This window comes from Pelmatolapia mariae, linkage group LG7 (assembly GCF_036321145.2).
Source record: "Pelmatolapia mariae isolate MD_Pm_ZW linkage group LG7, Pm_UMD_F_2, whole genome shotgun sequence".
In the NCBI taxonomy this organism is placed as follows: Eukaryota; Metazoa; Chordata; class Actinopteri; order Cichliformes; family Cichlidae; genus Pelmatolapia; species Pelmatolapia mariae.
Window position 1 is genome coordinate 28,064,266 of NC_086233.1, and position 69,528 is coordinate 28,133,793.

The following is a 69,528-nucleotide window of genomic DNA, read 5'->3' on the forward strand; positions in this document are numbered from 1 at the left end:
AAAAAACTGTTTGTTTGTTGTTTTTTTTAAATAATTGCATTCTGCTTTTGGTTGCATTTTCCACAGCATCCCAACTTTTTTGGAATTGGGGTTGTAAATGAGGAGGGAAGATAATAATAATTGACAGAGATAAAAAAAAAAAAAATAACAATAACAATGAAAAATACAAGTAATTATAATTTGTGCAACCATGCAATTAGTTTCAGTTGTATTTTTGCGCATTTAACAACATTTTCTATTGTGATGTATGTATTTCTTCATTTAATTTTTGAACCTCCAGGTCGTAATGATAAAGGAACACCAAGAGCAATAATTAAATAACTATGCTAAATCTTCTATTTTAATGGCAAACTCACATTTTGCAGATAACTGTTACCATAACTCTCCCTTAGGTGGCACCAGAGGCCTGGCATTGTTGTGCTACAAGCACAACAATGTATACTCAAGGGGCTTTCTCCCATGTATGGAGATTGAAGTGGTGTTGCAGCATGGCCTTCTGGGTAAATGTCATGTGGCACAGAGGGCATCTGAAAGGCTTAAAACCAGTGTGGATACCTATGTGAGTCAGATTATTCTTCTGAGAAAAGACTTTTCCACAGACCAAACAGAAATACTGTCTGTGTTCCTTCAGGTGGCCCACATAGCTCTCAAAGTGCTGAAAGACTTTGTCACACTTTCTGCATAGGTATGGCTTTTGGAACACTACTGTATCCGAGTTATCTGCAGTAAAATGAATCTTGGACAGAGGTGTTTTAGGGTGGCAAAAGTGACTAGAGTTCCTTAGCTTTCCACTTTGTTGCAGTTGATTTGCCTGTGGCATGTACTTCTTTTCTTCTTCTGGTGAATCTTTAACATCTTGTTCGTGTTGGTTTTTGGAACTATTTACCAGTTCTGTGTCAGCTGCAGAACTGATCATGGTGGCTGTGGAGGAAATTAGGTCATGTAAAACTGCAGAAGGGTGCGGATTACCTGCAGTGTGAGGAACATGAGATAATGGGTTGCTTGTGTAACATGGCAGAGCATCTCCTCCTTTGCCCGACCTCAGCATGTCAAGACAACATGCTGCATCTTGAGATAAGTCGATTTTAGCTTCTCTGAGCTCTCTCAGTCCTATAGTATCCACCTTGGCTTCTTGGCCGGCTGTCAACCTGGGGTTTACCACGACTGTTCCAACTTCCTTGCTATTTGTTTTGTGGATGATAGCGTCGGGCAGGGCTGCATCCCTTTCCTTCTGATTATCAAAGCTGGAACCAAGCCACCTGCTGCTGAGCTGCTGGGTTTCCTTCTCCTCTGACAGTCTAGTCAGATTCGAGAAAGGCGTGGTGGGACTGAGGTACTGTGAAATAGCTTGGACACACTTCTCCACCACCTGGCTCATCTGGAGTACACTGGCTGCAGTCAAGTAGCTCACCAGTTCTCTCTGAGGGACCTGCATACCAGAAATGGATGAAGCAATAATGAATATTAAAGAAACAGCACCAACCGTAAGAAAAAGGGGACTTATTATACTTCTTTGTGAGCTTCTGAGACCGTGAGTCATGCAGAGCTACTATAATAGAATGTAAGAATAAAAATATAGATCGGAAAATTAGTACAATAGGTTCACCCTTAAAATAATATTCCTCTTGTTCACTTTAAATATGGATCCTATTATAAAACTATATCCAGAACCTTTCATTATAGTATAGAAATGAGTGATTATACAGTAAAACAAACACCTCAGCTCAAAAGACTTTTGATATATGGCCATATTCAGCTCTGTGATTACAGAAACACTAGATCTTGCACCTCTAGGAACCCTGTGTAGCAGGACAGGAGTAGTGTCTTGGCAACCTTCACGTTGGAAACAACAGCCACACTCAGCTCTGATCGGCCTTTGTGAAGCAGGAACTGATCACGCAGGAAGTCTGAGGATGCTGCAAGCACCACTCTGTGACCTTGGAACTGGAGAGGATGGACAGTAGAGTCCTGTGGCCTGCCCAAGATGAGCGTGATGTCACAAAAGCGATGTTCTTCTCTCAGATCATTCATTTTGCTGAGGATGGAGTCCCCGTGGTTGGGCAAACTAAACTGCAGAGTCTCAGAGCAGCCTGGCATGATGGTCTGCCTATAATAAGAGCATAGTTCTGTTATCATATGGATGCAAGTGTGAGCTGCATAGATTACCTTAATTTTTCATGTTTATAAGAAGGCTTCAAAATGTGGATAACAACCATGTTTTCATTTTCATTTTTCAAATAGGTTTTGGGCCCTGCGTAGGAGTGAGTATACAGCACGTGTGAAATTTAAACACTGTAAAAGTTTTGGCATTGTTGGAGATAGCATAACATTCGCCCTAAATAACATGATTTACTGGCAAATTCAAACGTGTCATAATCAGTCAAATCAATATCTAGCGATCCAGCCCCACCTTGTACTGCAGCCTCATGCCGTGGTAACGGTTCCTGGGTGAGGAAGCAAACGGTCCCATCCAAGCAAACGGTTCCTTTGCTTGGATGGGAACCCCAAATAACATTGAGGAAACACTGGCCTCTCTATTCACCTGATCTCCTTACGGGTTCTGGCGTTCCTTAGGTTTAATTAACGCTCTGCAGATGCGGAAGGATTTATTTCGGTGGAGAAACAGGCATCCTGACTTGCAGTGGCTCTTTGCTGAGGAGGCTCGTGGCAGCAGTGTGTGTGTGGGTGCCTGCGTGCAAGAGGGCATGAAGTAATTAACCCCTTCAGTGCTTTTAGTTCAGCTTGTTTTATATATATATATATATGTATATATATATATATATATATGTGTGTGTTTGTGTGTGTGTGTGTGTGTGTCTATATATATATATATATATATATATATATACATATATGTGTGTATATATATCTCTATATAGATATATATATGAAGAATTTGTTGTTCTGCAATGATGCTCAAAACAAAACACACTTCGTTCATGTCCTCCTTGGCTTCTCAGTGTGCATACCTATAGGTAAAAGCTTTACATGGTTGGGACCTTGAAATTAAACACATTTGGTTTACTTAAAAAAACAAAAAACAAAACAGTTTTAATGGGCTGTGTTGGTATTCAATGGTATTCACTCTCCCACCACTTGCAGCCTTGAAGCAAAGTGAACAGGTGGACTCATTTTCATGTGGCAAATTGTAATGTGCAGCAGACTTATCATGCTTTTCTTATTTTCTGTAATATTTTCTCAGTTTGGTCACCTCAAATGTAGAGCTCTGGCCTTGTGCACGGCAGACCCTCCCACCTTTTGCACTTCAAAGAACTATTCTTTGCCATCGAAAAACATGAAGCAATGATTTAGAGTAAACTGCAACTGAAATACACACTATCAAGGGTTTATGTATTTCAATAATCAATCATAAAGGGAAATATGGTTGGTATAAACTGAATGCATTCTAATCAAGTTTTAATCAATTTCATTTGATCAAATTCCATTAAATTTTACATTTTAAATTGTATTTATATTACAAAATTACATGGAAAATTAACATGTAATTAATTTACGTAAAGTCAGATTTAAAAATGTTTTTTTTAGTGTATTCAAACCTTCTTTTTGCCTGGGTTAGGCAATTAGAAGAAAATCTGTCTTAAAGTAAAAGGTGCTAAAACACCTTGTTTCAAACAGTGTAAGATAAACTTTGAGCAGAGATTAACCTGAGAATTAGCACAATAGAAACCCTTTAAGGCAGAAAACTTCACTTATATAAATGAAGAGCTTTTACAGTCATAGTACATGAACATGTTCTATCATGTTATCTGTTTGAATGATGCACAAGCTTGAAGACCAAATATGAAGATTGTCTTGTTTGTCTTGCTTGTTTTGCAAGTTCATTTTGAACACATTCTTCTATTTTTTTTTTTTTTTTTTAGCACAAAATGTATCTCTATATATCTTGAAAAATATAGATAAATTGTGTGGTCAGCTGTGAAATGCATTTGACTTCTTTTAATAATGTGTGGACAGAGTTTTGCATTCCAGTGGTCATATGGCGCAAATAGATTGAAGATGTTTTTTCTATGCGAACCACCTCAAGGCACGGCTTTGGGGCTGCACACAAAATGTGCATTTATTGAATTAACTCAAAGAAAAAGCATGTGAGGATCATCAGTGGCAGGGTCAGGTCTAAAGAGCTACACTGTTCCGATTTGTGCCAGAGGATAATATTTTTGAACTTTTAAAGTGTTCCAAAGGAGATGAGAAAAAGAAAGGATTTAATCCAAAACAGAATCTTGGAGAGAGATCTCTGTTTTTGGTAACAGAATGTCTTTGTAATATCAACCATTTATCACAGAACATTTTGTTCAATCAGGTAGAATTTGAATTTTACATATACATATGTTTCCCTGTTGCAAATAGGCCAAAAAGTGAGACGCAACAAGGTTATTGCTTTCTGTTTGACCAAATCTTCCCAAAATTCCTGTCGCCTGTGGTTTTTAGGTCATGTGGAATTACAGGGATTATTTTACATAACCATCATCTTATCATTGCATTAATTATCATTTCATCAAAGTGTTTATTGAAGCTGCTGGCATTATGTTATAATTTATATTATAGGGGTTATCATAATCAAATATTAACATGTTTATTACAGGTGCAGTTATAACTACTTTAAAATGATTGAGTTAAATATATGTATCATAACTCATATGCTGAGTATATTGTTACAGTAAAATGGTAGCTGAGCAAAGGCCTGAATGTATTCAGCTTCTTGTGGTATTTGAGTTTGCCGAGTTACAGGTGACAGAAGGATGTCCAGGCCATGGTGACCTCAAAGGCCTTAGGTCATCACCATATTCGGAAGAGTATGCCACAAGGAGGAACTTCTGTGTTTGCATTTAATTCTTAAAATACATGGATGTTCTGTACATGCAAATTATGTGCTTGTAAACGCAAGAAGGGGCGTTACAATACCCTGATGTTATAAAAGCAATCTAGAGTGTATTTTGGGCAGAGATGTACAACTGATGTTTTGCAGTTTACACCTCTCCACGCTGCGTGCATTCATTAAAATCAATTGTTTGACCGACCTCTTCTGGACTATCATTGTTTTACTCTCGTCCTCAATTTCGAACCCGTAACAGTCACCACTCATCCCGTGGTTATTTCAGTCAACTTTGTGGTGTAGAGAAATATTTCCTTGCACGTTTATTTATGTAACCATGTTGATTTAGACATAGACATAGACTTTATTTAATCTCACACTGGGGAAATTAACTTGTTACAGCAGCACAAGTGACAGGAAGAAAAGGTGAATTAGACATGGATTAGAAAACAATGTGTCATTTAGCTAAAAAAATAATGTGACTATTTGAACTTTTGTAGCTGAAGTCTCTCTCTTATGTCACTGTCCCCAGTATACTGAATAAAATTTAGCAAAATTTGCAGTAATAATAAAATCTAATAAAGCAGTGGTTCTCAAACTGTGGTATGTGTACCGCTGGTGGTACGTGGGCTCCCTCTAATGGTACGCGGGAGGACTCCCCCAAAATTTTTAAGATTAAATAATATACCATGTTCTGTTTGAGGGATTTCTGAAAATTTTAAATGTACTGCTCTGCTATCACTTCCGACATAAATGAAGACAGGAAACTAAACAGCAGTGACGTTTGTAGGGTTACTGAAATTGGGCTAGCTGGTATATAATGATGTGCTATGTGGTGGCTAGCAACACAGTCATTAATATACTGCTGCATGGGCTGAGCTGTAGTTACATCATAAGGTTTTAAAAACTGAGCTTTAAAATAAACAGTGGTAATGAAAACCGAGAGAGGCTGACAGTGATCACCGACTGTTTTTAGGGTCTTGTTCAGATTAAATAGAAGAAGATACAAAGCATTAAAACATGTTAAAAACACAACAGCCTTGATAAACGCAGAGTAGTTTGGACCCAGAAGCAGGGTTCATAAGTAATCATTTAAAGACCGGATTAAAGACCGGTGAATGTTTTAATGCAGTACAGTTGTTATTATTATCACTTGTAACATCCTGTTTATGACAGTTAAAATAAATAACATTCATATAAGAAATAAAATTGTCTCATGTAAACTGTATGTGGTGTTAAATAGGCCTATACTACTATACTCTAATGTTGGTCATAAGGGTGGTACTTTAAGAGCCATATATTTTATGAGGTGGTACTCATTGTGAAATGTTTGAGAACCACTGTAATAAAGCATTAAGACCATGCATCATTTGGTAAGATGTAGACTGCATGGTAAAAAAAAAAATGGGTACACCATAGTGTAGTCTCAATGAACATATCCATCAATGCCTCATCAGGCAGGTTGTGATAAAATTGGCCAAACCAACCAAATGAACAGATACTAACACTAAGTTTTTTTTAAACTATATTTTTATTTTATTTTAGTTAGTTTTTCCAGGATCACAAAATCGTTTCAGATGGTTTTAATTCTTTTTAAAAGTCTGTTTTTTTATTTTATTTTTTATTGCAGTTAACTAAAATGTTTTTCAAACCTAGCTTTAATTGTTGGTTAATTTTAGTTAGTGATAATAATCTTGCATATCAATCACAAAACAGGAGAAAAGCTAATCATAGGTTATCTATTGTATACCTATTGTATTGTATATATTGTGCTATTTCTTATATCTGTAAATCTGTAACATATTGTATTGTTAAATAGTCTAGTCTGTTACTGTACTGGAGCAACTGTCCCCCACATAATTTCCTTAGGGATTAATAAAGTATGCTGATTCTGATGTTGATAAATGAATGCATACAAAAGCCTAAATGGGAATAAACAAAAAAATAATTACAAATATACAGATACATATTTTCTATAGTTGTTTGATTTAACTGGATATTAGGCTCATCCAGCAAGGGCATTTATAAATTTTCTCAATTTTTTTTAATTATTATTTTGACGCTTTGGTCCTCCATACCTGACCAGAGTGGCGCTCAATATGGAGAATGCCGTTTATTTTACTGTGCCAGCTACAGCACCATCGATCTATATTGATTAAATGAGCAAAAAGCATTTTAATATCGTGGCTGGGAGGGATTTTTAGGCTCATGACCTTAAAAAAGGTCAAAGCTATAAAAATGTGTTCAAGGAAAAGTAGCCCACAGTATTTTCATATGAACTGAAGCGAAGTAGACCTGTAAAGGGGCCAAAAAAACCGTAATTAATCACGCATCCAAAAGTAAACACTGTAGCTGATGGCTGATATATCGACGTCGTTTTTATTTTTTTTCTACGTCAAACGCGGAAGAAGCTAAGTCACGGGCGAGGTCAGAGAGACAGAAGCGAGCTTAAACAGAAAAAAGGGGCATTCTGCTCCGCCCTCAAACCTCCATAATCTGCCGCTGCATCAGTGTGTCCGCTCATAACAGGAGGTTTGTACAGTGGAGGTTTCAGTCCGTGCTCTATTTGACCTTAAAGCAAACATGTCGGGTTAAAAAAAGAAAATACGGAGAGCTGACCTACAGTGTAGTTAGTGTGGAGAGTAAAACGAAGCAATCGCAGGGAAATATGTAAAGACCAACAGGATGGCGTGTGAGGGAGAAAATAACGAAGCAGCGGGTACTTTTATTGACAGTTATGGTGAACCTTCAGGAGCCGTCGTAGCTTAGCTGTAGCGCGAAGTTGACCCAGCGCTGGACTACACGCCGACCCGCAGACCCGAGCGGACGGAAGGGAAGCTGAAGCAGCCGTAACGTAAAGAAAGGAGAGTAAGTGCGAGCGTGTGTGCGGGTGATGCTGAGAGGAGTCATTGTTGCTATGAATTTAATCGTGCTTATGGTTAGCGCAGTAACTTAGCTAGTCGAGCTGGGCTACATCAGTTGGTGTGTGGCAGTCAGACTTGCTAAACTTTGCTTTTTTACAGAAAGTTTTCGCTGAGCATGTGCCTGCCATACTTGTGTTTACGTGGTAAATATAGAAACGGCTGCACACAAGAAACTTACTAAGAAAATCCATTTAGTTAGATTTTCACTGCAGTCTACTCTCAGTTTATCAAACATGCCCGTCTAAAGAGAAAGAATAATGATCATTGATTTAGATCAGGATTTTGTGCCCATCTGCCATCAGCAGTCCGTTATCAACCAGTAATTCCAGTTTTGAAACCCTGAAGAGGTAGCACTTTTACAGACCTTCAGGAAAAAGCTGACCTTCATGAAGACCCCCTTTGCAGACCTTTGCATGTTTGTTGACATGAATAAAGCGATGTCAACTGAGCGATGTAAACAGTTTACATTTATTTATAACTAGTTTAACCCTTTATTACCAGATTATATACTATAATACATTATATACTGGGACATGGCATTTTAATCTGGCATTCCATTCTGTACTATGACATTCCATTCTATACCACGACATTTCACACCTTACTATAATGTTCCTTCAATATGACATTCCTTTCTGTACTATGACATTTCATTCTATACTATGAAATTCCGTTCTATACTACGACATTCCAATCTTTACTATGACATTCCATTCTATACCACGACATTCCACACCTTACTATAACGTTCCTTCAATATGACATTCCTTTCTATACTATGTCATTCCATTATATACTATGAAATTCCTTTCTATGCTATGACATTCCATTCTGTACTATGACATTCCATTCGGTGAACAGTCAAATTGTCTATTAAACTGAACTGTGCAAACATATTCGATTGTTGAATTTGTGGAATTGTATAAAATGTTTGTATATGCCATATACATGTTGGCACTCACAATGTCTCATCAAGATTGGTTCACTTGTCTAGGAGGAGATAGGGAGCATACAAACATGTATAGTATGATTTCTCTATTTTGTTAAACTTTGGGTGTTCAGGAACTAATTCACTGGGGAGTTGCATCCTAGAATTATTAGAGTTTTCTATACTCTTACTTGTTTTTCCTTCTTACCTCTGAGCTTTATCTTAGGAATTAGCTTTTTTTCAGTTAGCACCCAATGAGCATTTAGCATATTTCAGTTTCGTCTTTATGGTCTACAAGCGTGTAGTTTTAGTTTAGTTTTTATTACTTTCTTTCTTAGTTTTATTTATTTATTTATTTATTTTTGCCATTATTAGGATATAGAGACTATTCATTAGGAGCATGTATTTTAGAACTTAAGAATAATGCAATTTTTAATGGCACTTGATTGATGATCATATAGAATAGACATCCCAAGTCTCACCAGGACACAAATGCATGTCTCATCAAGTGTGTTGTGATGTTATTACTTCCCATTTTTCTCATTATTCTTGTCTTTATTTCAGTTAGTCTTGCTCATTTAGTTTTGTATTTTAGTTTATTCTTAGTTAACTCCAGTAACCTCCCTGTTACTGGAGTTATAGCTTAAATACATAAGCTATAAAATGTATTTAAGCTATAAATACATAGCTCAAGATACGTCTATCTTGAGTGCAAACTACACAACAGGGACACAGTCTCTAAACCGATTTAAGCATTACATTATTGTGTCGTACAGTTCCTCATTACAGACTGTCTGTGATAAGCCTAATTATTACAGAGGCCTGTAGACTGAACTCATTGTCATGTTGGAAACGGCTGAATTGTATTGCATGACATATTCCTGGCACCCCAGTACAGAACTCACTTTAAATTGGTGTGAATAGCATGTCTAACTACTCTAAAGACTCAAACAATGGAGATTTGTCCAGCTGCTTACTGCCCTCTTCCAAAGGCTCCCCTGCTTCTTTTTAATCGGCACTTTAGTGAAAATGTCTGGCAGCTCCTTCCATATTGTAACAGATTTTATTTGCTGAAGGTTTTTAGGCAGTAATCATATACTGCTTTTACATCACCAAGGAGAGGCTCCTGGGAAACCTTTTAGTGAAAACCACTAAGAACAGGTTGCTTTATTTAATGCTTGCAAGAGCTCGCAGCATTCAACACATATAAATGCAATGTACAAAAAATAAATCAACAATTATCTTAATCTAAATTCGTATCCTCCTTGAAAAGGTATTTGTAACAGCTTACTCTGATTTTTATCAGTAAACGGGAATACTTTGATAACTGGAAATATTTGTTGCTCCAATTGAAAAGGATACAGACCAGTTGAACAGGAGAATGATCTTCTTTATGTCGTTGAAAAATGAGCCCAAGTATGAATAAACTCCAGTGATAAGGTCGGTTGCACAGTATTAGACCGTTTTGGTAAGATGTAATAAAAGGGGATTCCCTCATCCCTTTAATCAACAGCGCTCTCAAGAATCTTTGACAAAAACCCCAACTTTGAGTCTTCATGGGGGTAGGGTTTATTACAAACCTTTTACATTACAAAGCTTGCTAGATTCATGATTTGAATGGATTCTTTATAGTACTGATGATTAATTTTGCAAGCCTGTACTCTTGAGAGCAGTCAGTTTCCAGTTCAAGCTTTATAATTTTTGAAATGTTTGAATCATCTGTCATCAATAATACTAAAAAGAATTCTTATTCTGACTGTATACCATTTGAAGGAAAGTGCTGGTGATAGAGTAAAGACAGGTTAAGGTCAACATTTATCACAACAAGGATATACTGAAGTAGTATAACTATGTTAGGTTTAGATCTGACATATATACAGTTTACCACTGCTGTCTTATTTTAGTTGTAAAACAACCACTAATAGCCCTGGTAATGTTTCAGTTGTGTATGTAGGCAGTGCTGGTACAGTTTTCAAAGACAAATAAATAGTTTTATTTACTGGAAGGACAACATCAGTGACACAGGCATGTTATGGGGAAAGTACATTATTCTTGCATCAGTGTGTGCAAGTTTTATCCAGGTCATGTACAAAGAACCGCACTGTCAGCTGTTGCAGTGGAGAAAAATTAGTTGAGTAGTTTAAAACGGAACAGCACGATGAGAGCTTCTTGTTGTTTCATATCACAACTTTCTTTAAATAATGTTTATGACCATTTTAGGAACCATCACATCACAGAGAGACTTGTGGCTAGATTAGAGCAGGGTCCAAGGAAGAAAAACACCCCGTTGTTGTAGGGTTTAGTGTGCAATGCAAATGTGAAATTGCTCATTTAATTCTGACCCTGAACTTTATTATTTTCAGACAGCTTAACAGCCTTCTTCACTTGTGACTGAAAGTCTGTGCCAGCATGCTTCACAGTTAGTAACTTGCTGTGTGTTGTTGTTTTTAAATAATGTACTCGATGATTTGCTTGTCACCTCTTATCTGCGTGTCATTGCAACTCTCTTACTCACCACTGCATTCTTTATATTTTGGTTGATTGACCATCACTGACCATTCGCAGGAAACAGCACTGGTGTATTTTTAGCCAAAAAATCACATTGGGTAAAGTTCCAGCTTACCTCTGTCTCTTTCTCTCTATTTGCTGAATTAATTAACCATAGATGGTATAAAAGATGGATGTAGTCACTGCGATGTCACCCACTTGTTTTCAACTTTCAGAGTTGAAGTCTTTATGTTAACATTTGGTGCAGGAAGTCATATTTGGCATACACGTCAGCTTATTACTGTTTAGTAGCAGAGTAATAGCAGTCTAACAAAACTCACAAGCTTATTGGCTTGGCTGCGTAACTCAGTGAGCCCTTATATTTGTTAAATGATCCATTAAAATGACCCAAAGGGCATAGAGTAACATAGATACAGTGAAGAGGTCCAGTTCATTGACTCCAGTTAGAAAATGTGAGGCACACCACCAAGCATCAAGGTGGATGAGTTATTAAAGACTACCTCTTTACCCTCTTTTGAGTTGTTGTGAAAGCAGGGAACTCAAATCGGTTTGTACCAGCCTGTAAACATGCTTTTTAATCTTCTAAATTTATGCATTTCAACATAGGAAACTATGGGTGTCGCCTTCATTTTTCTGTTGCTTATGATGTTACTTGGCAACAGATCTGGGGTAAACAGCATTTTGCTACGTATGTACTTTGCATATGAAATAGCTAGTGTAAAGAACTAAACTTACACATGGTTATACCTATAATGTATACTTATACCTGAAGCATCATAAAGAATGTGCTGAAGGTGGTCATTGTCACTAGATGTTGTTGTTTTATGTGGTTATTACTTGATCCAAGAATCTTGTGTAAAAGAGCTGTTACTTTCTGATAAAATATAGTTATATATTAATCACGTAGGGAAATGCCAATCTTGACTTTTTCCAGTTTTCGATTTAATATTAATACCATGACTTTGGGCTTTCTGGAAATATCGAGTACTGATCTGATATCAATGTTAAATTAATTATATAGAATCCTTATTGTTAGATTGAAAATCTTTCTTAATGTATAACATTAGTCTAGACTTCTAACATGGTACATAGATCATCTACTCTAAAGTCACTGACTCTGTTTCCTTATTTTTTTTTTTTAAAAAGTGCATTTTCGTTAAAACAGTTTAAAGACTGTGTCCCTGTTGTGTAGTTTGCACTGATTCCAAATTACATATCATGCACTAACAATACAGTCCAGCCTTCTCCCCTTAATACCAGAACTGTTTCTCTCGGGTATGTCCCCAGCCAATAATTTGATCAGCTAATGGTGAAAAAGAGCAGATCCTTGGTCCATTAAGTCCACTTCTCTGAATTCCTGCCACAGCTAGCAGCAGAGCTAACATAGCACAGAAGAAGCGAATAGCTGAGGGACCGTATTTTGGACGTATTTCACACTTCTGCTTGTATGCTCGCAAAAGTTTTTAACATTGGTCAAAGTGACCTGATACAGTGAGCCCTCCTCATCCTCATCATGTTTGGTCAGAAATCTTATTTAAGAACACGGAAGGACGTGGTTTTTGTGTAACTCTTATTGGTGACCCTTTATTATGCCAGGCACGATTATTTCTCTTCACCTGTTTACTGTCAGCTCCTTGTCTGTGAGTGAGGAATACATATTCCTAATTTGACACTGATCTCCTATTGATACTCTGTATCACCAGATAACCACAGCCAAGGTATTGGAACCGGAAAAAGCTGGATGATATTGGATCATGTCTAAATTCTGTAAGACAGCATCAGTACTGGTAATAGTATTTACGTAACCTTCAACAGCTGTGAGATGTTTCTTGCCCACCAGAGTCATTTGTTTTGGCTTCATATTTGCGGTGCTGTGCAGCTGCATTTCGCACATACCACTGTAGCAAAGAAGCATTTTTTTACTGAGTGAGTCACAGCGCTCATCTACAGCTGGTGAAATATCATGGACATGAGCAAAGCTCTTCCAGTATGTGTGGCAACTATTCCTATTCGGCAGGTCGACTAATCTCTTGCTGAAATCAGATTTTTTTTTTGCTGCTGTTTTCCTTATTTGCTCGTTTTTTTTGAGGGGGGGGGGTTCTCCTTATAATCAAGAGAATTGGGGTGGGGTGATAACTCTTGACATTCTGGACCCTTTTAAAGCCTCATAACCCAAGTTATCAAAAATCGTGCTGTACTGATTACAGTGACTCAGCTGCTAATGATGAATAAGTGATTCCAACATCCAACCTTCCATCTATCTTTTTTCTTTGGCTCATCAAGCTCAGGGTCACGGTGAGACTTGAGGCTTTCCCGCTGTCATCAGGCAAGATGGAGGATACACCCTGGACATGTTGCCAGTATAATTTCAGCTCCATGTGAGAGTCTTTGCCGCATACAGTTATTATATGTGGTGACACTAGGTTTTTTTGCTCTTTTGAAGCTTTGAAGCTTCTCACAGTTTTACTAAAAGATGGGTAAATAATAATAATTGAGTTTACAATTTGTTGTGTTACTGCAAGCGCAATATTAGCTTCTCAACAGAAGGAGAAGCCGACACGGGAGGTGTTTCAGTCTTGTCTGCTCTCTTGATCACCATTTGTGTGTAACTCAGAAACTGTTGCAAACATATAAGTAAATGGTGTTGCAGTTGTTGGAGTTGTGAAACAACTCCTTATTTCTCTTGCTTTGCTTTTGCTGTTGTGTGTTCTGGGTGTTTTCTTCGTAATGCAATCGGAATAGTGTTTTTTTTTAAAGCTGTTAATTGTATAAGAAAGGGCAGTAATGTTTTATATAGCAGAGCCTTGAGTATGGGTTTTCATTCCTCCTCTTCACTGAGTTGGAGTATTTCTACATACATAGCAACAGAAGTAATGTAGGTAAACATGCACTGCTCTACTTCAGTAGAAAAAAAGTGTTTACTTACATTTTCCTTTCCACAGAGTATGTGCAATTTCTATGTTTTGTGCATGTTTTTGGGGAAGTGTCAACATGCTAAAACAAACACAGCATTGTGTCAGTATATGGTAAGTGGGTTGAATGTGTTTTTATGAACTTTAGTCACAACTCTGTTATGGCTCTGTTTGCTCAGTTACTAATATTAAATCCCATAGTGAAACCAATCCTTTCCAGTTGCAGTCTGTTGGTCTCTATTCTGATGTTGTTTTCTTTTAATTAGTTTTCCTTTCTTCTGTGGGGAAAAAATCATTAAAATATTGTGATATTTTGTCAAAAGACAAAAGGGGGATTTTTACATGTGACCTTTTAAGAGATAACAGCAGCGCAGGTTACTTTAACAGAGGAGCGTGTGTTGACTTGTCAGAACATAACTATGGTAAAATAACATACGGTATAGTTTATTTATCTTAAACGTTGGGAAATCACTGTGCTGCAGGAGCCCAAACACTAAACACAACCGATTAAAAAGTACCTTAGATAAAGTGGAATAGCTCAGCAACATAAATATAATATGACAAAATTAAGTAGTCCAGACAGTCAAGCAGTCAAGATAACACAAAAGATGGGGTCAGTGAGTAGAAGTTTAAATATAATACGATAAGAAGCTTGATAAGTAAACATGTAAAGAGCTGATTGAGGACTTGGAAATAAAAATTAAATACAGGTCTAGGACCAAATAGTCAAGATTGTTACACAGGTCAAACAAGCCTCTGTATAGCTTGACATCAATAGTGACTCCAGAGTGTCATACAGCACCAACAGTGCATCAAGCATGGATGCAACCCTCTAATTGTGAAGCCAGATTAGTTTCTATAGATAGCATCGGTAATGGTAAGAAGGGACTTTTGCTTAACCAGATAGTTGTGCCGGTTAATTGGTGTTTGTGGAATCATCAGATGTTTTCCTTTCATCAAAGTCATCAGTTTTTTGTATTTGTCTGCAAAGCTCCTAAATAAAAGTGGCATTTTTACACTCTCTTCTAGAACTAGTGAAAGATGGCGATTGAGAGAAGTCCAGCTGGCCACTGTGATTTTCTTTTCTTCTGTATTCTCCTTTTGCTGTATATTTTATTATGAGTTGTTTTTTTTGTTTTTCAGTTGAATTGGGGTGTGGTGCTAGCTGATAATGTTTTGGACCCGTGTGAATCCTCATGAGTAAAGTTAGCAAAGAAGTTGTTATACTGAATACTAGGAGTCTCTCAAGTGTTGCAGTAAATGATAGTGTAAGCCATTGCAGCTAACAGCTTTGGCAAAGCGAATAAAGAGCTTTTTTTTGTCTTTTTTTCCTTCATCCATCTGTTTTCTTTTGCTTATTGAATTTAGGATTGCAGTGAGGCTGGAGCCTATCCAAGCTATATTACATTTCTAAGCCATTGTGGAAAGCTTTGGCAGCACCTAGAGCAGGGATGGACAACATTTTGTGCCACAGTAAACAGAACGAAGACAAGAACTTTCTGTTAGAAAATGATACATTGGTCAGGCAAAGTTCAACAGCTCTGCTGTCCTGGCCTGCAGCTGTGCTTTGAAGATGTCTGAAATGTGGAGTGCAGGTTCAAGTGTCACTACTCCAATCTCACCAAGACTGCAAAGACTACCATCTCATAGTGTGGTTTCTTACTGAATTTAATGTGTTGCTGAGCCTCCCTTTGAATCCACACTCACACGTGATTTTTTTTGGCAGGAAGTGGTTTAGTTTAACTTTTAGTACATCCAAGTCATGGTCAAAAATTCTTAATGAATGGGAATGACTCTGTTATAAAGCTGTGAATGGTAACCACTAAAGTTTTATGTTCTGTGTCTATAAACCACCCCTCCTTCTGAGTTGTGTTGACTAAACAGGGTGAGCTGAGGTCTCCTTTGCTATAGCCTGCTACCTGAACTGTGTTGAAGAGCGGAAAGACATCTGTGTTAGACTCATTGTAATTAGCCTCCAGTGGTTTTGTAACTCCGTTTTAATTGGCGATTTTGTGTTTTAGTTTCACTCGTGTGGTCCTGTCTGCACATAACTAATTGCTTTTATGATGTCAGAACTGTGTTAAGTTACTGCTGGAAGTCGTATTCTTTCCTACTGTTGTTTTCCTCAAGTGAACTGGCACAATTGCAGCTTTTTCTTAATGTTTCAGCCATCAATCTGCTTTTCAGTTTTGTAGGGTTTTCTTTCTCACTTAAAATTTAACTTTGATGTATTTGCTGTGATAATGTCACTAGTCAATTATTAAAAAATATTACAATATTTCGTTCTGCAGCTGTTTAGCCAGAACATGTTTTCCTGTAGCTTCCAGTATGTTGTCAGTAAGTTTTGATACTATATTTATTAAGATTGTTATTTAATAGAGTTCATTCTGCGTGGAGTAATTTTGTGCCTGCATGCTTTTTTTGTAAGTCTATTTCCAATTTGTGTATAGTATTTAAAGCAGTGTAATTATATCAAGTTTACTTATGGTATAGCTGTTGTACAGTAACTACTAATCCACTTCTAAAACAGCACATGCTATTTCTGTAATTTCTCTGCCAGTCCTTGTATATGCCAGTCCTCTCTTTTTAATGCACTGCAGTAATTTTAGATTAAAAAAACAAACCCACTGTAGTACTAATTCTTCAACTTTTATCAGCTTCTACTAAGACGAGATCTATGCAACACAGTCTGCTTTTTTTTTTAAAAAAAAATACACAAAAATTAGAGTTTTGTTAAAGTTGTTAAAGAGCAATGCAGACAAATAAAACAGTTTAGATAAAGGAGGAATTCATTTTAAAGCTGGATTTTACTGGCTCTGTCCAGTAGAATGAAACAATCTATTCTGAGATGTGTTTGAGTGAACCTGGAGAAGTTGTGACCAAAACAAAAACAAAAAAACCCAAACTATTAAACAGTCTGTTTTGTTTAATAAAAATATAGAAATATATATAAGCATTAGTTAAAAGTTTCAATAAAATAAGTTGCCAGAACAAGAACAATGATAGAATGGAGAAAGGGTTAGGCTTAGGTGTTACAGTAAAGGTTAGCTTTAGGTTAGGAGACCAAGGAAGGATGAGATAAGTGGTTTAGACAAGAGAATAAACTACTTAAAGACATTTACAATTAGATGAAACCGAAAGAAGGATTGCAGCGTGGAGGAGGTTGCAGTAAAAGGAAAACTTAAAGAGCAGCTCAGATCACGAGGACCACCCCTGGAGAGCAACTGGGTGGATATCCGGAGTTCACAGTGGAAAGCATATTTTAGTTTGAAGAAAAGTTGCTCAGACAGGACAACAGTCTGTACCGAAGGACCTGCAGATAGGAATGTCCACTGGAAATTTGCACGATAGCCTCTGGCAAGCTTCCAGCCCCGATAGACTTTAGTCACACACCTTATAACTTTTTCTGTGGTCAGCTGGCACTGCAGCCAACAGTCTGGAACTCAGAACCATAACCTTGAAATGTACAACAGACATTCAGCTTATTTTAAGATCGACTGCTGATGGTTATTTTAATTGTACAAAAAGCACCTTTAATCCTGACTTTAAATGAAGTCCAGCAGTCCAGGCTGAGTGAAGAACTGGCGTTGTAACCAGAAGTGAAACCAAAAAGTCATAAAAAGTAAAATGTGTGAGAGCTGATAGCTCTGACCTCAACTTATACCAAGGCCCTGATAAGACGCAGCAAGGAACTGGTAAAACTCTGTGTGTGTGTGTGTGGCATGATAAACGCTTTGGGTGTGTAAACAGGGCTGTTTTTTTCTCTGTTCTTGTACAACATGTAGAAAAGTCCCCAGCTATCGAACAATTGTAATAACATCAATAGAGACCTGAAACAATTGGAAGAATATTATTACTGCAGCATTTAGTGAGCTGCTCTGCCTGGAACTGTGAGTCTCTCTTTTGTCATCACCTTTATACCTACAGCTCCCATTGTTTTAATTAGCTTGACTTGATTATTGTTTTATTCTGCTTAAACTATTACCAGCTATTACTGTCGTTTAAAGTAAGACTTAGATCGAGCCCTGGCTATGGTGAAGCATGTGCTGAAGGGCAGTGGCCAAAATACGAGTACCACTAGTATACAACGCTTGTTCAGTTGTTTGATAAATTGAATCTGTATCATTAATTGGAGTAATCGGTTTAATCCAGAGCCGCTTACACCCCTGCTGGCACGATACTTTGACCCAGTAATAAAATAGGAAGTACCCATTAACTGAATTTAGGTCACCAAAGATTTAAACGTTAAACAACAATTTCAAAAATATTTTGAAAGCATGGCTACTCAAGTATTGTGAAAACACACAATTCTCTTGTCTGCTGAGGTTTGTGCAGCAAATGAACACCCAGTACTTGTACTCAGTGTATTGGAAGCAGCTCTAAAGACCTCTGTAACCAGGCAGATATCCATGACCAGACAGGGGTCAGCGCCTATCTGAAACAGGAAGGCTTATCTCAGTCAGTAATAATGCCTACCTACTGACGGTTGTCCAGAAATATTATCATAGTTTTATTTGTATTGCACTATTTTTCAAACACACAGCTAAACAATGGATCATAGTTTGGATAAAAAAGTTAAAAGAAATGATAATAAGCTTTGCTAAAAGGGAAAGCTCAACTATAAAAATGTTTTCAGAAGTCATTTAAAAGTTACCACTGATTCAGCTGATTTAATAGGACCGACTTATTTAAGTTACATGACAGCGTTTCACCTAATCAGTGTGTCTTTCCCACGACGTTGGGAAAGACATTCTAATTAATTTTCATAAAATCCATTTTTGTTATCTCTCCGCAGCACTTGTGCAGTGTTTTATGTCATGTTTGTTTTAATATTGTTGCACTTCCTCTTTGTTTTTGTAAGTCAGTAATAACACCTTTGTTTGACACTGTTTTGTTGCTGCTGGCATTAAATATAGTTGAGGGTGTAGAGTTTTTATTCTTTTGTTGGGGTGACTGTAATTTCCAAGGAGAGAGGTTGAACGTTTAAGTCAAGAAACTACACTTACCACTCTGCACTTCAATAGAGGTCATTCTTCACTTACGAGCTTCATCTGATGCTGTTTACCCCAGCACACATTGAAAATGCGAACTGATCAGAGTAGTCCTAAATGTGTATTCTAATGTTCCTCTGGAACATTAGAATACACACAAGGCTCTCCAGAGGAAAATGCTAAACAGGCACACACATGTTGCTATAAAACAAGAATAAGTCTTTCTACTGAATTCATCAGTGGAGTGCCTTCATGGTGTAATGGTTTATTATTGTGACCCCCCTGTGCTTGGGCTCAGTGGGTCACAAGCTTATATCTGTGTCCACAGTACAACCCGGATGCAGTAAATTGGAGGGCTGTTTGGGAAATGGCATCCGGCTTAAAAGTCTGTCCCAAATCAAACATACAGATCCAGCCCTTTGGGAAATAAGGGAGTAGCTGAAACTACCTAGCACTGAATTGGTCTGCAGTCTATCTAATGTTCTGGTGTTACAAATGTACACAAATCAGAGATTTCTGAGTGAGTCATTCCAAATACCTGTGGCTTCCATGTACCAGTGTTTTGTAGTTGCGATGCTTCACTTGCTGATCGAAGCAGCTATCATTATTTTAGAGTTAATGTAAGTTAAAATTAATACACAACAATTAAACGTGCAGCTCTATTCACATTTAGCTCTAGCTTTTCTAGTTTGTGCACACAAAGAAGAGCTCTTCTTAAATCAAGAACTCTGCAAGCAAAGGGCGTTTTAGTTGAGCTACACCACACAATGCTGACTACAGATATTACTGGTATATAGATATATTTTCAAATAAAGCACAGTGAGACAGTGTTGTTTTTATTAAGATCGTTCAGGTTGTTGTATTACATAAGCTGCTTCATTCATAAAGTGTTTTTATTGCACAATTTTGCATCTCTCCTCTCTAAAAATCTTTGTGCAACTGTGTTGCCACTAACTCATAAGTTCACTTGCAACTAAAGTTCTTATCCATATACAGTACAGGTGCCGGAAGTGCTCAGTGTTGTCAAGTTAACAGAGGTCAGGATATTATTACAGACAATAACACTTCAAAGTTCTATTTTTAGTTTTTATTGCTTGTAACTATTACTGATGAAATGCAAAAACAAAACAATTTTAATATGCAGACACCCCCCCCTCCAAAAAACCCCTCAAATCCTTAGCTTCTATCCAATGCAACATGTACTGAATGTACATGTTGTAGTATTTATTAGCAATTGCTGCAAAGCAAAGCTTGAATAACCAGCACAACCCCCCCCCCCCCCCCCCCCAAAAAAAAAATCCTTCTCTGCAGCAGTGCCTCCTTAACAATTTATTTCACTCTAAGTCGTTCCTTTCTCATTTTATCTCTTCTTTTTCACCTGACAGGTGCATGTCTTTTTTTAAGCGGCACATGGCTTGTATTCTGCTGACAAACATGGACCCGCCCACCACAGAAAATCAGAACGGCCTCCCGCCAAATCTAGACTTGGCCACTGGACCGAAGCAAGACAATAAGGCCACCTGTCTGAGCGTCTACCAGTACTGCGAGAAGAAGGAGGGAGGAGAGGGGGGGGCAAGTTATTCAGAAAGTGTCCTCACGTTTCCACCTGGAGAGTATGTAGCAGAGGAACTTTGCATCTCTGCAGCGAAAGCGTGTGGTGAGTCACAACTGTGTTTCAGTTCACGTGTTTGCCCACACATGCAGTGTATAGTTTCATTTACACATCTGACATTTTTTGGTTGAGCCATTTTCTAACCTCAGCTTAACAAAAACCTTTTTTTAAAAGAAAACAACAGCTGTTAACTGTACATTACAAACAATGCATACATTCACGCTGAAATCCTCTTAAAAGGTGACTGGTTTCTTTATAACACATTTCTTTCTGTCAGAAGCCACTTGAACTCTAAATAGGTCACAATACAGTTAAGGAATTTTTTAATTAAGCGTTTATAGTAATAAAATCTAAAGGTTCTTCTGTATCCACATATTCTGGCAATGAAAGACCCATTCTTAAGCAACAAGACATTTTTGGATAACAAATTTCACTTAGAAATGTCCCATAAAAACAGCACTGCTTTCACATTCATGGTTTGCAACAGTTCCCCTAATGCACAACTCTTTCAATGAAAATAAAATGGTCCTTTTTGTTCAGCTAAACTTGGTGAAGCATTAAATCAGCAGGCACTGCTTTTAGTTTTACATTGTGCAACATTCCTGTTGTTTAAAGCACATTTGCAGAAGATAGCAAAATATATCGTATCACTGAATTCATTATACCTGAATAATGGATGTTATTTACATTATTTCAGGATGCATTATATTCAGGCTGATGCATTGTACAGCACCTGAGTTGATGTTGGATATTAGTATTCGCAGCCACTGTATTGTTTTTCTTAGCCTTTATCCATTTTAGGGTGTTTTAAGGCAGTTGAATAAGTTAGCTGTGTTGGTGTTTTTGGGAAAAAAAACTTGATGCACTCTTTGAATATGATTTGTTAAAATTGCTCTAAATTGGAATTACTTCTGCTTTGAGATGATAACTCTTTGCCTACTGCCCTGCCCTGCTAGAACAATGTGAGCCCATGATCTGGTTTGTTAACTTTTTTTGGATTGTTGTTTCAGTGCATTTGTTTTAGACATTAAATACCATACCTTTTTCTTAATCTTTCATTTATTCTTTGTAAATGCAAGAAACCCCCCCAAGAAAAACCAACACAAAAACTGCCAGACAAAAAAAACAATAATGTGCTGAATTAGAGCAGGGCGATATGGCCAAAAATATTTATCACGATATATATTTGAAAATTTGCGATAACGATATAACTGACAATATAATTGATACGAGACAAAATACAACTCCACAACTTTACTAGCGCAAAAAAACCACCATCCATTTATTTTCACTTAAACAAGCAGCTGTTTTTTATGTGCATTAAAGCCATATAAAAATTTAACAGTGCAAATGTAAATTCCTTGCTGAAAGTTTAACCAAAAGGCATTTCCAGTAGAAATGGGCTGACATATCCTGAGCATAACCATGTATAATATCCACTGAAGTTAAAAAAAGGTGCTTTGCTACATTAAACTGCAGTGTGCCAAATAAAAAAAGTCAAATACGTATTTTTCGGACCATAAGGTGCACGGGATTATAGGACACATTAAGTGAAACAAAGCAGTCAGATAAGTCAAACTTTATTCAACTCATTCTTCTTGCTTCCTCCACTTCTGTACCATTGATTCATTAATGCTGTATTCTATCACAGCTACTCTATTCCCATGTTGTTGCAGTATATGAATGACTAACCTGGTATTGTGGATGGATTATCTCAGTTGTTCTCCTGACTGAAGTTTGGTCCGTTTACAGCATACTGCCATGCGATTGCATTTGTCTCTAACCATCAGGAACCTTCACGTTAGCTTTTATTGAGGGGAAAAGTGTTAGCGTTCATCCTGCAGCTTCACTGTTTAGGTTATGCTAACATAGCTGTGTCGCTAATGATCACGTAGCACATCATTGTATACCACCTAGCCCAACTTCAGTAACCCTACAAACGTCGCTGCTGTTTAGTTTTCTGTCTTCATTTATGTTGGAAGTGATAGCAGAGCTGTACGTTTGAATTTTTTCAGAAATCTCTCAGTCAGAACATGCTGTATCATGTTTAGGTAACTAGCAAAACTAGCGAGCTAACTTCCTGCTAACTTCTAACTCCGATAAATGTAATAAATTCTGTTTTCATGGATGCCTGGATGTTAAACTTCATAGTTACACCTGGTAAAGCAGCAATGCTGGTCGTTTTATTAAAGATGAAAGAATTTAGACAGTTTTTAACTCTCAGTGATGCTGCAGTGTTCGTTTCACTTTGGGACCTGAAGCGGGCGTTGAGTTTAGGACCCAGATTACTCCCAGATTTACGAGCACCTTAGTCCGACAAATACGGTAATAACGACGGCCGGCTTGCATGTTCTACAAAAAAATGTGCTTTGGTGGGTATCTGACGGACAAACACCAAACCAGTTCCACATCAATGAAGTTGCACCATTTTTACAAACCAGTTCTGGTTCATCCGTTTCATTCAACAATCGGCCATGTGCGTATGAAAACAAAGGCACTGCGCATGCGCGTTTTACCCATATTCTATCGCGATATTTCATTTTCTTATCGTTGCCTAACGTTGTACCGGTATTATTGTGAACGGTATAATATGGCCCAGCCCTATGCTGAATCATTGTCAGATTATAGCTGATGGTTTGCAGACTGCATTTTGAACAGAATTTCCTAGGGAGGGCAACTTCATGCAGTAACTTTAAGTCCATTCTGACAAGAAATCATTTGACTCTAAATTAAAGATGTCTACATTCCCAAACTACTGTCAGATGATTGTGCATAATTATGGTAGACATGTGATAATTGTTACTTGAACTGTCAGAATTTGTACTTAACACCTTTTTTAAAAAAAAACCAAAAAAAAAACCTAAGCCCTAATTACGCAGGCCTCAAGACTGGTGAGTGACCTCCTGGCAGCCATCAGTCGCTAAGAAAAAAAAATACATTCCCCAACATTAACGACACACGAATAAAAATGTGAATTTCAGCTGTTTTGCAGATGTTGCAGATCACTAAGACACTGGGTTACTAAGGGCTAACTGACCAGTCTGTGGGGTTGTGTGAGTGAGGCTCAATTGACTATTCAGATGTTCCAAAATAATTTCCGTCCCTGCTGTATGAGTGCACACAACCAACGCCTTAAACATAATTGCTCTCTAGAATTTAGAGGACAATCAGATCAAATACCAGAAACTTTTTGGTACCAAAAATCGTTTGTCTTGTTTACAAATTCTGTCTTTTCATATGCAGAGAATCTGGTTATGAATAATGGCCAAGTTGAAACACATGCTCAAATAATACCCTCCCACGCACAACACATTAAAAACCCAACATGGTTCACACAACTGACTGTTTATGTTCTTGTGAAACTAAATCAGTACAGCCCTCTCCAACAAATATTTTAAAGAGCTGGTTTTATCCTCTCAATGAAGAAAAGGTCATAAAGGGGCATTCAAGCTCTGCAAGGTTTAGATGCACATTTTCTTAAATTGTCTTTTAAAGTAAGACCAGAATTAGATTGCTTAGGCCAGTTTTTAGTCGTGAAAACAGAACTAAGATAGTCAGGCCACTTTGTCATCTCCTCTTTCTAGAAAACTCAGATCAGGAAGTTGCTTCGCTGTGTGTCTATTTTCCCCTATGTGCACCCTTCCTTCTGGAACGGTTGAATGAAGTCTTTTTACCATGAGCTGTTCCCTATTTTTCAGTCTTTATTTCATTTTTCATTTCCACCTCTTTGTCAATTCTTAAACTTGTACTTTACCTTCTGACTGTCTCTTAAACAGTTTCTTTTGTTGGTTAATTGCATTTGAATTTAGCTGAATAAGTTGAGTAATTTGTTACTAGGATATTATTTATTAGAGAATCATTAATGTTAATTTAAATGGCTAGGGCAGGACAACTTGCTACCAGACTGAAGTTAATTATGGCCTCCTTCTTTGCAGTCATCCCTAGTACAATTTCTTCCTTTTAGTCCTCACGTAGAAATACGTTAAAAAGTATGACGCAAGGATGTTCTGCTTCATTGTTCAGTTTCTAAAAAAAAAGCATACAAAGTTATTAAATCTAACATACAGTACAAATCTCTTAGTCTTCAGTGTATCTTGAACTTTTTATACTGTTTTGATTGTAATACATATCACAAGGTAGGAGTTGTCTGTACATTAACCTTCTTAGCACTTTGACTTTACTTCCCTTGTTGTGGTTGAGCCCATTTCCTCCTCGGCAGCGCTTCTGTCCTCACGCTGTTGCTTCACATGTGTGAGGGCTTCCGCATGCGTGATGACATTTTATGCCCTGTAAGTTCAGTTCGAACACTGATAAAACACCAGTTGTTTTCTTCATGGCACTTTTTATGCCTCAGCATTGTAGACCGCCATGGCCTGACCCAGTCGAATAAAGTTCATCACCCATGCTAGGGAGCTCAGTCAGGAACCCACTATCTCAGAAGCATCCAAGGGAAACTTTTTCAGATTTGGCAAAAACATTCATTTAAACTTAATTGGTTTTCCTAGTTCAAGTTTAATGGTCTAGACCACTGTCCCGGTGTCCACTGCGTTCTTCTAAACATGACAGAGTACATCATCACCACGAAAAGCTGGAGAGGATTTCTTTACATGGGACCCAGACATGAACAAGATTCAAGGATGAACTAGTTGGATGTGACAAAATACAGTATTGTACCAAATACAGTATTATTCTCTTAATATTTTGCTTCCATTGTGCCAGATTTGTTATAATTTTTATTGACGTTTTGAGCAATACCTTGCCAAGCTTTCTGAAGGTCTTTCTGAGGTTTTCTTTGGACATTGATGTCTTTCAGAGGAAGGTTTTCTTTTTCTTTTCTTTTTTTTAAAGACATTTAACACTGACCTGTGAGTCATTCAAGCATAAAAAAGCCCCGAAGGAATGAACAAGTATTGGATCTGCACATAACAGGCAACTTACCAACAAAACAGAGCCCACACTTCAACATCATTGAAGCAGTATGAGATCGTCTTGACAGAGATTTGGACAATAGGCAACCAACATCCAAAGAAAAGCTTTAGATTTCCTTGAAGAGGCCGGGAGAAATATTCTTGACGAATGCTTAAAAACATTAAAAGAAAGTCTAAGAGTCATAGTAGTCATACTAAATACTGACCTTATTAGAGCTTTTTAGAATTTTACAAACTTTGTTTTTGCCCTGTATACTCTATTTCCATGTATATATACACATGTTTCAAAAAATTAATTTCACCATTTCCTGCAAAAATATAAATACATGACAAGCATTTTACGTAATACTGTACAAATGCTTATTACTACGGATGTATATGAAGTTGTCCATCTATTGTTAGCCTATATACATCATCATCATTATCATCAGACTTCTAGCACACAGGGACTTTCGATGTGGGGGAAGCATATCGACCAGCGGTAACTGAAGATATACTACACAAGAATATTTGGTTGTTGTTGAGCATGTTAATGCAGTTGTTTGCAGGCTGCAGTGATGCCACAAAGCATCCTGCATGTGTAAAAAAAATTCTAAATATCAGCAGTTTGTTTAGTGAAATTGGTTTTTATATTTAGGAACTGGTTATTGATCTGTGCAATTAAGTGTTTACTGAAGTGACCTTTAAATAGGGGATGATGTTAGACACTGTAGGACGAAGTGATTGGAAAATAGCTGCTAACGGAGTGAAACTAACAGCACCTTAAACATTTAAATGAGTTAATTAATTTAAAACAATATCTATATTTATTCTTTTTCCAGGGATTGGTCCAGTGTACTTCAGCTTGTTTGGACTAATGAGGGAAAACGACCGGACATGGTTCGCCCCAAATCATGTCTTTAAAGTGGACCACTCATCCTGCGAGAAACTGCACTTCAGAATCAGGTAGACAGTTATACTTTTTATTTTTATTTTTTTTCTGATTTCCTGATTTTTCAAAGTTTTTTTCTTCTCTTTTTGTCTTTTCTTTTCTTTTCCATGATCACCCCTCTTGTCCAGATACTATTTTCCTGGCTGGTACAACAGCAACAATTTATCATACGCTCATCGCTATGGTTTGTCTAAAGGGATGGAAAGCCCTGTGATGGATGACTGTGTCATGGCATACCAGTTTTTTCAGGTTAGTCATGACGCTTTATACCTCATAAAGAACAGTAAGACGTCATTTTGTTTTTGTAGAGCCATAGAGTCTGCAGAGTCTGTTTAATGCCTTCACCCTTTCTTTATCGTCTGCGTATGTGGTTTCTTTCTCTTTTTTTTTTGAGCACTGTTGGGTGGGAGATAAAATGTGCTTGTTTCTCTGTCTCTCTGACTGGCTGCCAGTCTGTCATGTCAGCCCATTCTTTGGTACGAATTAAGAAAACAGGAAGTGGGGTAGTGAGAGTGCTCAAGAAGCACAAAATGGGGAACAGGTCCAGGTTCTTTTTGTTTATGTGTATGCATGCACACAAAAACATTTGTGTGCATGTTTTTAAAATAGCTTCTCTGACTTTTTTTTTTTTATCTTGTCATGTTTGTGCTAACCTCACTTGCAGACACTGTCTGTTGAGTTTTGTTTTTATCACCATTGCCACATTGACACCCCGAGCTGTGTGGCAAAACAGACAGGTTTGTTTTGGTGGACTTCTGCAATAATTCAGCCACGTAGTAGTTTGCTGATGAAATAATGGATAAAAAGAGTTGTGCATTAAAGTTGTGCATTTTCTGTCATTGAGGCTGCCCCTCCATAAGCCTGCTTCTGTTGGAGATCTGATCCTGCTAAAAGGGAGTTTTTCCTTACCTCTGTTACCAAACAATTGCTCACAATCTTTTAGAAATCTCTGAGTCAGAACATGGTATATCATGTTTAGGTGGAAACTAGCGAGCTAACTTCCTGCTAACTTCTACAGTCAGGTCCATAAATATTGGGACATCGACACAATTCTAACATTTTTGGCTCTATACACAACCACAATGGATTCCAAATGAAACGAACAAGATGTGCTTTAACTGCAGACTGCCAGCTTTTATTTGAGGGTATTTACATCCAAATCAGGTGAACAGTATAGGAATTATGACAGTTTGTATATGTGCCTCCCACTTCTTAAGGGACCAAAAGTAATGGGACAATTGGCTTCTCAGCTGTTCCATGGCCAGGTGTGTGTTATTCCCTCATTACCCCAATTACAATGAACAAATAAAAGGTCCAGAGTTCATTTCAAGTGTGCTGTTTGCTTTTTGAACCTGTTGCTGTCAACTGCCAGGATGAGATCCAAAGAGCTGTCACTACCAGTGAAGCAAGCCATCATTAGGCTGAAAAAACAAAACAAACCCATCAGAGAGATTGCAAAAACATCAGGCGTGGCCAGAACAACTGTTTAGAACATTCCCAAAAAGAAGGAACGCACTGGTGAGCTCAGCAACACCAAAAGACTAGGAAGACCACAGAACACAACTGTGGTGGATGACCAAAGAATCCTTTCCCTGGTGAAGAAAACACCCTTCACAACAGTTGGCCAGATCAAGAACACTCTCTAGGAGGTAGGTGTATGTGCGTCAGAGTCAACAATCAAGTTAAGACTCCACCAGTGTGGGCATGTATGGCTGCCAGTGGAACTGGTTCTCTTGTATTTATTGATGATGTGACTGCTGACAAAAGCAGCACAATGAATTCTGAAGTGTTTCGGCAATATTATCTGCTCATATTCAGACAAATGCTTCAAAACTCATTGGACGGCGCTTCACAGTGCAGGTGGACAACAACCCAAAGCATACTGCAAAAGCAACCAAAGAGTTTTTGAAGGGAAAGAAGTGGACTGTTTTGCAATGGCCAAGTCAAACACCTGACCTGAATCCGATTGAGCATGTATTTCACTTGCTGAAGACAAAACTGAAGGGAAAATGCCCCAAGAACAAGCAGGAACTGAAGACTGCTGCAGTAGAGGCCTGGCAGAGCATCACCAGGGATGAAACCCGGCGTCTGGTGATGTCTATGTGTTCCAGACTTCAGGCTGTGATTGACTGTAAAGGATTTGCAACCAAGTATTAAAAAATGAATGTTTGATTTATGGTTCTTATTCTGTCACATTACTTTTGGTCCCTCAAGAAGTGGGAGGCACATTTGCAAACTGTTGTAATTCCTACACCGTTCACCTGATTTGGATGTAAATACCCTCAAATAAAAGCTGACACTCTGCAGTTAAAGCACATCTTGTTCGTTTCATTTGGAATCCATTGTGGTGGTGTATAGAGCCAAAAATGTTAGAATTGTGTCAATGTCCCAATATTTATGGACCTGACTGTAACTCTGTTAAATTTAATAAATTCTGTTTTCATGAATGCCTGGATGTTAAACATAATTGTTACACCTGGTAAAGCAGCAACACTGATCATTTTATTAAAGATGAAAGACTTTAGACAGTTTTTAACTCTCAGTGATGCTGGAGTGTTCGTTTGACTTTGGGACCTGAAGCGGACGGAGTTTAGGACCCAGATTAGAGCAGGGCGATATGGCCAAAAATATTTATCACGATATATATTTGAAAATTTGCGATAACGATATAACTGACGATATAATTGACGCGAGACAAAATACAACTCCACAACTTTACTAGCGCAATAAAACTCCATCCATTTATTTTACTTAAACAAGCAGCTGTTTTTTATGTGCATTAAAGCTATATAAAAATTTAACAGTGCAAATGCAAATTCCTTGCTGAAAGTTTAATCAAAAGGCATTTCCAGTAGAAATGGGCTGACATATCCTGAGCATAACCATGTATAATATCCACTGAAGTTAAAAAAAGGTGCTTTGCTACATTAAATTGCAATGTGCCAAATAAAAAAGTCAAATACATATTTTTCGGACCATAAGGTGCACGGGATTATAAGGCACATTAAGCGAAACAAAGCAGTCAGATAAGTCAAACTTTATTCAACTCATACTTCTTGCTTCCTCCACTTCTGTACCATTGATTCATTAATGCTGTATTCTATCACAGCTGCTCTATTCCCATGTTGTTGCAGTATATTAATGACTAACCTCGTATTGTGGATGGATTATCTCAGTTGTTCTCCTGACTGAAGTTTGGTCCGTTTACAGCATCCTGCTATGCGATTGCATTTGTCTCTAACCATCAGGGACCTTCACGTTAACTTTTATCGAGTGGAAAAGTGTTAGCGTTCATCCTGCAGCTTCACTGTTTATGTTATGCTAACATAGCTGTGTCGCTAATGATCACGTAGCACATCATTATATACCACCTAGCCCAGCTTCAGTAACCCTACAAACGTCACTGCTGTGTAGTTTCCTGTCTTCATTTATTTTGGAAGTGATAGCAGAGCTGTACGTTTGAATGTTTTCAGAAATCTCTCAGTCAGAACATGCTGTATCATGTTTAGGTAACTAGCGAAACTAGCGAGCTAACTTCCTGCTAACTTCTAACTCTGTTAAGTGTAATAAATTCTGTTCTCATGGATGCCTGGATGTTAAACTTCATAGAGCTTCATACACCTGGTAAAGCAGCAATGCTGATAGTTTTATTAAAGATTAAAGAATTTAGACCATTTTTAACTCTCAGTGATGCTGCAGTGTTCGTTTCACTTTGGGACCTGAAGGGAACGGAGTTTAGGACCCAGATTACTCCCAGATTTACGAGCGCCTTAGTTCGACAAATACGGCAATAACGACGGCCGGCTTGCATGTTCTACAACAGAATGTGCTTTGTTGTGTATCTGATGGACAAATGCCAAACCAGTTCCACATCACTGAAGTGGCACCATTTTTACAAACCAGTTCTGGTTCATCCGTTTCACTCAACAATCCGCTTTCTCCCTTCTCATTCTCCGTTGCCGCCATGCTTTTTCGGCCATGTGCGTATGAAAATAAAGGCACTGCGCATGCGCGTGTTACCCATATTATATCGCGATATTTCATTTTCTTATCATTGCCTAACATTGTACCGGTATTACCGTAAAGGGTATAATATGGCCCAGCCCTAACCCAGATTACTGTGCGAGGCTCCTGACTACGGCAGCCATAATGCTCCGGGAATCCATCAAGCGGTGTGGCATCGTAGCTTACCAAAGTCGTACTAAAACATTTTTTGACAGATTTTTGAGCACTGTGTACCACTTAAAATCGGTTCGAGGTCAGTAAGCACAACCAGAATTCATACATAAGGCACACCGGATTATAAGGCGCACTGTCGATTTTTGAGAAAATTAAAGGATTTTAAGTGCGCCTTATAGTGCGGAAAATATGGTACTTGGTTTCTGTTTACCCTGCTGCTCCTAATCTGATGAATTTTTAGCTTTAGTCATACTTACTTTTTTCTTTGTGTATCATTCATCAGTTTCCTTTTGTTCATTTTCTTTTGTCAGTGGCGTAGTGACTTTCTGAATGGCTGGGTTGATATTCCAGTTAGCCATGAAGCGCAGGAGGAGTGCCTAGGCATGGCTGTGCTGGACATGATGAGGCTCGCCAAAGAGAGCGGGCAATCAGCAGTGGACATCTACAATGACAAAAGGTAGCTTGCCGTCTGTTTCTTATTTTCGAATCTGCTCAAAAAATAAAATTAGGAAACAAAACTTTAGCAGTCTTTTATAGTTTTACTTACCTAATACCTATTAAGACTTCCTGGATTGATTTTTTTAGGGCCTGAGGACACGAAGTGTGAATGCCCTGTTGTATCTGCTCCATTTATTATCATTATTATTATTATTTCATGTCTTTGATCACCTTTTTGAGATCTTCCATGAAATTTTGCACATTTTGCTATATTTGACTGGTCACAGTGTTACCTAGTGGGAACAGGAAATGTCATGTTTTACACTTTCAGGTACTGCTTCAAGGCAGTTGACCCCAGAAACCCCAGGAAGCCCTTTAGGAGTTGGTTTAAGGCTCTACTGAAAAAAGAGTTTTTATCAAAGGGCGTGACCCTGGTGGCATAGGGCATTTCGATGTTTTGCCATGAAGGATGAAATTGCTCTAACTCAAAGACATCTAAACTAATCTTCTGCAAAAAAACTCCTAAACATTTAAACTTGGATCCTGTAGATCTGGCAATGTGTGAAGGAAAAGCCTTTCCTTAAGTGTGGCAGATAATGATATAATCAAGCCGTGTTAAGAAATAGAATCATAAAAAAAGGAAGTGAAAATGAAAATGGGAAAATTCCCTGTAAAATGAAAAAATACTATCCACTGGAGTGGAGGGGATTTTTTCCAAGTTCCTTAAGGTTTTAGACATTGTGGGGCTTTAGTGGTTAACTTGCCTCTGCAACATTGCATGGAAGTTGGCAACAGTGTCCTTGGATTGGCAAACTACGGTGGTGCTTTTTAGGCTGTGCTCCACCTAAAGGTTTATCACACCCCGTACCTGGCCAGAACCAGCCTGCCAGAGCCAACCTGAGGAAGGGCATCAAACAGGCCAAGGAGGCCTACAAGAGGAGGATAGAAGTAAGGAAGGATAGAAGGCTTCCTCACAGGCAACAACCTCTGCCATGTGTAGAGAGGCATCCAATCCCTCATGAACTGTAAAGGCCAGAGCCCCCCACCCCCCGACAGCAGCTTCAAAGTTGCAGAGGAGTTCAACACCTTCTTTGCCTGGTTTGATTCTTGTGGTGCTGCGTTCCCGGTCCTTACTGTATGCCCGGTAAACACATGACTGTACACCAACCCAAACAACCAACGTCATGGTCAAGTATGACACCACCATAGTCGGTCTCATCTCTGATGGAGATGAGACAGCGTACAGGGTTGAGGTAGAGAACCTGTCCTGCTGGTGCTCAGAAACCTGAAGCTGAATGTCCTCAAACAAAATAACTCAAAATAGACTTCAGGAGGCACAGACAGGTCCACTCCACTCTTATTATAAACAGAGAACAGGTGGAATCTGTCTCCACCTACAGGCTTCTGGGCACCCACATCTCAGCTGATCTCGCCTGGACTCACACACTGGTAAAGAAGGCCTAACAGCAGCTGCACTTCCTAATAATAATAATAACCTGGACCAAAATCTGCTGCTGGCCTTTTACAGCTCCTCAGAGGAGATTGTGCTCTCCTATTGTGTGGGTGTTTGGCATGCAAGGGCCACAACTGATTTTAATTAACACGGGCCCCAAAAATTGTTGGTTGCCCCCTGCCACCTTCGTCCTAGTCATGGGACACAGGACTGGGCCATCATCATCTTAAGGATAATCAAGGATTGTTGGTGGTTCGCTCAACTCAATTGGTGGACTTAGAGAAGGCATTCCTTGTGGTATCCTATCCAGATTGCTTAACGAGTATGGGTTATTGGGTCTGTTGCTGCATGCTGTTCACTTTTACTGTAGTGAGAGCTTGCTTAACATTGCTGGCAATAATTCAGACTAATTCCCTGGGGGTATTGAACTGCCAGGGCTGCTTTTTATCACTGATTGGGTCCATAATCTTTATGGACAGAATTTACAGCCAAAGAGCATGTGAGGTAAGGTTCAGTGATCTGGTGAGCTGCTTAGGTCATTAGACTAGAATGTGCAACAGGAAAAAAAGACCTTGGTTACACCCAGAACTTCCTGGAAAGGTTATATATCTAGGCTAGTGTTCCACTAGAAGACCTGGAATAGGTGGTTGGGGAGACTGATCAACGTATGCTTAGACCTGTGGCCTTGCAACCCTTGTGGAAAACTGTAAAATATGGTATTCATTTGTTAAAAATAAAAAAAGGGACTGAGTGCCTTAAACTTTAGTGAGGGATACATGTATGAGGTGCAATCAGGATACTTTATCAAAGAAGTAGATCAAATTTGCTGCAATTTTGCTGCAACCAATAAGAACCTGGATAAGATCACGGACAGAACACACTGAGCTTATTGCATGATGTAGAAATAACTGCAATTCAAGGGAAATTCAGTCCCTTGCATATGCTGCAAATTTTTTGACCTAAATAATTAGGAATGCTAGTTCCTGTGCTGGTGTGCATGTGGTATAGTTTATGAATAACAATATCAAAGCAGTGTGACAGACACAGTGTTCATGCAGTTAAATGAAATGTGTATATATATATATATATATATATATATATATATATATATATATATATGTATATGTATATGTATATATATATGTATATATATGTATATGTATATATATATGTATATATATGTATATGTATATATATGTATATATATGTATATATATATATGTATATGTATATATATGTATATGTATATATATGTATATATATATATGTGTATATATATATAGATATATGTGTATATATATATATGTGTATATATATATAGATATATGTGTATATATATATAGATATATGTATATATATATAGATATATGTATATATATATAGATATATGTATATATCTATATATATATAGATATATGTATATATGTATATATATTTCTGACTAACTAATCATTAGGATGAATTATTTGTAAAGATTTTTGACAGATCCTCCTGAATGACCTCTGTTCTTTTAGCTACAAGTCCTTCCTCCCAGTGTCCATGCGAAGCCGCATCCAGGAATATAACATTTTGACTCGGAAGAGAATCCGCTATCGCTTCAGGAAGTTCATCCAGCAGTTCAGTGAGTGCAAGGCCACTGTGTGTAACCTCAAGCTCAAATACTTAATGAGCCTTGAGATGCTGTTGCCCTCTCTCTACTCCGAGCACTTCCAAGTCACAGACACCTCCTCAAATGAGGTTACCATCATTGTCATGGGAAATAAGGGCATCCAGTGGTCTAAAGGGAAAGAGGAGGACAGAGCAGAGGAGGTGAGAACAAATATATTACAAGTGTGTTGCTGTCATATGTGTGTCTTATCATTGGTGCTTGTGTGCATTGATTTAAAAAAAAGAATACAAATAACTATTTTAACTGTTCTTGTGTGTGTGTGTGTGTGTGTGTGTGTGTGTGTGTGTGTGTGTGTAGGAGCTGCAGACATACTGTGATTTCCCAGAAGTGATTGACATCAGTATCAAACAAGGCAATAAGGAAGGATCTGCAGAGAGCCGCATAGTTACACTCACCAAACAGGATAACCAGATCATGGTATAGTAAACACGTCTGCTGTGTTATTGGTCATTCTCTGCTCTTACTGAGAAATTTAAATTACAGTTCACTTTGGTTTAAAACTATTTAACTTTCAGTACTGTCTGTTAACCATGTTGCAACATCTGTTCTTTATTCATTTGAATGAAGTATTTAAGGATATGAAGATAAATAGTTTCAATGGGGCCAACATGACTTAAATTCACAGTACACATCATCCTCCTCCAGATGCCCCACATAATGAAACCATGCCACTACCAGAAATCTTAGGAGCCGACACAACAGACCAACAAGTAGCTAAACATAACATCTAAACATACGAGCTAATTTGGATTTAGTTAAGAAAATGTGTAATTAAATTAAATGCAATGAAGCAGGAGCCCCACACCCTAAAATAATACAGAGAAACTCCAGCAATCAAACATCAATCTATGAGCAAGCATTTGGTTCCAGGGCGAAGGAAATACTCCCTTTTAACAGGAAGAAACCTCCAGCAAAACCAGGCTCATGGAGGGGCAGCCATCTGCTCCGACTTGTTAGGGGTGAGAGAGACAGGACAAAAGACACACTGTGGAAAAATAAATTGTTTTCCTACCAGTTTGAAGTTCATTCTGCATCTCCACATCAGTTTAACGGCCTCAACATCAGTTCCAGTATCATGATAGATGCTCAGCAGTTCAATAGATATGCTCTGTGGAGAAAAGTACATGTCTACTCCTCTTAATCTTTGAGTACAGGTATTTTTAGTTCAATTGATACAGGTGTATAAAATCAAGCACCTCACCATGCAGTCTGCCTTTACAAACATTTGTGAAAGAAAGGATGGACCATTCTAAAGAAGACACTGAATTCATAATAGGTATCACCGTTTCAAGAAAGCAGTTCCTGAAATTTCTTCTTTTTTCCTACAGTCAGCTGCAAATAGTATTACTGCAAAGTGGGAACTTTTAGAAACTCATTTACCAAGTGGCAGACTACATAAAGTTAAATGGTGAGTCACCGAGTACTCAAAGCTCTGCTGACTCAATATCTTTAGAGTTCCAGACCTCCTGTGGCATTAACGGCAGCATAAACACTGCACCAGGAGCTTTGTGGCATGGGTTTTCATGGCTGAGCAGCTCCTGCAGGTGTAATGTACTTATATTTATTTAAATTATTTAGTAAATATAGTGTATGTATTCAGACAGTTGAATGAACGCTTAGTACTGGCAGCAGATAACAGGCACGTGTCACCAGTGGCAGCCATCATGGATCAAGATGGTAGCAGTATCAACTTGGAGACTCTGAGCTGAACTCTCACAACTAAATGATGTTAAGTTGTCCTCATTTGCTCGTGTATAAGATACTTTGTTGCTTCCAGCACACAAAATAAGTAAAATCCTGCATCTGTATTTCTGTATCCCTCTGCATTGACTCACAATGAAGGAGCTGGAATTTCGCTCGCTCTCAGTGGCCATGTCATTCGTGTCACTGATTGATGGATACTACAGGCTGGTGGCCGATGCCCATCATTACCTGTGCAAAGAATTAGCGCCGCCACGGCTTCTGGAGTGCATTCAGAGCTACTGCCACGGCCCTGTGTCGTGAGTATCACACGCATGCATATCATGCATCACGTCCCACATGCACAGTCATGGACACATGAAATCAGCAAAAAACATTCTGTCCCTTTTAATCGCAGGATGGAATTTACAGTCAGTAAATTGCAGCGCTCCGGTAACCATCAAGGCCTGTACATGCTTCGCTGCAGCCCCAGGGATTATGATAAATACTTCATGTCTTTTGTGGTGGGGGTAAGTAGTGTTAATGTTTGTGGGGAACACTCGATTTCCCACATTACTGCTATGCAATGTAACTCGCTTCTTCAGCCTATGACTGCATACATCCAAGCAGATATAAAATATGAAGTAAGATGTTTAAAGTCACTACAATGAAATTGAACAGCTGTTTCTGAAAGTAAACCATGTCCACTGGTTTTCAAAATCCCGAGAAGCAGTGCACACCGGTCTGTACATGATTTTGATCACATTTTCAGCCACTAGAGGGAGCAATAAGGTTTGGTATCTACTGCAATAAGGTTTGGTATCTACTGCAATAAGGTTTGGTATCTAATAGTTAGGCTATTTCAAAAATAGCCTAACTTAGACTGTTTCAAGTTTGTATGACTGAGGGAGGATTAAAACAAGTAAAAATGACCAGTTTTCAGACCATGTATGGCTGACTAAACAGCAGTAAGGAAGGGACACAAGGAGCATCCTTTGTAACATTCAGCACAACTCAGCTGTGGGAACTTTTCTTTTGATTTTCAGTATGAAACGATGGTGGACTATAAGCACTGTCAGATCACAAAGACGGAGTCAGGAGAGTACATTCTAAGTGGAGCCAAGAGGAGCTTTGGTTCACTCAGGGAACTTCTGAATTGCTACCAGAAGGAGGCGCTCCGCACTGATGGGTACACATTTCAGCTGATCAGGTGCTGCCCACCCAGCCACAAAGGTCAGTGTTCACATCCAGAACATGTATGTGGTGAAAACGAAAATGAAAACGTGAAATACAAGCTATTTTCTCATTTCAGAATTGAAGGCACAGTAAAATCCATTTCCACATGCTTTGAGTTTTTAAAAAAAGCATTTTAGCATTTAATTATGAAGCTACGAAAACAGCGAGCAGCATGCGTTATTTAGCTGTAAAACATTAGATTCCACTGATAAAATCAGCAAATAAAATGTGGTTTTCCAGTATCCTCAAACTTGTAAATCCTGTTTCAGTGGCACTGATGAATCCTATGTTAGCAGTCCATGTTAGCATTTTTATGTCACTGTTATTTTAATTTTGTAACTGTTTATTGTTTACTGTTATTTTGTAACTGTTTATGTGTGATATCCTTTGTATCCCTGCTGCAGTCAATTAATCATCTTAAAGCTTCTGCTTTTATTAGATGCTTTAAAAACATCTTAAGAAAATGAAAACCGCATGCTGATATGTGTTTATTGATAGGGTGCATGTGATTAGACTATAAGCCAAAGAACAGATCATACAAGGGTAATGTGTTGGTGTTACGAAGAAATGGGTACTGATAGTATGGTATCAATAATGATTTAGCTTTGCATGCATATGAGAAAAGAATGAATGACATTTTTATTGGAACAAAAATAATTTTTTATTGCCTCATAAAACAAACAAACAGAAAACACGTGTGGAGAAGTTAGAAATGAAACTAATGATTCAGTAAACTAATCCCGGTTTCTGGGTACCAAAACTGTGATTTATGGTTTATGGTGAAAAATATAAAAACACACAACATAAAGTTTCATATCCATGATAAAAATTCTGAATGTAATAATCCAGGTTTATAATTTCTGATCAAATTCAATATTTAACAGTGTGAGTCATCAGTTTCCTTTTGTCATTGTCTAGTTTTAGTCAGGTGCAGTGTGAACCTTGTTAATCTCTACCTTTCTTCAGATAAGTCCAACCTGCTGGTGTGTAGAAATAATCAAGGGGCCGAGATGCCCATATCTCCCACGCTCCACAAACACAACATCAGCCAGATGGTCTTTCACAAGATTCGAAAGGAGGATCTCATCATCGTAAGTAAACCTTCTCTGGCTCCTGACTTCAGCCTCTCCTTTGACATGAAAACGCCAGGATTGCACATGCTGTTTCTCAAACACACTGGAAATACCAAACAGTGTTGAAAGGCCTCTTTTCTTTGTCCTGAAGAGATGTAATTTAGATTTAAGACTTCTGAACAGCTCGTATTTTAAAGGCTGGAGCCTTTGTGAATGTAAACTTGAGTGAGAGTACCAGAGGCAAGAGAACTTTTGTGGGATCAGCCAGGATGGTTCATACGGGTAACAAAAAGACTCCATCTGCTGTAGCTCGGCTTCAATAGCTGTCGCTGTTTTTATTTTATTTGAGCATTTAAAGTTTTGTTGGACAGAACTGTCACAGGAAAACCTCACATCTACAGGCTGTTTATTTAGCCAAGCTTTACCTGTCAGATAGATGACTCTCTGATATACAAAAGGTTCTATGGATCCAAAACACTTGCAAAAAAGTCCAAATCATCCTCCTGCAGTACTGTGCTTGTGCTGATGTGCTGTGTCTGGGTTTTGCCACACCTGGTTTCACTGAAGTGGTCACACTTGCTGGGCAGTGCATTTGATTAGCAGCACCCGGCTGCTAACCTCTTATTTCCTATGAAACTAAGTAGTGTGCTTAGTTTTTAGGGCTGTATAAATTGAGTGTATTTTTTTAACTTTCTGATTTGCACTTGATGTTTTTTATTAAGTTAGTTAAGAGCTTTGTTACAAGACCGCTTGAAACCCCATCATTTATTACAGAAGAAAAATATTATGTTCTGACAATTTGCCTGGAAATGATAAGGCCTGATGATAGTGCCAATATATCTGATCTTCAGTAAATCGGATTCAGGTGGTCGATAACGTTTAGCTGCCTGGGTCACAGCTCAGCCAGGCGAACATAATATTTCATTTAGTTCCCAGGATGCATGTGTGGAGGCTTGAAAATTTATTGGTATAGTTCGTTACTCTTCACTTCAGAGAATCCAGAAGATCCCAGCTTTAACTATGAATAAAAAAAGCCAGGAGTAAAGATTTGGATAAACGTCTGTGGCAACTTTGAGTTTTCATTAAGAAATGCTAAAGGGATTGGCTCTGATGGATGTTAAAAGTCAAAGTTTTTCATCTTTTTTGTTTCATGCGTCTTACTTCAGATGATAAACTATGTATTAGTCTGTAGTTTTGAGAATACTGCTCTAAATTAAAAAAACTGCATTTCGCTGTATAGGCTGTTTTGATTGCATGACTGTATGACGCCTGCTATTCAAGCTAATATATTTTGAGGAGTTTATGAGGAGAGGACATTGCCTAGGGAACTGTTTAGAGTCAACCAAACAATGTGTTTTTTTTCAATAAACCAATAAAACTGTGTTTCAGAAAGAGAGTCTGGGTCAAGGAACGTTCACCAAGATCTTTTGCGGTGTGAGGAAGGAGCTTGGAGACTATGGGGAGATACATCAGATGGACGTTGTTATTAAGATTCTGGACAAGGCACATCGCAGCTATTCAGAGGTTAGCTTCTTAAGGAAGAATTTATGTGACTGTTAATCTTATTGATTACTCAGGTTCATGGACTCAAATTTAAATTCTCTTCTCTCATTTTTTTCCTTGCAGTCATTTTTTGAAGCCGCAAGCATAATGAGCCAGCTCTCCCACAAACACTTACTTCTCACTTATGGCGTGTGTGTTTGTGGAGATGAAAGTAAGTGTACAACACAAGCACAACCTTTACTGGATGGTTTAAGATATTTAAGATGTAGACGAAATGAGCAGCAACATACTAATTATACCAGTCATGTGGTAGGTCCACGAGGAATAGGCTCCCAAAATAGAAAAAGAGACCGTTCACACATTAAACGAGCACCAAATAATGTCAAACTGTGTTCCTGTGGGCAGCTGAGACATTCAAACAGAGAGGGCAGAAGGTTTCTGACCTACCGAGCAGCTCTGTGTCCCTGACCCTTCGTTCAGACTGGATTAAGCCCTTGGGATCAACAGGTCACTAAAGGGCCACTGTAGTCTTTAAAGCAGCACACACTTGAAGTAGTGTATCTGGGAGCTGTTGTCAAAGTCTTTCTTCTTTTACATGTAATGGATGCAAAAAGTCAAGTGTGTGCATGTGGGCTGAGGGAAGTGTTTAAGTGAAGAAATGTCCGTTCAGTTTTATGAAATATATATAAACACCTCGAAATCACTACAAGAGGTAATCTCAGAGAATTTTACATGGTAACAGGGGAAGACCTCTGGGTAAGCACATGTGCATTAGTACTCAACACAATCTTCAGTGAACCACAAACTGGTTAATTTAGTGCTTTATTTCATAGAGCTTTGTTGAAAAGAGTTTCTTCATGGATAGAAGTAAATAAACAGATGAGTAAGTGAAACGATCCAATCTCAATCTCCCGGTCAGACATGATGGTGCAGGAGTATGGTAAATTTGGTTCACTGGACACCTACCTGAAGAAGAACAAAAGCTGTGTTAACATCACCTGGAAGCTGGAAGTGGCCAAGCAGCTCTCCTGGGCTATGCACTATCTGGTAAGACTTACCAACTTAATGCTGTGTGACCCATACAGATTTTATTTTTCAATTTGAAGATTATGGACACATTTACACATTTTGAAATGAAGGGAAAAAAGAAACCAACATTGAAATTAACCTTTCATTGGGACTTTCCTAATGCTGCATTGATATTTATGTTGTCCCTGTTGTAACTGAACACAGGAGGATAAAAACGTCATTCATGGGAATGTTTGTGCCAAGAATGTCCTTCTGATTCGAGAGGAGGATCGGAAAACAGGCAGTCTTCCTTTCATCAAGCTCAGTGACCCCGGTATAAGCATCACTGTGCTGCCCAGAGAAGGTGAGAACGCCGACATCGCGGCCCTGAGGCTTGCACCTCACACCTGGGTGATGTGGGAATGATGTTCACTGCATGGTTTTTCCTTGGTGTGATTGTCAGAGATACCTACGAGGACATAATTTAGTCACCTTTTGCTTCCCTTTTCTCCGTCTTTGCTCTGCATTTCCAACATTTATTATATTCCTGCATCTCTTTACATGTCTGACCTGCAGTGCTAGTGGAGCGTATCCCATGGGTGCCTCCTGAGTGCATTGAAAACCCTCAAAACCTGAGTTTAGCTACAGACAAGTGGAGCTTCGGAACCACGCTTTGGGAGATCTGCAGCGGAGGAGACAAACCTCTCAGCACACTGGACTGCTCAAAGGTCCAAAAAAACCCCAAAGATGCATTGATACATTTTGTAAAATATTTAAGGACTTTAGTTTTGAGATGTAATGAGATAAACGGGTTCATTAGAGCAGCTTAGATTTGAACTAATTAGCTGTACAGATGTGAGGCTGGTCAGTCTGTTACAAAAAAGATACATTTATATTCCTGAACATGTGAAACTCATTCATTTCTGTTGTGAAAAGATAATGTTGAACTTTTAAAAACATGTCTTCTTTTCAAAGCCAAGAAAAATCAGGTCCTTAATTTTGTTCTTTCCTGTTCTGTAGAAAAACTTGTTCTATGAGGACAGACACCAGCTCCCGGCTCCCAAATGGACAGAGCTGGCCAATCTGATAAACAGCTGTATGGACTATGAGCCATTACACCGGCCCTCCTTCAGAACAATAATCCGAGACCTCAACAGTCTCTTCACACCAGGTAGGAACATGAATGGAGTCATGTGTGTCAGAGGAAGATCACCATGCATCACTCCAGCACGCTCGTTATTTCACCCAGATGTTGTTGAAAGTGACACGGCCGTTTGTTGCAGACTATGAGCTGCTGGTGGAGAGTGACATGGTGCCCAACAGAGCACGAGGCTTCGGCTTCCCCTGGGCCTCTGAGAACCAAGATCCGTCACAGTTCGAGGAGCGACACCTCATTTTTCTCAAGCAGCTGGGCAAAGTGAGACATGCTCTATGTACACATCGCTTATTTTTAAAGTTTGACTACCATATTTTCCGCACAATAAGGCGCACTTAAAATCCTTTAATTTTCTTAAAAATCAACAGTGCGCCTTATGTGTGAATTCTGGTTGTGCTTACTGACCTCGAACCGTTTTTATGTGGTAAACGGCGCTCAAAAATCTGTCAAAAAATGTTTTCGTACGACTTTGCTAAGCTACGAAGCCGCTTGATGGATTGTCGGAGCATTATGGCTACCGTAGTCAGGAGCCTCGCAGAGTAATCTGGGTCCAAAACTCTGTCGGCTTCAGGTCCCAAAGTCAAACTACCACTGCGGCATCACTGAGAGTTAAAACCTGTCTATATTCTTTCATCTTTGACAAAATGATCAGCATTGCTGCTTTACCAGGTGTAACAATTAATTTTAACATCCAGGCATCCACGAAAACAGAATTTATTCAATTTAACAGAGTTAGAAGTTAGCAGGAAGTTAGCTTGCTAGTTTCCACCTAAACATGATATACCATGTTCTGACTGAGAGATATATGAAAAAAATAAAACTTACAGCTCTGCTATCACTTCCAACATAAATGAAGACAGGAAACTAAGCAGCAGTAACTTTTGTAGGGTTACTGAGGTTGAACTAGCTTGTATATAATGATGTGCTACGTGATTGCTAGCGACACAGCTATGTTAGCATAACATAAACACAGTGAAGCTACCTTTTTTCCACTCGATAAAAGCTAACTTGAGGATTCCTGATGGTTAGGGACAAATGCAATCACATAGCAGGATGCTGTAAACGGACCAAACTTCAGTCAGGAGAACAACTGAGATAATCCATCCACAATACGAGGTTAGTCATTAATATACTGCAACAACATGGGAATAGAGCAGCTGTGATAGAATACAGCATTAATGAATCAATGGTACAGAAGTGGAGGAAGCAAGAAGTATGAGTTGAGTAAAGTTTGACTTATCTGACTGTTTTGTTTCACTTAATGCGCCCTATGGTCAGAAAATACGGTACCTTTTTCATGTCATTAAAAATGTAATGTATATAAACAAAATCATTTCCAAACAGCTTTTATAGTCAATTATTATTTTTCCCCCGTCTCATCATTTTCTTGTTTCCATTGCTGAAGATCCAAAAATACTATTATGTACTAATTATTTATTATAGATGGAAATTATAGCGTTTCTCTTTTAAAATGTGTGTTTCTTGTCCATTTCATCCCACACTTCAGGGGAACTTTGGCAGCGTGGAGATGTGCAGGTACGACCCGCTGCAGGACAGCACAGGGGAGGTGGTGGCTGTGAAGAAACTCCAGCACAGTACAGCTGAGCACCTCAGGGACTTTGAGCGGGAAATTGAGATCCTTAAATCACTTCAGCATGAAAACATTGTCAAATACAAGGGAGTGTGCTACAGTGCAGGTATGAGCACATTGTGTGATCTCTATGGTGCTGTGAAACATTAAGTAACCACTTTCTGATTTCTTAGATTTTATTCGTCACACTTAAATGTTTCAGATCATCCAACAAATGTAAATAGTAGACAAAGATAACCGTGCACTCTTGGAGTAATTTTGATAAGCATGGCAGTCCTGGCGAGGTCCATCACTGATCCTTTTCAGCATCGATAGACGTCAGTGACTTTGTTTCGTAGCTGTTTTTAAGGGACGTGTTGCTTTTTGAGCTGTTTCAACCAACCTCAATTTATCTTCTCAGCATGAAATTCAGCGTTCCAAAATATGTGGTTATTTAATTAATTAATATTTCCACACAGGACCTGGTACTGTTGGATAGCTTTTCTCCCATAATCAATGAAATCATCATTTAAAAGCTGCTTTTTGTCTTTACTCAGGTTATCGTTGTGTAATATTAAAAAGTGTTTGATCATCTGAAACATTTAAGTGTGACAAATATTGTAGGCAAAAACTTAAAGAAATCAGCACTGTGCTTTTTCACATTACTGTGCACGTGCACTTGCATTTCTCGTCAGCTCCTATGACTTGGATAACCTGGATTACAATAAAAAAAATTAAACGCTGTTGGTCCTATTTCAGCTTATAATTAAAGTTAGTAAATGTTGCTGTTTTGGTATAAAATATTGTTTCTTTTGTATAATTTATGTTGTGCTGTAATTTTCCTTAATAATGTCAAGACGAGAGATTCAGTTTTTTCTTTTTTTTCTCTTTTATTTAATGCAAACTTCCGTGAGCTGCTTGTTCCTTGATTTAATATTCCCACCCCGGCACATTTTCTAATGCATTATGCTGTTTTCCACACATTTGCTGCCTGGGGCGTCAGTGACCATGCCCAATGAAACAAATAAATCTGAATTAGCTCAGAAAACCCACTTTAGGCGAGGCCTCCGCTCCACCGCTCACATCGTATTCTCTTTCTCTAGTAGCGAACTCAACTCCCTTTTTTCTGCAGGACGAAGAAACCTACGGTTGATCATGGAATATCTCCCCTATGGCAGCTTGAGAGATTATCTCATCAAACACAAGGACAGATTTGATTCCAAGAAACTGTTGCACTACGCGTCACAGATTTGCAAGGTAACACAGTGCTATACAGAGATTCTTGCAAAACACTTCTTCACAGTTCTTCTCAGAGCTGCTGCAAAATGTATGCATTTGGTGTAACACATGAATTCCTTCCAGGGAATGGACTACCTTGGCACTAAGCGTTACATTCACAGAGACCTGGCGACAAGAAACATTCTGGTGGAGAGCGAGATGAGGGTTAAGATCGGTGACTTTGGTCTGACCAAGGTGCTTCCTCAGGACAAAGACTACTACACTGTCAGAGAGCCTGGGGAAAGCCCCATCTTCTGGTGAGGACCACGCTTAATCCTATCTTAATATCTTTTGCTTTTACTAGCTGTTACTTCCTTTCTTTAAATACTCTAACAGTTGTGAGCTTTAAAAATTCGCAATTAAGTAAAATCATGATCCAGATGGAGGCAAAGATTAGAACTTGTTTTTATGCATCCACTATAAAGGGTCTTCGGTCAGGCCTTCATCTCTGGTTGATTGCATTTAATAGACAGCTGTGTTTTTAAAAAATGTTTTTATGGATGTGACTTTTCAATCTGCCTTAATTGAACATAGTTTTTTTTCCTGATAACGACCAGCAGGGGGCGACACAGAACCAAGTCTTATTGTATAGAACTCTATGAGAAAACAACACTACTGCTCCTCCTGTATGACCTCAATAAACATTTTCCTCGTGGTGTAATGGTCTTTATTTAAAGTTTAACATCATATTGTGATATTGACTTTGGAAATTAACTGGAGTAAAAGACAAGATCAGAGAATCTCTATGGTTTGGCTACTTTTTGATTGGTTTGAGATTTTGATTTGAGCCTGCAGTGTCCTCGGTTTCTGTTTCTAACAACATCGAGTTGAGGCTTTAAATTTGGTATAATGTCCGTCTTTTATATGCAATCTGTGTATGGGTTGTGTTATATATATATGCTTGAGTCTTGCTGCGGTGTCTTGCAGGTATGCTCCTGAGTCGCTGACAGAGAGCAAGTTCTCTGTGGCTTCAGACGTTTGGAGTTTTGGGGTCGTCCTCTATGAACTCTTCACTTACAGCGACAAGAACTGCAGCCCACCAGTGGTACTGTGTTTTTTTCTAGTTCTGCTAAGTGTTTCCCTCATTTTACTTTTAATTTCTTGGTCACTTGTCTCAATTGCTCAGTTGATTTGGAAAACAACCCTCACTATAATTAGGCTGCAGCGTGGCTTAAAGAATCAGTTGATTGAGCACTCCTCTCTGCACGATGTACTCAAAAACAGGAACCACTTCATTTTTTTTTTCATTTTTTTTGAAGCATACTGCTTTTTCTTAACCAAACAAAATGAATTTTCTTCTGTTTTAGGTCTTTATGAATAAAATGGGCAATGAGAAGCAGGGCCAGATGATTGTCTACCATTTGATTGACCTCCTGAGAAATGGCTATAGGCTGCCTGCTCCTGATAGGTGTCCTACACAGGTCTGTTACTTTCTTCAGCTTCACCATAAGCTGCTCATTGTTTTGATAAAATGTCTTGTGGTTCAAAGCCAACACAGATATAACTTGCCTATGAAGTTTAACAACGTGAGTCTCACATAAGAAATTCATGTGGAGTAAAGAACGTATTAAACATAGTCCTCAGTGGCCTGGAGATCCTGAGAGGATTAAGATCAGCTAAGATGAAAATCATATATCTCAACAACACTGAACTAAGCCAGATGACCGTGTAAAATGAAGCTTTGAGTTAGATGCACACACAGCTTGTGTTCAACAGCCATTAGATACACATTGCTGGTACTTGGTTGGAGCTTTTAGCTTCCATAGCTCACCCCTAAAACTGCTGGGTTCTTACAGAAGACTTCATTAGTAACACTTAATCTCTTTTGTTTTCTTAAAACTGTGTAAATAATGCTGTCCTGATGCCTCCCCAGATTCACAAGATTATGATGGAGTGCTGGAGCAATGACCCTAAACTGCGGCCTACTTTCAAGACATTAATCCATAGTGTGGAGACTGTACGAGACAGCGAGGATAGATGAGGAGCATCGATCCGTAAACCTTTGACCTTTAGGCGTTGACTCGCGTGAATCAGTCCTCTCTGACCTGAGCAGAACAACAAAGTGTCTGATTTACTGCAGTTTGGAGTTGAAGTGATGTTAATCTTCTTTCTATGGTCACATGAAGTATTCACATGAAGTGATGAATGAGTACACTACACTTCCGGTACTTTCAGGAAGATTTCACCCTGGGACCAATTGTTTTCGCTGATGTGTTTGCACGTGTTGTGTTTGAAACATTGAAATGAAAACAGGGATTGACTGGAGAGAGGCGATAAAAGTTTCAGTGTGAAAGTCAGTATTTTTTCCAAGAATGTGAAAAGAACAAGCACCAACAAGCAGCAGTTACTGTTTACCTTTAAAGCTGTAAAATAAGCAGAAAGCTTTTTTTGCATAAGCAAAGAGACTATGAGGGAACAAGGCTCTGCATTCTTCACATCACTGAGCGTAAATCGCCAGAGCTGAACCGCAGTGCACGTGCTCATTAGCAGCTCTACTTGAATGAGCAGATTTCTTCTTGCCGATGCCCATATAGATTGTTTTTTAGGGTTTTTATCCATGTCTTTAAGGAGGGGACCCGCCATTGCGATCTTTACGAGATTTCTGCTTCTACAGTGGAAGTGACAGTTTTGAATGTGTCTGTGCTGAGAACCTGTGAGGCGACTGAAGGAATGAGCCGACTCCTTGTTTATAAGGGGCAGGTTATGCTATTTCATTGAGGTCAGAGTTAAAATTTCACAAGGCATTGGGAAAAAACCCCAAACTATCATAAACTCAGTGTAATTTTTGTTTCAGTGAAAAGCAGCCATTACTTTGTGAAACCTTTATTATTAAACAGGTGTGTTTTAATAATACAATATGAAGTTTTAAGCTTGTGCAGTTTGTAGATATGTAAAGTGATGTAAAGTTGGGTTTTTTTGCACCTGGAGGGAAAGTAATGATGGGAAGTGCCTTTATTTTCTGCAGGAGACTTGTTGCCAGTCGTGCTTTTTATTAGAAAAACTGATTCGATTTTGTGGTCACGTCTTTGTTTTATACTTTGACACCTATTTAAAGATCCAGCTTGTGTGTTACGTGATTTCTTTTTAGGTTTAAGATTGTCGGTCAATGTTTGTGGAAGACTGTTTTCTCTTTGTTTTTAAATCCCAAATGCTCTCTTTTCAAGTCGTTTTCTGGTGTGAAACTCAAATAAATGTATTATTAGCAATGAGACAGTGTACACTTTAAATGTGTGTGTGTTCTCCTGTGTTTTAACCTCCTTATAGGCACCCTGAATATTTCTTTCATGATACTTGACGATTGTCAGTTTATTCTGTTGGGTTTTTTTTAAATTGCAAAACGTTTGGGAGTTATCTTTTTCCATACCAGTATTATTGTGATGTATGTATATCAAATATGATTCTTCTGTGAAGTTTGTATCATTTTGTATCCAAAGATTTTCATAAAAAGCTCAAAAAAATTCAACTGGTGTTTCTTTTTCCTTATTTGTTTTTAATTGTAGTTTGTTTCAGACAGGGTTAAGAAAAAGCTGCCATTTAAACTATGCTCTGCTGGTTTACATGTAAATATCTGAAGATGTGAAGTTTATATATGTAAGGTGTTTGTGCTTTTTTAGTAGACAAGTCATACAGTAGCCATAGCTCCATCTAAGACCGTCTTTTAATGTGAAGTTAATGTGTAAACTCCATGATTGCCAGCAAGATTTGAGATATTTTTATGTTTATTTTATTGAGGCTGAATGGGTTTAGGTGGGTGCAACAGTGTTAAAAGGACAAAAACCCTGCTCCTGTGGAGTATTATCCTCGGGCTGTTTAGAGAAAATCATCAGGGTGGTTTAATGCTGTGAGCAAGGCCAGCAATAAGTTCAACGGGAGCCTAAATGACATTAATGCACAATACTGTCCAGTGTTAGTATGAATGCATTTCATGAATGTGGTCTGAGAGTCGACAGAAAAAATCTGATGCTGCTCAATATGTCATATATTACAGTATTTAAAATTTATTGACAAAGATAACGACATAATACGTACAGATGGATTAAACAAAATATCAAAGGAGAGAGGAGAATGAAGAAGACGTGAAGCTGGGGGAATGTTTTTCTTGTACAATACAGCATGAATGGGAACAGCTTAATCAACACCAGACGTTTTCTGTACACTGTCCATTACTGCTCATCATAATGGCTCCATGAACGAGCCCCGTGCCATCACCCACCCACCCTGCTTCCTAGCCTCAGCACAAGCGTCCGATATCATTCTTGGTGCAGCCCTGGTTACAGCACATCCCTGCCACACCAAGTGAAAAGTTCCTCTTCTTCTTGCTTGGTAGGATCCAGTCAGCTGAACCCAGGGTCCCGTCTTGCTCACCTGCAGCTGTGGACAGCTGGGAGTCCCCCAGAGGGGCCGGGAGACTCAGCGGTGGCTGCTGCTGCTGTCTGTCACCTGTGGACCCGTAAAGAGCCAGGAGGTCTGCCAGGGAGTAAGAGGAGGCAGTGCGGAGAGGAGAGTGGTTTTCTGCGAGGTCTGCATCACGTTGCCAGGTGTGCTGGCTCTCCTCCACTTTAACATCAGGGAGGGAACTCCACTGGAACAGATCTAGAGACAGAAAAAAAATGAACAGCGACCTCAAATGCAATCAGGAAATTAGCGCAGGAAAGTGTACTGTAGGCCAGAAAAGACAAAGAAAATAGGAGAATAATGGAGAGTATTCACTAAAAGGAGCCGACTGTGGTGCTGAACTGTCGTGCTATACATGCATCAGGCATCATCAACTAATGAAAACAGCCTGAACTCATTCCAAAGTGCCATAGGTCAAATTTTAACAGGAAGTCTTTCACAGTCCTCCACCTGTGGAGCATCTTTAGTCTTAATGATAAATCAATACCTCACACTCTTCACAGATCTCCACCATTCACTGTAGTTTTATAGAAATATTTTTAAACACGTCTGCATACATTTCTAATTAGTGCACACAAATGAAACAATTAGTGAAAGTGTAGCAGGATTAACTCACCCAGGTCTCCCTCCGTGGATCGTCTCCACCGGGAGCCACCGCAGGTGAAGATGACCGCTCTGATGAACTCTCTCCCACACAGTTTCACCCCATAGTCCCTCGGTACGATCAGTCTGTTCATCACATCAGCCTTCTCACAGCTGCACAGGCTGCCGACACACACCACAGCCACGGCGAGAGTCAGTCTCCAGAGCATTGCTCACCTGTCCTGAAATTAAACTGCCTGGTTTGAGGTGCACAGGTGGGAGTCAGCTGGGCTCAGGTCTGATGTGTGCTGCAGATCCCGCTCGCTTCCTTGTTTCTCTGTCAGGAATATGCTCTCGCAGACTCTCAAACTGGGAAAGCTGCTTCTATCAGTCTGCTATGTGTTCTTTTCTTCTTCTCTCTTTGGGAGTGGACCTTATATAGCCCCAGACACTAGTTCACTCAACAACCTGCCTCCCTTCCTCTCACACGCGTCATCGTCTTTCAGATTGATGACGATGACGTACGTGGAGTTATTTCTCTTGTGCAGTAATATCAAGTTTGAGTATGCACTCATTACTCACACATTATTACAGAAGACAAATGTTTAACATAGGCAGTGATTATTGTCGGAAAACTTTATAAAACCACTGAAAACATTTGGTGTCTTGTAAGACTGTAAGTGCTTTAGGCTGATACTAACATAATTAAAAAACAAAACAAAACGAGGTAGGTTATTGACTTTGCAGCATTGCATTCAGGGGGTACCTTTGCCGCAAGAGAGAAACTGAGATACTGAAGTCCTTTAAATATCTTTTACTGAATTCACGGCTTTTAATTTTTTTTTAACTTTATTTGTATACAGTACAGAAAACAGGACAAGTTAAAATAAACAAGATAAAAATGATAGATATTGAATTTAAAGCTTAGATTTTTTGAAACTTTTGAAACCACTCTATGCTACTGTTTCTTTTTCTGCCCTCCCTAAAAATATCATAAAAAACACATTTAATGGGTTGTAATTACCGTCTTCATTTATTGATTTTTATTTTTTCTTTCTTTTTCTTACTTAATGTTAATTAACGGGTTAGATCTCCAAATTATCACAAACAGTGGTGTCGAGGCGATGTTTGATTGTAGTTGGGCTCATCTTTAATTTAAATCCAATTATATTTGGTTTTTCTGGTTAAGAGTGCATTTACACCGTCATTCAGTACTATCAGCTAGAGATTTCATTTACCATTTCTATTATGGAAATGTGATTTAACCTGGATGCAAACACTGATGTGAATAAAACATATGAGAAAAGCTTATTTATTACAGCTAAGAGTAAATCTTTGGGTAACTCATTCAGCATTCTTATAGATCAATAGTAAGCTATTTTTAGTGCACAGAAATGTCCTAAATGTTCTTAATTTCCTCAGTTTGCAGATTTTAAGCATGCATGGAAATTAAAACTGATGCATAAAAAAAGAAGAAAAGAAGAGGCAAGAATGAAAAGAAGGAAGCAGGTGGAGGACAAGCACTACTGGAAGTGACAATCTGAGATGAGAGAGTCTCTGTTTGTTTTGTAGCCTTATTTATCATTCTTTAGACAAATGTTCCCTAGGTGCTGTCAACCTGGAATCCAAGCAGGAAGCTCATTGGAAAAATTGTTTTTTCTTTTAATGGCCCTAAAGAAAAGCAGTGATAACGAGAAGACAATAATTAACTGTCAGCAAGCGATAAAAAGATAAATAAGAGCACAAGACAGAAAAGTATTTAAAGTTGAATGAAATGGAAAAACAGCAACATAAATACTGCAAAACCAAAATGCTAAAAGCTTAAAAGCCATTTAAATGCGGGCTTGGTGCCACCTGTAGATGACTTGTGCCTTTCTTTTAGCAAGACTGTAACCTAAACTTTATGTGACTGCTTTGTCTAACACTTAAAAAATGTCATACCTGCTCTGGTAAAGGTCAGTATATGACATCAAAGTGTGATTGATTCAATAAAAATGTTGTGAAGATTCGGCTCAGTAAGGTTCACACTTTGCAGGTGTGTGTGTGTCTGTGTGTGTCAGATCATCTGACATCTGTGAGGTGTTACAATCTCACCCTGCAGTGACGCCCACTGTGACCGCTGTAAACTAGGAGCGATAATATTTTAAAACTTCACTGCCACACACAAACATAGAAGAAAGAACGCAGATGACGTCATCAGGCATAGCAGGCCTTTAAAGCCAAATAAAGTATGGACACTGCCTTTACAGTAGCTTCATTGTACTTTATAACAAAATATTTTATTATTATAAAACATTTAAATGCCGATATCGGCACTGGCCTAAAAAAAAAAAATCCTGTTTGGGTTAGTCTTTGTTTTCACCATAAGCTGGAGATATGAAAGGTGTGAGACAGACAGAGGGTGAAAGGGAAAAAGAGACGGCCAGTCCAGTGTCACAAACCCTGAGTCCGTGCTGATGAACCTCAGCCACACGACTCTTTTGTCTGCCGTTCCTCATGTGACACGGTCTCACATCTGCACGCACACAAACACGTGCGCTGCATAACAATCGCTGCAGAGCACGACTCAGTGACATTCTCGTCTAAAAAGGCCTTTATTCTCAAAAAGTGCGGGTGTCAAAGATGAACAGGAAAGCGGCGTGACCTCAGTGATGAATAGGTTAAGAAAAAAAAAAGCACAGTTTGACAGATTTGATATGTCACAGAAAAAACTAGTTTGAATTTCATTTTCGCCAAATAATTGTGTGTATCTGTCCTGATATTTGTAAAGATGTATCACTGGAGATGAAGAGAAAATTAATAAGTCGGTGGAAATGGAAAACAACTCCTCAAACTGCTGTTCTCTTACCAACCAATACGTAGCTTCATATTCTCAGGCAGATACACTGTTCCCACCTCACACTTAAAGACAGCAGGCGACCGAGCTTTTGCTGTCAGGGCTCCTTGGTTGTTGAATGACCTCGGGAATACACTTCACCTCATCAGTGTCTTTATTATGTTAATTTATATTATAAATTTTAAAAAAGTCTTGTCATTACTGTGAACACAGATTAAAGAAAATCCATCATTCAGTGCAATTCATTTCACTTTCGTTGAGTGACAAACTGTTGCAATTTCCACGTTTATTAGGCTGTGGGAGAGTGTAACAATGAATCTGAGGCAATGTGTCGAGTTTATTTTTTTAGCTTGTGTTTGTGATCATCAAATCACAGAGTTATCGAGGGTCTCCAGCATAACTCTGTTGTTTTATTTGCAGAACAGCAAAAGTACTGTATATTTTTTAAAATAATTTTTGTACTGCTCCTATGATAATGTCTGATTGGAGTAGGTGGTGCTCAATCAATCCATTTTGTGCAGAGGAAGAGTCCAATTATGTGAGCATGCTCAGTGTGTGAACCACAGAGGCTGGGTTAAAGTGGTTCCGGGTTTTGCAAAGCCAGCTAATACAAAGAAAGCCTGGCTTTGTTAATCAGAGACATGACATCCCTTCTCAAGGTCTCCACAGAAAACATAAAACAGGATGACTACAGATTGTAACTACTCAGTTAGCTTGATAGGTCCATATAAAATAAAGGCAAGGAGTCTGTGTTACACTTTTTGAAACAAATCTACACAAGTTTGGGGTGACTCTATTATTTATTACATGAGTTTGTTTCCACTTGTGGTGACAAGTTTACATGCGCTCAGAGTTTCGTGGTAATTTGGTGCATTTAACAATTTCTTTTGGCTATACAGCATACATCTTTATTGTATTAAAGATGTATTTTATAAAAAATAAGAATTGGTGAACAAGTTTGAATTTATTTTGGATTTACATGAATCCACATGGGATTAGAATCATCAGTACTTTGCACCTAGACCAGATACTTTTGGTATTCATTAGCTATCAAACTGATTGATGACTGTGATGACAGGGTGTATATGTGCAGGCGGGGCAGTGCAAATGTCATCACAGGTCATCTGCCTTAAAGGTGTGAATAGAGGTTTCCAGGACAGATGGGGGGCTGTTATATTCCATATTTATATGTTGTACCTCGTTCCTCTCCTTCAGGGAACAGAGGTTTTAGACATAACTCTTCGGTTTCATGGCACAGACCCAGCTTGTAAGCGTAGTGCACAAATTTTCAAAAATGTAAATATGTCATGACTTTAGGAAGGCCATTCCAGAAGCTTAATATTAGCCTGCTTTATCCATTTTAAAACCAATGTCTAGTGTCTAGCTGTAAACTTCAAGTGAAATCCTCCTTTTTCATTCCTTCGTCCACTTTCATAATGTACTAGTACTAAGGGCAGCAAAACAGCTCTAGAGCATGATGCTACCACGACCATGCTTAAAAGTGTTCTTAGGTATGAAAGTCTCAGGTTTACCCAAACATCCCTCTTGTCATTGTGGCCAAATAGCTTAATGTGTTTCATCTGATCATAAAACTTTTCTCCAGGAGACATTTGCCAAACCACTGTATAGTTTGACTTGCTACCATATGAGCACACAATGTCCTCAGAGCCCTCAGGACTTGGGTTTACAAAAAAGTAGAAGGTGGTGAGAGCCAAAACGCTTATTAAGGATCCCGATTCAGTTCAAAGAGTAATGTCTATTCTGTAAGTCAACTTAGCATTTCATTTAATATTAAGAAGATTCATTAAACAATAACTAAAGTGAACATATGTTTACTACAAAGCTACAAAGAAAAGAAATCTGATGCAGTCACCTCTGTATGGTTCTATCAAACATAAGTAATAAATCCCCAAATCAGCCAGGATGATATACAGAGTAGCAGCCTCTGTGTGAACAAGTCAGAGCCAGTTTAACAGCATTTGTGAGGGAGTTGGCTACATATTGACCAACTCCCAGATAAAAATGTGTTTAACTTATCAAGCAGGATGAATAAATGCAAGCATAATCAGTTAGTCTTCCTTAAGAGCTTGACAGTAAGCAGGAGAAATGTTCTCTATCCTGGCAACAAGTCATCAGCGGAAAACCGGTGATCAGTTGTATGGCTGGAATAATGGTCCCGTGACAAAGTGGGTGAGAACACCATTTGTCCATATTCTTAGTTAACATTCTTGTTTTGATTTAGCCATATGTTAGCCATATCTATAGAGTATTCTGTAATAGGCAAACATGTACTGTCCCGGGTTTGTTTATGTTTTGCACTTTTACAGATTATATAACATACCATCTTGGTTTAAATCAATTCTGATAAAGTTTGTTAAGTTAACATGGTACTGATTTCAACTGTTAATTGGTTTAGTTTGAACTCACCTTACCTACCTGTCTTCCAGGAACAAAAGGAGAAAATGTAGCGTCACTTCCTGTATTTATACCTTCTTGGTTAATCTGAGGTCACAGCTTCCTGTGACCTCAGGTGAAGAAGGGGGAGAATCTTTGCAATTAAAGTTGATTTTAGAGTGTGTTTATAGAGAAATGGATTTATTGTTGTAATATGTATTGATTACACCGTAGAGTTTTTATTGCTAGGAAATAGTAGCAGTATACGTTTGAGTATAGAAATGTTTGCCTTACCTACCTAATATAATAGTCCAGGTTGAGATTGTTTGGTTAAGTGCACTATTTAAGCAGATGAACGCAGGTGTTTGGGGGAAAAGGACCAGGTCAGTGTAGCTGTGTGCATTTTGACCTTAGTTTCCGTTAAGTTCAGTTATGTTTATTTGTACTGAGTTAACTATGGAGTTGAGTTTCTTATTTTCTTAAGTATTGTTTAGTCACAAAATGGTGAATAAATCACTTGCTACACTGGACAGCATCTGTCTCCTGCAATTCTTTAGCCGCTTAGGTCAAGTCCTACCACAGGTCCTGTCTCAACAATATAAATTGGATTAGGAGTGACGACCCCGGTCTGCAACATTCATCAGCTGATTGTACACCATTTCCTTAGACTGTATTGCTCTCATGTTGATCCAGCTCCACTTGACCTCTGGCATGTAATCCTCTAAACACTCTCATATTTATATATACACAGAAACGCTTGGTAAGTACACAGGGACAGGAAAACAAAGAAAGTGGGGCTGCTCATGTGTCCTGTCCAATGAGAAACATTTGATATATTTTTCTAAAGACTTTAAAATTTGTCAGCCTGTGTCAACCTCTGGCACTGCTGGCCAACGGGGTCCTGGTCCATCCTGTGCTACTGTTAATTGAAGACAGGGAAGTGGCTGATGTGATGGAGAGAAGGAAAGTAGAAATATTGTGTGTGCAGGAGATCAAGTGGGAGGGAAGCAAGGCCAGGATCATTGTATCAGTGGGACAGCTTAGATTGAGCAGTTTGGAGAGAAAGTTAGAGATGCAGGGTTGAGATGGTTTCTGCAGAGGAGGGAAAGTGACTACACTAAACAAAGGATGCTGAAGATGGAGCTGCTAGACAGGAGGAAAAGAGGAAGACCGGTTAGCCTTCAAAAGCATTTCATATTTCAGCCTAAATGTTGTAAATATTTAATTTAATTTTTTTTTTACAGTTTTTACAACAAGAAGATTTTGTAGTTTGAACCACCTGTTCAGGTTTTGTATGCCATCTTTCACAACCTCAAAAGCACAGTCACCTTTTGTCTTTAACCTGGATCTTGTCACGGTCCTGGGTCGGTGACCCAGTGTTTTGTATTTTGAATTATTATATAGCCCTTTGAATTCATTATTTATCATTTCTAGTCTTTTGGTTCAGTGTTTTTTAGAGTTCTTAGTCTTCTGGTTTCTGTCTCTGTGTTCCATGCTTGCTCTGTCTACCCTGTCAGCCTAGTCCCCCATCAAGTCCCTGTCTCTGTGTTATGTTTCCTGCTTTACTTTGACGATCTGTGTCCTATGTTAATGTTTTCAGTTTTGCTCCCCCTTGCTGTCGTCATGTTTGATTACTCCCAGCTGTGCTCTCCTCCTGTGCCTCATTTCCCTCGTTATCCCTCTGTGTATTTAAGCCCTGTGTCTCCTTTTGTTTTTTTGCTGTCTGCGTGTCATCCTGTGTATCATCCTCAGTGTTTATGTTTCAGGCTCCTTGTTCCCAGTGTTCAAGTTTTTGTAATGTTTTCTACTCCTCATGTTCTTTTGTTAGTTTAAGTCCCCCACCGTGCTCCGCTTTTGTTTGTGTTTTGTCGTGCACTATCAATAAACTCACTCACAGCTACGCTGTCGTCAGTGCCTGCGCTTGGGTCCACACTCCTCTCATCTCCCGATGATCTGCCTTGCAGATCGTGACAGATCTACAGCAAACAAGCCCTGATCAGCAGACCTCAGAGAGACGTTATGTATGGCTGTAGTAGCTCAGTGATATATGGAGGCATCCGACCATGGAGAGCTCTGAAAGTGATCACCAAAATTTGAAACACTGTTACGAAGACAAAAGTGTGCACTTGTACTTTGTAGATGAGGGTGGGCGTGTCTGTTGCCCATCTTTTTTTTTACCCATCTGTGGTGATGGTGTCTGCTGAATAAAAGTTTAGTCAGTTTGAATCAGTCAGGTTGGTTTTTTGAAGAAAAGCCTCATCATAAACATTCCCACATTGCTTTATCTCGATGCCCTTAACACGAATGTATAATTTGCATAAAAAGCACTTCTCTTTGTTATTTTGTATTTCACATTTGTGCCTAAAATTGTCTCATTAATCCATTATTTCTTCTTTTCCCACGAGCTCTCTGGACTTGTAATGAGCATTTTTCAATACTTTTTGATATTTTATAGATCTAGAGAAAAATCCACAAATGAGCACTAAAAGTAGTTTCTTAATGTTTTTTTTCTCCCCCAAGCAAAGAAAAACAACAAAAAAACCCACCACCAACAACAAAAAACTTTGTCTTCTGGGATGAAAGCATTATGCGGATACTGACGTTATTAGGTGGAAATGTCGATGAGTCATCCAACTAACCCCTGGAGCTTGGACAAGCATCGGACTCTGATTATGAGACAGTCACTGGAAAAAGAAGTGAAGACGAAGTGAAAAGAAGAAATGAGCTGCAATGCTCTGAAGGTTACAAAGTCAGAGCAAAACCAAGCGGGAAATTCACTGACATTTATGAAAGCTACAAGCATGTACACAATACAGGGGACTGCTTGAAAAACATACAAACAAATCATCACAGTCTGCATAATGGAAGAAGGGAGAGAAGGGCACATATTACACACACATGATTTCTTTAATTGTTTAAATCATATTGTCCAAAATCTGAGAAAGATCTGATCTAATGTAAAGGATAATGTTCCTAACCGCACTAGCAAATCCACCAAGAAACGACTCGAGGAGAAGATATCAATGGATATCCAGAATGCCTCTTACTCAAATCTTTTATTTTTATTTCTTTGAGAATTGTAGATAGCCAATATATGCAAGAAAGGATTTTGTAGTTTAGGTAATTTGTTGGAAAGCTGATGCCAGAAATTGAAGGAGAAATATGGAAGAAAAAAACGTTAACCTTGCTAAAGACAGCTATACTAACATCTTTTTGTTATTCCCGTGTTTGGTTATTCTACTTTTATCTCCAGACACTGTCAAAAAATTTACACAAGTTGTATTTTTTTTTAAAGAGATCTAGAAATTTAAGAAATTGAGTTGATCTGAGCGTTTTGACACTATGCCACATTAAAAGTCACTTAAATCGCCCTTCTTCCCAATTCTGATGCTCAGTTTGAACTTCAAAAGACCACCTTGATCATGTCTACCAGCATAAATGCACAGAGTTTCTGCCATTGTTGCCAACTGATTGATCAGATATCCGTGTTAACAAATAGTTAAACAGATATGTTTAATAAAATGTACATTTATTACACGATAATTAATCATGCACAGAAAACTCTTTCAGAAGTACTGATGTCTATCCTGTGAGGTATCTCAGGGTTTGTTATCTGATTAGAAGCTTTTAGCCATCTTCCAAACCAAACTTAAAAACTACTACCCTTTATCTACAGCAGTGTCTACTGCTGTTTACCTTTGCCTTTGCTGACCCATTTATATTCTGCCGAAGTGCATGTACACTTTGTGATTTTTGAGCTACAAAAAACTAAAACTCTGTTTTGTGACATGTTGTTGGATTATGTACAGAAGGTGAGTGCAGGGTTCAAATTGCTATAAAAGCTATATAATACATAAGGAAACCTTGGCTCACCTTCTTTACTCTCAGACCCACTAAAGTTCAATTACTGAATAAAAAGCACAACCCCATTATTAGCACCCAAGACCCATTCTTAAATGGAAAATTAACAAAAATGCTACTTGCGTCACATCACAGCTGCCATCCTTCCTCAAGACATGCGTCACACAATCATATTAACTGAATTCCAAGTAATGCTTAAAATGGAGGGCATGATTCAAACACAATGGCCATTGACTTCAACTTGGAGGTTCACAAGGCCAGAGGATGACAAGGATCAATTAACTTTGACTGATGTGACTTGACAAGCGGTCATTTTGGACATCTTAATGCAGGGGGAGGCAATGGTGTATCTTTAAAGAGATATTGTAAAATTGCTAGGGTGAGTCGTAGTCATCATATTTGGAGCGAAAATACAATTTGAATGCTACATTAGCTAAATTATTTCATTGTTATTTAAAGTAACAGTGACCCCCTGCAACCCTGAAATGTTCCTTTTTAAACACTAGACATTTCAGTTTTGTTGGATTTGCACTTGTTGGATAGGACACATGATTTAGAAATGTCTTCATAACTCATCTTCTGATGTGAATTTTAGAGAAATCTATTAATATGAAACAATCTGTAAGGTAAGCCAGTAAAACACTACAGCAATGCAGAAACATGCATCCAACATTCACCCATGAGTCATCATCACAACGCAATTGAGGGCGCTCTGAAATTCAATTGCCAAACCTTTGCCATCGCTGAATATTATTAGTCATCATCGACCACATTTACAGCTGGGAGAGCATGAGAAAATTAAGGGGCAGACCACACAACAAACGTTTTGGGTCTAAGTCAGATAATATCATTGGTTTTATGACAGTCACACATCCCACCTGCTACTCGGCGGCTCGGAGGCATGAATAAATCACAAGAAATTGGCAAAACAAAAAAAGAGAGGGAAAAAACCCCCATCAATCCTTTGTTTAAATGAAAAAACCCAAAAATAATGAGGGCAATAAAACATGTGGTCTCTGAATGGAAACGCAAGGATTTGAACTGAAGCCCGTGTCTCTGGTGTGATTCAAGGAGGGAAAAAAATGAACCAGACTGACAAGACAGATGGTCAGGACAGATCGGGGTGAGTGATTCCCCTTCTTTGTACCCCGGAGTATGTGGGTCATGCTCACAGGTACAATCGGTCCCATTAGCCCCGTGTTTGCTTATTTTTGGAATTTGATCAAAGATATATGTAGTCATTACGTCATCTGACATTTTGGTAAAACTATATAAAAATTACAAGTAATAAGATTCACACAAAACAGCTGCCACACAGTGAACTGAGGACTTACAGATCCAGCTTTTACTGGCGGTGTGACATCAGGTTTCTGCAAGCATCTGTGCAGAGAGCATGCTAACACAAAGCTACCAGAAAATCAAGAGTCATGTTAAAGCTAAGGGTATGCTAGCGGCGTTTGCTGTGAAATCTCTTCGGTTGGCATTTGACTTAGTTTTGTGTTGTCGGCTTTTCATTAAAGCTTAAACACCAAATGAAAGGTCATATAAATGTCATGCATGACCTGCAAATGCTGCCGATATCTCATGTACTGTCTCATATCACACATAAAAACGTTCCACACACGTGCGTTTGAGGTATAAAGTAGCAGAAAAAATATTCACAAATGTGTAGATTTATATTTACACAAATATACGTAGACCTGTAGACTTGAAACTCCAATTTTACTCATCTATTTAATTTTTTACTAATTAAAGCCTCTTAAATCAGTGACTACAACTGCTCAAATGCACCTTCTCCAGTCACAAATGCCCATATTGCTATCCATAACGCATTATCATCTAATTAATAACAGTGCTAATGTACTCAAACAAAGGTTTGTAGAAACTTGCCCTAGCTCTGTGTGCTAGGTGGTTGTGAATCTAGCAGGAAAGCATGGAGCCAGCTCAGTCTTCTGCTTTCTGATTGGCTGATCTCTATGTGAAGCCCTCCTCCCAACAGCGCAGGAATTCGTGATTTTGTGACTATAGAGGGCTCATTGGAGCAGCTGCATTCACTAATTTTAGAGGTTGTGGTTGAAAGTAGCAAAAAGAATAAATATGAGTATATTTTGAATTACAAGTGAGTAGCTCTCTGTATATTTGTATAAATATCAATCTGTAGGCCTACTTGTGGATATCTTTTCTGCTATTCTATAAATTAAAAAAAATAAAAATTCAAAATACAATTTTTTTTAAATTAATGGATTTATTTATTCACATATTCTTTCATTTTATCCTGCAGTTGCTCACATCACCTTATAAAGAGTATATTTACCAGCATATAGGGGACAACCGACCAAAATTTAACAGGGGGACATTTTCTATTATATAAAAAAAAATTAAGTAAAATCAAAAGAGTGAGTACATTCATACTATCAGTGCAATAATGCACTTTCTGACCACAGAAAACATGCTATAAACTAAAGCGCACAGCAAGACATTTACATTTATAAGTGTGCTCTTCTGTAAAGCGTCCTTGGGTTTCTTCAAAGGCGCTATACAAATACAAGTTGTTATTAATAATATTATTACAACAAGAGTCAGTCTTATGCACTGGGCTACCTTCACAGGCTACACAACAAAAAAGAACAACAAATAACTTACTATAAACTACACATGGTACACTTAGCTATAACCATGCGCAGACGGTACATTAGAATATGACTAATGTGGACCCAAAATGCAGATTCAAAGTCAAAGTTGAGGTGAACAAAAGCGAATTACATAAAAAAATGAACTCATTCATCACAGATGGGCAAGGAAACACATGAGCTGACAACAGTACAACAAGACAAAGTGCTAATGAAAACTGAGGCTTTAAATAGACACATGAGGTAATTATGAAGTAATACCACAGCTGGGGAAAACAAGGCACAGGTGACAAGAATCAAACGATCAAGACAAGGGGGAAGTAAACTTAATACAAGGCACGAGATAGTACAGAGTACCAAAATAAAGCAGGAAACAACAACACACCTACAGAAGCACATTTAACAGACATGGACACCACTGGGGGGCAGAAAAATCGAAAGTCATGGAATAAACTATAAAGAAAATTTGCTATAATAGCAAAGTACAAAAGGAGAAATAACCAACAGCTAGAGTCTAGAATGCAAAAACCAAAATGACCAGCACCAACCAGAAACATAAAATAACTAGAGAACCAACTTCTGCCAAGGCAGCCCACTCTCTGGGCACTATTTACTGTTAAGGGAATAATATTGTGTATTTTGTATATATTCATTTTGTTGCCTTTTTTCTTATTCAGCTTAGTTTGAGAAGTTTTCAGTGCAGAAAAATCAAGCGCCACCTGCAGACTTTAATTTTGAATCTAATTATTTTAAAAATTCTTTTTATTTATGTTGATATAATACATGTTTAACATTCATTTGACTGTTTACTGACTGTTCATTATGATTATTGTTTATTCCCTGCTCTGACCTGTCCCTAGGAAGGTCTGTGCGTAACAACCAGGCGGACCCAAAGATCCGTGCGTCAGCAGACGTGTGCTGGGCACACTCAGTTTCCCTCCCTAATGAAGGTGTTACATAGCGAAGCTGTTGTAAAGCAGTGTCTTGTGATTAAATTGTGTGTTCATGAATCTTTACAGTAACTGCTAATTCTTTTGTCAGGTGAAGATACAAATGTTGCAAATGCTTCATGGATACCACTCATCATTGGATTATTTTTTCTATTTTCTATTATTTTCTTTAATTTTGGTTAAGTCATCCATACTCTGTGACAGCCTCATATAAAGCAGCAGTAAAGAGACCATCCAGGTCTCTAACTGCTGTGAGTTTTCTGTGTTTGTATGAAACGTGTGCTGTGCGTGCCATTTTGTGATCTACAGAGCCCCTTGTGGACATTTTGAGATAAGTGGTTTACTATCTCAGCGAAAGTTGATGTTATTGCAATTAAAGTCAATTGTTTGTCTCTGTTTTCTAGGAAACCGCATTATCACCCACACGATTTCTGTCATGACTGCACGGAATTTAATTACTGCTGGAAAGAAGTTTAATGTAAACAGTGCTTATAACACGCCTGTGGGGCTTTATCACAGACAGTTAAGGAAACTCTTAGATTGTTGCACTCTTTCTGGCAGAAGACTTTGGCCAATTTGAATAACAAACCACAGCAAAAAATGCCACTGAATGGTCAGGTACAAGAGCTAGACTGAAAATGAGTGAAAAAGCACCCAAAGTCATATGAGTCTAATGTAAGATTGGAAAAAAAAAATAAGGGTTTATCTCCTTAATGTATTTTGAATTAATTTTTTTTTATAGCTTTTTGGATAAAATTGTTTGGACTTTAAAAAAAAAGCTACTAGCAATGATATTTGAAGGGCACACAGGAATTCAGAATGATTTGCAGTGATTCACTGTGCAGCACCACAGCAGACATAATCTTCTTATACTATAAGACATTTATAAACAGCAAATCCAGTCCTTGTTTCTCCTTTCAGCTATGCTGAAAGGCTACAAAAAATATAACAAACCAGTTCAATAAAGATATTTTAAGTGGACAAAAAGTACTGGATTGATTAGAATGTAATCTCTTAGAAAAGATGTGTTGAAAAATGACATAAAAATGTGTTGTCACTTCTTGTCACTTCTCTCTAGCAACTGCAGAGGGCGCTGCTGCTCAATTAGTGGAGACGCCTTTAGGAAACACGGCATTTATAAAAGTGATGCTTTGTTTTGTTTAAAACTAAAAAACAAGGAAAAAAAACAACAAGAAAAAACAAACAAATAAAAAAGGCGTAATGAGGGAAAAGTAGAGGGAAGAGCGAGGTCGTTTTTCATCAGTTTGAGAGCAGAAAAAAAAATGGTCACGGTAGCCAAGGAGTATCAACTCAAAAAACACTCAAACTAAAACCAAGCGAGAAGTCCCACTCAAATATTATATGCACAGGTGCGACAGAGGTGCTCTAGCACCAACCTTCAGAGAAATCACCCTTTTCCCTGGTTGTGTCTCACTGAGAAAGGCTTTCCCAGCCATCTGTCTGGCTTCTCCACCCTTTTGCTCTGCTGAAGCTCTGCAGTCTTCATGCTTGTGCCACTTCTGCACATGCTCTGTGTCTTCTCCTATTTTTAATACAGTGTAAGCAGGTGTGGCGAATTGCACTGATTAAAGTGTGGGTAGAAAGTAAAAAACAACAACAAAAAAACGCTCCAAAATAAAGGCATGCAAAATATATACAAACATGCATAAAACCATACTATAGAACCAACCCAATAAAAGACAGAATAAAGCATTAAAACTACTGTTAACTACTTCTACCCTGACACGAATCACCGTTCAGTGCGGTAAAATGTCCAGTTAAGTCATTCTCATGTAAATTTGAAGCTGTCATTTGACAGTCAAACCACCATGATTTATATTGTTCCCTCACAGACTGTTGTTCCCCCACTTTTTCTTTTATAAAAACGGCATTTGTCTCAAAATATTCCAGCTTTTTCTTGTAGAGTGTTGTAAACAGTGTTTATCAAATACAGTTAAATAAACTGAGTTAAATGAGACTGTATCTTTGAGGCCTGAGTTTTGCGAACCTATCAATGACATTTTCAGAGTCAATATTATTCAAGTATTCCTTTTCAATAGATAATTTGTACCATATTATTTTTTTAATTCTACCAAAGTACAGTATTTAGATTAAGAAAAGTTTATATTTCGCCTTTAACTATTAACTATTTAGCCTTGTTGTGCAAACAAGCCTGCATAACTTAATAAATATAGAATTTGAAAAATAACAAACCTAAAAAGATACACTAGGTACTAGATACATGTTCTGATGAGTTTTGGCAAACAACCATTTGACTAACATGTGTGTCTCACTTGGCTCTTGTTCCATCTCTGTTCTGTCCTCACTCTCCTCTCCATCTCCCTCTCTGTTCCTCTCTCTCCCTCTTTGTGCTGACAATCAAGCCAAACACCAACATCATCAAATATACAGTTGAAACCAGATATTTACACACTCTTCAGATAAAAACAAAAACACTTTTTTTAATTGTAACAGCAAATCAGACTAAATGTTTACTTTTTTTAGATTGATAAATATAAAAACATATTTGTTAAATTAAAGAGTAAAGAGATAAATCGTATGTATTTCTTAATTGCAAATGGCACCAAATTGTATTCAAAATTGAGCCACACTTATGGAGGTCCACAATTCTTTTCCTGGTGTCTTGGTTGATATCTCTTGATTTTCCCATGTCAAAGAAACAGGCTCTGTGTTTTGGGGGTGCCTTATATACATCCACAGGTGTGCTACCAATTTACTCACATGGACTCTACTAACCTATCATGATGACTGAATGTAGTGTAAAGCGCTTTGGGGCGCTATACAAATACAGGCCATTTACCATTTACCATCTATCAGAAGCTTCTTAAGCTCAGAATGGAATCGTCTGGAGTTTTCTTATTAATTAACAATAAACTTAGTGTATATGTACTCCTATATTTGATGAAAGTGATACAAAATAGACAGCTCTCACTCTTTATTCTGACATTTAACTAATTCAAAAGATATTTCAATATTTATTTTAGAGATGGCACGATACCACTTTTTTATGTCCGATACCGATACCGATATCATAAATTTGGATATCTGCCGATACCGATATTAATCCGATATAGTGTGTTTTTTAATCAATAAAACTGTTTTTTTTAAATATCTTGCTGCATTTTGTATAAGTTCATACTCAAGTTTAAATAAGCAACAACACTAAAGCTATTCTGTTATACCTGTATGTAAAAAATACACTGCACCCAAAATATTTCATAGTTCAGCAACACTGATCAATCTAATAAACTTAAACCTACACCATCCTTCCTATTCTGGTATTTTAAAGAGTACTTAGCAGAAATATTAAGCAACCTAACTAATAGGGTTGCAAACTCCCAGCAAAAAAAAAAAAAGGGAACCACCCCCACCCTCCACCTCATGATGCTTAATCGACGTAATCAACTTTAATTTGATGCAGTGTGAAAAAAATGCACAGAAATAAATTATTTTTCAAGAATAATTAAATATATTCAACATCTTTCTTCTACAGAATTGCAGACTGCACAGATGGTACTTTCCCAAAGGAAAAAGTACTATAGCTTACTAGGGTATATTAGACTTAACAGTTACTATATACAGTAATGGACTTCTATACATTTTACATCAGATTAAAACTTTGGGTGTAAGATTCAGATAATTATTTATTAAAAGCTAGACATTTTAAATGAGAATAAGAAAGATAAGTATGTCTTTGTGCCCCCTTTTCCCTGTTAATGCCCTATCGGCCCCCCTGGCTAAACTTTGCTAGATCCGCCCCTGCACAGTTACCAGCCGTCAGCTACGTTGAAAAGGATCCTGGTCTAGAAAGTAATATTAAATAAATTCTAACAACAGCTTATCAAGGTTAAACGTGCTGCTGTTGTTCAGCCGCTGGTTTCCTCTTTCTGGTGCAAAGTGGGCCAAAAACAAAGAAGAGAGATGGACTTGCGACAGAAAAGCCGATCAGCTGATCATTAAGCAGTTTCAGGATTGAAGTAGCAGCAAGAGAGGGAGAGAGAAGAGGCACTCGCTCCATATATCGGTTGTTAAGCTTAACGTAGGTACGCTTTACAAACATTCAGAGATGAACTTACACACTTGCTTTACTTCTCTCTGGGATAACTTCCTTGGAGATGAAATGCTGGATTGCTAGCGAGGCTACAAATAAACACAGCCGCTCTATCACGTGAGCACACTGCTCCGACATGCTACGGTTACAAGCCGAGTTACGTCGTGTCGCAAGTTTTGTGAGGTGCTTTTTTGATATTTAATGGATCGGATTACATTTTTTAATTTCTCGCCGATATCCGATCCAGTAATTTAGGTCAGTATCGGACCGATACCGATACTTAATATCGGATCGGTCCATCTCTAATTTATTTATCTAAATCAAAACAAGTTTACATTGATGTTTAACAGTAAAAAAAAATGTTTTTATGTTTTCTCCCTAAAGTGTATGTAAATATCTGGTTTCAACTGTGAATATACTGCTGTGTATTGAAATTCCTCTTGTTTTGGATAGAAATATACTGACAACATACAAAGCATAATATATAAAATAACATCTACCTGAGTTTTTTCTTTGAAAGAAGCTCCTTATGTCCATTGTTGTGTTCATCAGTACATAACTGAAACCAATTTAGAGTGCTTTATTTAGCCGTGGAGGGTAACAACTGAAAATATGAAATAAACACACATGTAAGCTAAGACTCTCTAAAAAAACAGCATTGTTGTTCGGCTTTTCATTTCGCCATTTGTTGATTCACTCGAAGAGCAAGTAACGTAATACGGGTCAAGTGATCAGTTTGATATCAATCTTTTGTGATACACCGTCATATTTACATTATTTGTACAGTACGAATGATTTGCTTTGGTACCTGGTCAAACTTAAGCTCTCCTCTGTCTGCCTGGCTGCACTTCTCCTACAGCAAACTCGCAGGCAGAAGCTTCTCCCCCCTCGCTCACATGTAAGTGCTGTGCTCAGTCGCCTAGTGCCTGAGCTCGGATCATACCAAAATTAGGGGGAATTTACGACTGTGCGCTATGTGCTTCGAATATTGTGTGTAGTTTTTGTTTTATACAGTTGTCATTCAGGCATCTAACTATGAAACAAAAGACCTCGGGCTTCTGAAACAACACCCCGGGCTTAAGCCCAGTAAGCCACCCGCCCCACTCCGCCGATGCAATCAATCAATCAATCAATCAAACAAACAAACAAACAAGCAAACAAATACTCCATTGAAAATGTGATGATGCTCACACTTTAACTTGGTTCCCAGAATTTTTGCTTCATACTGATAACATGACAAATTTAGTTATTGCTGAGTTTCCCCAAATGTTCCAACTTTATCTTTAACAGCTTTGTTCTTTCGGTTACTGACAGTGCTCTTGATAGCAGTGGTAATTTTTGCAGCATGGCAATTGCTGTAGTCTTCATGTTTGTGATCCCTGAGATTTGTATTTCAACCAAAAACAAAAATCTTGAAGTCATAGGATTGCTTTTACAGTTGCTACGAGAGGTAAAAAACCCCCACAACAACAAAAAAACCGTAAGATAACACCAGTTAATGCCCCCCCCCCCCCCCCCGCAAAGACACATAAAAGATATCAGAAGTTGGATAAAACACAAAAAACATATATATAAAAATGAGAAAAAACTAAACAAAACAAACACACACACACACACACACACACACACACACACACACACACACACACACACACACACACACACACACACAAAAGACAAAAACAAAAGTAATGTTTCTCGGGTGACAGTAACGTGACTGAACAGCTGTGGAAGTGATATAACCACAATATGGGAGTGCTTGCAGTAAAACATGCTCAAAAAAGTGGAGGCCTTCGCATAAAGTCACAATACTACTGCAATGACTTATTTTGTAAAGAAGCGTCTCTGCAGCATGTTAAAAATGTGTAAAACTGGATGGTCCTATGTCAGGCTGGCTGAGTGGTCTAAGGTGCTGCATTCAGTCTCCCCTGGAGGTGTGGATTTGAATCCCGTTGTTGACATCATGAAGCTGGAAGGCTCTCAAAAGGAAACACAATCAAGCTTGACTGAAATTTGCATATTGAACAAATCCTTTCTGGAGAGACATTTGATGATCAGACAAGACAAAGGTCGAGCTATTTAGCCACAATGACAAGAGGTATGTTTGCAGGAGTAAAAGTGAGTTTTACAAAGCTAAGATCACCGCTCCACCTGGAAAGCATGGTGTAGCTAGTAGCTCTGGGGATGTCTTGCTGCCAGTGGTTCTTGTGGATTGAATAATAAAGATGGAGGACTACCTCTCCATTCTTCAATGTGAAACTTGAAAAGCTGGACACAACTGGATCCAACAGGACAGTGATCCAAAACACACACACACATTCGTGCTGGTGTACCTCTATCTATACTATTCATTTATCATTGTGATTGGTCAGTGTGGGACGATGTGGCTGCTTTGCCTGAAACACGAGAAAGAGGAAAAGAGCTTTCAATCTTTATTTGCACAAAGTAAAGCTGTTCTCCATCCTAACTAGCAGTAATACTGATCTTTGAAATTGCCCACATATTGTAGGGCAATACATACTTTTGTTTGGATGGCAGTGTTTTCACTGTTGCTAAATTGTATTTGTACTTCCAGTGATTTCAAATTATGAAACTGTGTTACCACTCATGCAATGATATTAATGTGATGTAAATGTTAGGTGAAGTGAGGCCTCAGTGTCTACTACACTCCTTTTTCAGGAGCTTTTCAGAATCCATGCACCCAAAGAAGGTTTTTTTCAATGCAATGTTTGCCAGCATCCAGTAGAAGGCCATCTCTGTACAATTTATTTTCTTTTTTCTTTTAAGCATAACATATGACATGTACAGTTCTGACTCTGTGAATAAATTAGCAAATTGCACTTATTTTTCCTGCAAGAAGGGGTTAAATGTCAGACTTCTTTACACTGAAAGAAAGGGACACATTTGAAGAGCTTTGCATTGGTTGTTAGCTGTAGTTGTAATGGATGAAGATGAAATGTATTTGGCTCACAATCTAAAACAAATCTGACACCCATA

At 38.3% G+C, this 69,528-nt stretch overlaps 3 protein-coding genes across 3 annotated transcripts; 1 reads left to right on the top strand and 2 right to left on the bottom strand.

Moving 5' to 3' along the window:
• Positions 1–442: 442 nt before the first annotated feature.
• Positions 443–2,736, bottom strand: LOC134631713 (zinc finger and BTB domain-containing protein 26-like). Its single transcript, XM_063480271.1, has 2 exons — positions 1,789–2,736; positions 443–1,429 (listed from the first exon to the last, which is right to left on the bottom strand). The coding sequence occupies exons 1-2, from the start codon at positions 2,134–2,136 to the stop codon at positions 443–445; spliced, it is 1,335 nt and encodes a 444-aa protein (XP_063336341.1). The 5' UTR covers positions 2,137–2,736.
• A 4,565-nt stretch (positions 2,737–7,301) lies between these two features.
• Positions 7,302–48,257, top strand: LOC134630938 (tyrosine-protein kinase JAK2-like). The gene is made up of 24 exons (XM_063478764.1): positions 7,302–7,702; positions 20,483–20,754; positions 26,459–26,582; positions 26,697–26,817; positions 31,059–31,204; positions 34,153–34,447; positions 34,605–34,724; positions 36,150–36,307; positions 36,406–36,517; positions 37,034–37,220; positions 38,190–38,314; positions 39,686–39,820; positions 39,923–40,010; positions 40,719–40,846; positions 41,033–41,171; positions 41,384–41,535; positions 41,828–41,978; positions 42,091–42,224; positions 43,471–43,660; positions 44,666–44,790; positions 44,896–45,068; positions 45,739–45,856; positions 46,119–46,232; positions 46,685–48,257. Exons 2-24 carry the CDS (start codon positions 20,487–20,489, stop codon positions 46,790–46,792), a joined length of 3,411 nt encoding a protein of 1,136 aa, XP_063334834.1. The 5' UTR covers positions 7,302–7,702; positions 20,483–20,486; the 3' UTR covers positions 46,793–48,257.
• Positions 48,258–48,789: 532 nt separating this feature from the next.
• On the bottom strand, positions 48,790–50,182 carry rln1 (relaxin 1). Its single transcript, XM_063480723.1, has 2 exons — positions 49,823–50,182; positions 48,790–49,404 (listed from the first exon to the last, which is right to left on the bottom strand). Exons 1-2 carry the CDS (start codon positions 50,016–50,018, stop codon positions 49,043–49,045), a joined length of 558 nt encoding a protein of 185 aa, XP_063336793.1. The 5' UTR covers positions 50,019–50,182; the 3' UTR covers positions 48,790–49,042.
• Between the last annotated feature and the right edge of the window lie 19,346 nt (positions 50,183–69,528).

Coding starts and splice junctions, on each gene's coding strand:
- rln1 (XM_063480723.1), bottom strand. CDS start 50,018: ATGCTCTGGAGACTGACTCTCGCCGTGGCTGTGGTGTGTGTCGGCAGC. Junction 49,405..49,822: donor ATCCACGGAGGGAGACCTGG/GTGAGTTAATCC, acceptor TTCTGTCTCTAG/ATCTGTTCCAGTGGAGTTCC.
- LOC134631713 (XM_063480271.1), bottom strand. CDS start 2,136: ATGATAACAGAACTATGCTCTTATTATAGGCAGACCATCATGCCAGGC. Junction 1,430..1,788: donor GCTACACAGGGTTCCTAGAG/GTGCAAGATCTA, acceptor TCTGGTATGCAG/GTCCCTCAGAGAGAACTGGT.
- LOC134630938 (XM_063478764.1), top strand. CDS start 20,487: ATGTCTTTTTTTAAGCGGCACATGGCTTGTATTCTGCTGACAAACATG. Junction 39,821..39,922: donor CACATCGCAGCTATTCAGAG/GTTAGCTTCTTA, acceptor TTTTCCTTGCAG/TCATTTTTTGAAGCCGCAAG. Junction 42,225..43,470: donor TTCTCAAGCAGCTGGGCAAA/GTGAGACATGCT, acceptor CCCACACTTCAG/GGGAACTTTGGCAGCGTGGA.